The 72,089-nt window shown below is 32.1% G+C and overlaps 5 protein-coding genes and 1 long non-coding RNA gene across 20 annotated transcripts; all 6 read left to right on the forward strand.

Moving 5' to 3' along the window:
* Positions 1-2,667: 2,667 nt before the first annotated feature.
* On the forward strand, positions 2,668-5,469 carry LOC145316754 (putative methyltransferase DDB_G0268948). Its single transcript, XM_080157478.1, has one exon. It carries the CDS (start codon positions 3,997-3,999, stop codon positions 4,846-4,848), a length of 852 nt encoding a protein of 283 aa, XP_080013604.1. The 5' UTR covers positions 2,668-3,996; the 3' UTR covers positions 4,849-5,469.
* Positions 5,393-10,780, forward strand: Pop2 (CCR4-NOT transcription complex subunit Pop2). Of its 2 annotated transcripts, none has more exons than XM_080157476.1 (7): positions 5,393-5,555; positions 6,166-6,403; positions 6,755-6,914; positions 7,520-7,740; positions 8,091-8,201; positions 8,586-9,087; positions 9,430-10,780. In XM_080157476.1, the coding sequence occupies exons 1-6, from the start codon at positions 5,479-5,481 to the stop codon at positions 8,670-8,672; spliced, it is 894 nt and encodes a 297-aa protein (XP_080013602.1). In that variant the 5' UTR covers positions 5,393-5,478; the 3' UTR covers positions 8,673-9,087; positions 9,430-10,780. The 2 variants fall into 2 exon arrangements, with proteins under 2 accessions (XP_080013602.1, XP_080013603.1); XM_080157477.1 differs by having other exon boundaries at positions 8,586-8,919; positions 10,497-10,780.
* Positions 10,777-33,230, forward strand: Ocrl (Oculocerebrorenal syndrome of Lowe). Of its 14 annotated transcripts, none has more exons than XR_013878675.1 (25): positions 10,777-10,830; positions 12,483-12,588; positions 12,862-12,914; positions 13,342-13,449; positions 15,211-15,305; positions 16,119-16,229; positions 17,847-17,927; positions 18,322-18,459; positions 18,858-18,942; positions 19,366-19,506; positions 19,808-20,076; positions 20,970-21,125; positions 21,687-21,853; positions 22,212-22,343; positions 22,588-22,774; positions 23,006-23,136; positions 26,470-26,597; positions 27,081-27,206; positions 28,430-28,481; positions 28,836-28,918; positions 29,210-29,313; positions 29,874-29,962; positions 30,150-30,330; positions 30,791-32,298; positions 32,836-33,230. XR_013878675.1 is itself a non-coding variant. In XM_080157469.1 (24 exons), the coding sequence occupies exons 2-23, from the start codon at positions 12,514-12,516 to the stop codon at positions 30,249-30,251; spliced, it is 2,613 nt and encodes an 870-aa protein (XP_080013595.1). In that variant the 5' UTR covers positions 10,777-10,830; positions 12,483-12,513; the 3' UTR covers positions 30,252-30,292; positions 30,791-33,230. The 14 variants fall into 14 exon arrangements, 4 of the variants coding, with proteins under 4 accessions (XP_080013595.1, XP_080013597.1, XP_080013598.1 ...); XR_013878670.1 differs by having other exon boundaries at positions 30,791-32,044; positions 32,152-33,230; XR_013878671.1 differs by having other exon boundaries at positions 30,791-32,011; positions 32,152-33,230.
* A 2-nt stretch (positions 33,231-33,232) lies between these two features.
* Positions 33,233-38,403, forward strand: LOC145316751 (palmitoyl-protein thioesterase ABHD10, mitochondrial-like). Its single transcript, XM_080157475.1, has 8 exons — positions 33,233-33,377; positions 33,781-33,854; positions 34,658-34,768; positions 34,996-35,219; positions 35,456-35,526; positions 36,049-36,243; positions 36,733-36,842; positions 37,016-38,403. Exons 1-8 carry the CDS (start codon positions 33,279-33,281, stop codon positions 37,041-37,043), a joined length of 912 nt encoding a protein of 303 aa, XP_080013601.1. The 5' UTR covers positions 33,233-33,278; the 3' UTR covers positions 37,044-38,403.
* A 47-nt stretch (positions 38,404-38,450) lies between these two features.
* Positions 38,451-41,853, forward strand: LOC145316750 (uncharacterized). Its single transcript, XM_080157474.1, has 8 exons — positions 38,451-38,598; positions 38,820-38,974; positions 39,218-39,342; positions 39,506-39,690; positions 39,905-40,246; positions 40,546-40,680; positions 41,193-41,334; positions 41,616-41,853. The coding sequence occupies exons 1-8, from the start codon at positions 38,471-38,473 to the stop codon at positions 41,841-41,843; spliced, it is 1,440 nt and encodes a 479-aa protein (XP_080013600.1). The 5' UTR covers positions 38,451-38,470; the 3' UTR covers positions 41,844-41,853.
* Positions 41,854-43,773: 1,920 nt separating this feature from the next.
* LOC145316755 (uncharacterized) lies at positions 43,774-47,042 on the forward strand. The gene is made up of 2 exons (XR_013878680.1): positions 43,774-45,237; positions 46,246-47,042. It is a non-coding gene; the product is annotated as an uncharacterized LOC145316755 (long non-coding RNA).
* Positions 47,043-72,089: the final 25,047 nt, after the last annotated feature.

Genomic DNA, 72,089 nt, shown 5'->3' on the forward strand with positions numbered 1-72,089 from the left:
ATTAAATAAGAATTTAGATATTAGTTGACAAAAGCATGTATATTAGGAAAAAATCACGAAACCTTTTCAACATTTGTTTTTAATTTCTTAATATTTATTTATATTTCAGTACTATGACTAACAGACTGACGGTCAAAGTAAATTACATACTGGATGCTCAGAACAACGGGAAATTTAATTTTGATATTTTTAACTACTCGTGAATAAATGATGACCTATTGGTCCATCATTTATTCCCTCGGGTAAAAAATATTCATTCCTAAACAAAAAACTGGATAGGAATACCCCATTCCCAAACCCAGCATAACTTTAGACTACTTTTCCCTTTAGACTAGGTCAGGGCCGGGGCGAAGCAACAAGTTTAAATATAAGGAAGGAGAGAAAGTAATGCAGCAAAAACACAATTACAAACTGGTAATATTGAAGAAAAATAAGTGCATTGACAGAAAAGGGTTAAGCAAACATAACAAGAATATTTCGTTCATAATGATTTTTAAAAATCAGTTTTCCTGAAATTTATATGAAACGGTGGTGCATGACTATTTGAGATTCATAAGGAAGTAAGATTGTATGAAGTTATACCCAATCTATAGCCTGCTTTTCGAAGTTCATGCTCCTTGCTAACAAATATTAAATACAACTCCTGTCGTACTAAGACTAGGGTTTAAGCTTCAACAAGAATTGCAAGTCAGCTTATATAAAACAAAAAGGTATTTTGACCGAAGCTCTAGATCTCAATTACTACTCAATTGTTTTGTTCTCTAATTTAGATAAGCTTTAAATAGGTCCTGTGATGGTTTCAGGCAATCTTATTTTCAGATTTAAGTATTGGAAAGATTTTACGCCATTTTCTAGCTCCTAGAGGCGTATACTATACTAAGTTACATAGAATAAATTAATCCGTGTGCGAAGCTTATAATCAAGCGATTTTACTTTGGATTCTCACCGTGTAGTGTTCATCTGAATCTCAAGAGGGGGGGGGGGGGGGGAGTTTTGACAAATTTGCGTAAACAGTGAGTATAGGCTTTATCTTTGGACTGAGAGGATATGTTATTAGGGATTAAATCATTCTTATATGATAAATTTTCCCAAGTTTTAAGATTTTTCAGGTAGGCGTCCACGTTCAGGAGCTGCAGGCCTCTAGGTTCAGGGGCTGCAGGGCTCAGGTGTTCTCTGGACAGGTAAAATTAAAAAATTTTTTTTTTAAGAGTTAGAGGGCAACTTATTAAACAAAATATGCATATTTTGTTTTATAAGTTGACCTCTAACTCTTTAAAAAAATAATTTTTATTTTTACCTTTCCAGAGACCACCTGGAGGCCTGCAGCTCCTGAACTTGGAGGCCTATCCAAACAATCTTAAAACTTGGGAAAATTTATCATATAAGAATGATTTTATCCCTAAAAACCTATGCTCTTAGTCCAAAGATAAAGCCTATACACACACACTGTTTACACAAATGTGTCACCCCCCCCCCCGGGCCCCCCCCCCCCCCATCTTGTTGACAATTGCTTATGGTTATTGGTTAAGTCTAAAGATGTGCATTGAAAACCTTTGTGTGTTGCACTTTCTTAGGCGCAATATTGTAAGATAAACAAATATTTATTACATTTTCTATGCAATGAATGATAAGAACTTTAAACAACAGTATTTTTACAAGATATGTGTTTAGGAATAAAATATATTAAATAACATGAAACATTTAGAAATCAAATAAAAGTTTATATATTCAACATCAAGTAGTTCAATGTCTGTAATTCATTTTAAAGCAAATTTAAATCTTTAATTATTGTAACTTGTAAGTTATTGCGCGAAATCAGAAACTTTCCCCTAAACATAAAGATCAACACAAACATTATCTGTTTGATTTGGGCAATAAACTGAGTCTTTAAATCACACAGGAATAAAAGTAGTAGTTAATAGTTTAAAGTATTTAGAATGGCAAATTCTTAGCCTCTAAAAAAGACTGTTAGTAATATTATAATAAATATTTTGCATTCAGTTTTATTTCACTTCATTGGACGACATAATCCAACAATTACTTAAATATAAAGGGCTACTAAAGTTAGATATCCTTTTAGGACTATCCACAAAATAAATTCCTTACTCTTGCATGCGTCTTTTATGACTTTTCCTAGTTTAAAGACTTTAGGGACTAACGCCCAGAATGCAGCTGAATTTGTTACGCTTATAGCAGACCAAACTAAATTAAAATAGTAAATACAAACACAAGCATACAACAAAATTTGTTGTGAACAGAATTAAAGTTGGTTAAAATATTTTTAAAAACATCTCTTGTAATAGATAAAACCTCTGCAGTGATACTATTGTAATAAATAATCTATCAATCCCTCATATTACAAAACAAACTCTTGTTCTTTTGTTGATTTGTAAATGGGGTAAACGAGATTGGAGATATCCAAGGGCAATTTAACAAGTGATTATTTACAGAAAGTTTATAGCATGCATTGTCAAATATAGTAACTTAATTTTCCTATAAACCTTTCTTTGATATTCTAAATTGGATCAAATTAGCAGTATCTATTTTATTCATGGAAATTTCTGAATAATTTGGGCTTTCACGACCTCAAGCTATAAGACTAAAATTGAATTAATTGACCCAGCCCTATATATATTTATGGGATGCAGTACCATTCTGCTTCCTGGTAACTCTTGTTGAGCTCAAAAACTAATGGGACAGAAAAAAATCTTCCACTGTAAAGTAATGCAGTACATTATATACAATTTTTGCTTATGAAACCTATATTACACTATCTTACTATATACAGAAACAAGCGACTGCGCCCCTGTGGCATTAATAGGATAGTCTGCTTGCTGAAGACTCTTGTTGAGCTTTAAAAATGAAGACAGAATGAAAGCTCCAGACCTATATTGAAACTTAGACACAATAGACAGTCTATATATTATTTATTTTCCGTTATGGCCCATTATAAGAATGATCTATTTAGAGACCGCGATTCAAATCATTTTAAATTAATCTTTGACTTAATTCGGTGCATGTTTTAATTGGGCTGTTTTAATAACACCCTCAAGCTATAAATATGGACAACACCGAACCGCAATAGAAGATAAAATACTCCTATTTACAAGTCCTTATTTCAGTAATAAGTATTTAGTTATTTTTATATTAAGTTATGTCATGAAGTAAACTTCATGTTTTCCTTATGTTTTGAATTCTGAATTCGTCTGTTTTTAATAAAACATCAATGCGTGTGTGTGTGTTTATTGTTGTTGTGTGTGTCAAGTGTACACTAAGGGCGATTCCTAAAGCCTTAGAAGAGTAAAATTACAACAAAAATTTAGTCCTTTTTTGCAGAATTATCGCATTATAATATTTAGGATAGAAAAATTTTTAATTTGTTTGAATTCTATGAATTAACTTTTTTTTGAGAAAAACGTCTAAAACTGATATACAATGTCTAGACTCTGAATGGCTAAATTAGACCTCTAGAAGCACAATCCGACCACTTTATTGTTCAGAAAAAATAAAAAATTTGGTACATATATATTATGAAACCTTCTTTGTATAGCTGAATTTCTCAGGATAATGCTTTATATCATGCTTTAATGAGACAGACTATGATGTGACTATGAAAATAAAATCGATTTTATATTAAGGTTTTAGACGCCTTTTTTTATGGTGTATCTATTATTAACAACAGACAGGCGAACATACAGACGTATTGACGCTGCATATAATAATAATAGTACTATAAGATAAGTGTGATTATATTAAAATTTTATCTTTGAACCCGTAGTTGGAAAAGGGTGATCAGCTGATCCAAAATAAACTTCTCAAGTCAGGTAGAAGGAAGATACACATACACACACATATTACTACCAATCTGATACACACTCTCACTAACACTTACAATTCAGACCAACTTCTATAAGAGATCATATATCTCCGTTTTCCTGTGATAAATATCTTTATTTCTTTAATACAAAAAATCAAAGTATCTAAAAAGTGATAAAAATGTCAAAATCTATTTGGAATCTGTCGTCTGAGGCTGCTAAATATGCCAAATCGCGGCCGTCCCACCCAGAGGCCATCGTTAAAAATGCCGTTCAGTTCCTGAAGGAGAAGTACAGCGGGCCATTGTATCAGGCTGTCGACGTTGGCTGCGGTACTGGAATTAGTACTAGAAACCTCTTTCCTCATTTTCAAAGCATCCTGGGGGTTGACGCCAGCGAAGCGATGGTGAAGGAAGCCCAGGCAGCGGGGTATCACAATTCCATGAGGTTTTTGGCGGCAAGCGCGGAAAAGCTGCCAGTTCAAGATGGATCAGTCCAGTTGGCCCTTGTGGGTAGAGCAATTCACTACTTTGATACAGCAAAGTTTTATGAAGAACTTAACCGTGTTCTTATCGACAATGGGATTATTTGTTACTACAGCGTTCATTTTCCATCCATATCAAGTCCGTCCAGCTCAGAATTTGGAGCCCATGTTCATGAAACATTCTGGCGGTTTTTGAAGACCAACCTGGACGGATATTGGCCCGTTAATGCTTATAATAAAGAAATAATTGGTTGGGATAGACGCAATTATTACGTAAATATCATACCTGTCCCATTTAATGAGACTAAGCTAGATGAAACTGTGAGTGTTCCAAGAAAAATATCTCTGCTCCAGCTAGCCAATGAGTTGAGAACATATTCTCCGTTTGTGACGTACAGCAACCTTGAAGGCGACGATAAGGCTACAGAGTTGCTAGATGCTTTTCTAACAGAGTGCCTGAAGGGATATCAGGAAAAAGACAAAGATTCTATAGATTTAGTGGCTACTGATAACTTTTTCATGGTTATGTCTAGAAAGATGGAAAAATAAAAATCTAGACTTGTAGATATGTAGGTAGTTAAAGTTATTTAAAAGTGCCAATATGTAATATTTACATTAAAAATTAAAATGCATTTAAACTAGTGATAGAGTATTATTTAGTGTGATATGAAATACCAGTGAATAAAACTTTAATGTGATGATTTTAATGCAATTTATTGTTGAATACCTCGTGATTTTGTTATTAAATGACCTTTGTAATATGAAACTATGTGTTATATACATCTAGATTTATACATTTTTATACTCTCACACCATGCAATAGTACAAAAGAAGTTAAAAGTTTAGAATTATGACTTAGAATAAGTAATATAAGTCAATAAGGTTAAAAAGAGTTTCACAAAATTACCTAAAGTGCTTTAAACATAACCTTTTATTTTACCAGAACTGACTTTTTCGATCTTGTTGATAGCATTAAATTAGTTGTTGAAAATCTAAAAGATATTCTACAATGGAAAATCTAGAAGAGGTTTATTTTCAACCTTACCTTTTTTTTAAATTTTAAACCTCGTTTTTACTATAGAACAGTGTGTTAAAATCAATTTCTCTAATTCTATTCTAGTATGATTATATACGATAAATTAATATCTATGTTTGCTATAAATTTCAGAAGTTTGAATTATGGTTCACATGTCTCAACCAGGTGAGGGTGAAGAGATCCAGGAGAAGCAGGCCAGTTCAGATACAGAATATGATAGGTAAGATACAGGATAGTTCAGATGCAGAATATGATAAGTAAGATACAGGATAGTTCAGATACAGAATATAAGTAAGATACAGGATAGTTCAGATACAGAATATGATAGGTAAGATACAGGATAGTTCAGATACAGAATATGATAGGTAAGATACAGGATAGTTCAGATACAGAATATGATAGGTAAGATACAGGATAGTTCAGATACAGAATATGATAAGTAAGATACAGGATAGTTCAGATACAGAATATGATAGGTAAGATACAGGATAGTTCAGATACAGAATATGATAGGTAAGATACAGGATAGTTCAGATACAAAATATGAGAGGTAAGATACAGGATAGTTCAGATACAGAATATGATAGGTAAGATACAGGATAGTTCAGATACAAAATATGAGAGGTAAGATACAGGATAGTTCAGATACAGAATATGAGAGGTAAGATACAGAATAGTTCAGATACAGAATATGATAGGTAAGATACAGGATAGTTCAGATACAGAATATGATAGGTAAGATACAGGATAGTTCAGATACAGAATATCATAGGTAAGATACAGGATAGTTCATATACAGTAAACAATTTTCATGAAACATTTAATTTTAGAATACGAGAAGTATGGAGTCACAATCTTGAAGAGGAGTTTAAACATATATGTGCTATAGTCAACGACTACCCCTACGTTGCAATGGACACAGAGTTCCCCGGCGTGGTGGCCAGACCCATCGGAGATTTCAAGTCCAGCTCTGACTACCAGTACCAACTTCTTAGATGCAATGTAGATCTGTTGAAAATTATTCAGCTAGGACTTACATTTTTCAACAAAGATGGTGAAATGCCAGAGGTAGGTTTATTGAAGAGAATAAAATACTTATTTCAATTCAACAATAGGTATATACTATTTATTGCAGCATGAAATACAAATATGTATTAAATTTTATTGGTGCCTTTTACTTAATAATCCTTTTTATGAAAAGATATCTTTAACACATTTTTGTGTTTTAATACAAACTAAATAGGTTAGATTAAGTAAAGACGAGAAGAGCCCCGTAGGGAAAGAAATATCATGTTTTTTTTTCAAAAAAAATATATGTTAAAAATGGTGTATTATAGATTGTCTAGAAATAGGTTGATTGAAATCCCTCATTATTATATTCTAGATGTTTTTATTTTATCATGTCATTTACCTACCTAGGGAACGTGTACGTGGCAGTTTAACTTCAAGTTCAACCTGAGCGAGGACATGTACGCCGAAGAAAGTGTGGACTTGCTAAAAAATTCTGGCATTCACTTTGAGAGGCATGAACGAGAGGGTATTGAGACAACACACTTTGCTGAGATGCTAATAGTATCGGGTATGTTATTACTTTAGTTATTTAGGGGATTATTTATTATTCCACTTTTTATGAAAGGCATTATAATGTTGGTCACTTGGTAGAAACATATTTTAAAATTAAGTTTTTCTTTTCTAATATTTTTTTTCTTTTCGTCTTGTAATCTTGTAGGTATGCCATTTATCATATTTACAAAATGTTTGTAGCTAAGACTATTACAGTTAATATCTACCTAGTTGTTTTATGTAATATTAGTAGTGGAGAAAATTAGCTTTTTTGATACAAACATATCACCTAGTTAGATAAATACCTCGTTGGGGAGGGATTCTCCTTCGACTTCAAGATGTCATCTATAGAACCAAAAAGGCACCATTCGCTTGAAATTGATACCCCACTATAGAATATTAGGTTAAGTAACATGAAATAGACAGCCAACTCTTGTTGTAAAACCTTAGTCTAGAAGTCCTAACTTTGCAGTATGCGTGGTAATAAGTTTCATAAAGGCGTTCCTTCTACTCTTACTATTATATTACTGTCATACGTATGACACTGCAACATTAGGCCCCATTAGTTTTCATAATGATATATTTTTTATTGCATTTTTGATATCAAGTAACAATGTTTAGGTATTGTTCTACTGGACAATGTGAAGTGGCTGTCCTTCCACAGTGTCTACGACTTCGGCTACCTACTCAGCATTCTTACCAACCTCAACCTTCCCAACGGGGAGACAGAGTTCTTTGAAAATTTAAAACTTTACTTTCCTAACATTTATGACGTGAAATATCTGATGAAATCTTGCAAGAATCTGAAAGGAGGTTTACAAGAGGTTGCGGATATGTTAGAGGTTTGTTTTATTACTTTTGGATACTTTTACATCGCATCGTACAATAAAAGCCAGCAAAGGGGGTTATCTTTGGTGAACAAAAACTTAAAATACTACCTTTCAGTTACTCGTAAAATAATATTTTATTCCTGCCTTTGCCCCACTGTACATAAAAACCTAAATTGTGTACGACCCGTAACAACTTCCCCTATTTACTATACCAAAAGAATTGTGCTTTATAATTAGAAGGGGTTGAGCTATTATACTCGTAATTTCCTATATCAAATAATTTTTATTGTATTTACAATTTAATATTTTCATATATGCCTCTCCCTCTAATCATATTTTCACGATTATTGTTTGTTATGTAGGTAGAAAGAATAGGCCCCCAGCACCAGGCAGGATCCGACTCTCTTCTCACAGGCCGGGCTTTCTTCAAGATGCAGGAGATGTACTTTGACGATGAACTTGACGACTCTAAGGTAAAATAGACCGGGTTCTTTAAATATAATACAATGCTGTATGCAAAAGTTGACTATTTTTATAGCTATAGCTGTATCAAAGTAGTTTTTTTATTTACTAATAAGTAACATTTAAAAGATTTTGCCAAGCCAATACGACTTTCGCTTAAGGCTTCCATTGTAATTTAAAGTTTGGGTCTTTCCCTTAAAGAGACTATCGAGCTCTGAAACCCAACCTCCCTTTATTTTTTAATGAATTAAAAATATAGGGGTGGTAGTTTTTTTCCCTTTCTTTATCATTGCGAGGGGCTCTGAGCCTGCGGGGCACACACCTGCGATGCCTAACCCTGCGGGACTACCCATTACCCAATTTAACCTAACCTAATTTAAAATTTCTTTGTTTAGTATCTTGGTCACCTCTACGGGTTAGGCACCAACCACGCAGGAGGAAATAATAACTCTTCTGAATCTGGGAACAAATCTGACAGCTAAAGCATCCAGCCATGCAGCTTTTCTGCTGTGACCCGCAGCTGTCCTGCTGTGTCCCGCACTCAACTCAACAATACCAGTCCTTCTCTGTTCTAAAGTAGTACTGCATCTTGCTTATGTACCTTGACAGCTGATGGTTGTACTTTTTAGACAAGTGTACTGTACAGTGTATACTTCTTTTAGAGAATCAATATAATTGTATTACCATAGCTTTGATGTAATAGTTTTTAATAATGCCAAAAATTAACTTGTAAGATCTTATTTACATTTTTTTTCAACGTTTGTTTAAATTAGCTATTTTTGCATAATACTCTTTAGTTTGAACTATCATCAACTTATTTTAATTTTTTGATAGAATCCTTTTAAAATTCTTGTTGCATGTATAAAGATTATATTTCTGGGTAATATCAATTATTATGTATAACTAAACAGTCAAAGGTACAAAATATTTTAACTTATCTCTCATTGCTAAGTATTGAATTTTCATAGACTTGTAAATAATTAAAAGTTCTGTTTTATCATATTTGTTTTTATAATATGCAGGTACACTTTTATTTTTATATTTTCAAATATTTCTCTTATATGTTATTTTGTTACAAATATGTTTCAAATTTTTGGTATTCAATTTAATATTGTTTTTACTTACAGCTAATTGATGTATAATTATTCTTTTTAGCTTAAAATATGAATAACAATAAATGTTTGTTTTTGATTGGCCAGATAGTATTAACAAGAAAGTTATCATAATTGATAAATGTAGAAATGTATTTAATTGAGGCTGCCATAGTTTTAAATATTGTTTCCTTCAAATCTGTTCTTTTCATAGTTTTATTCTCCCTCCATTGTAAATGTCCTAAAATGATCTATAAAGAAACATGGAAGGGGGGGGAGAGATTATTGTAGAGATCTCGTAGATTGAGTTTTGAAGGGATTAATCTTATATATAATATGTAATTGCACATAGTTTTTTAGAAAAACAAAGTCAAATATTTGCAGTGCAAAGGGAACATAGGACTGTAAAGGGGGGAGGCGGTTGTGACACTTTTTGAAACCAAAACTAAAAGTAAAAGGAACTCAACTAAAAAAAGAGTTGAAGCACTGAAATTTGGTATGGCAGTTACTTTAAAGTGGAACATTGTGGAACTGCAAAGAAACGGAACCGCCGCTATCGCCGAATTGTTTTTTTTTTTGCGGGATCGGCGGTAGTGGCGGGTTTGCCAACTTTTCTTTACAGTTCCACATTGTACCTATTTAAAACGAATTTCATTTCAAATTTCAGTGTTGTAACTCTTTTTTAAGTTGAATTCCTGTAGTTTTGTTTTCAAAAAGTGTCACAATCGCCCCCTCACTTATAATAATCATCACAATTTTATTCTTTTCCTAATCTTCATTGAAAAACTGTTATTAAATCTTGATTGGATTGTTTAAACTTTTCGACCAATAATTTCATTATCTGCTGTTTGATCTAAACATTAATTTATCGTCCAATGACACATCCCTGAAGAATAAGATCCCTCTAGATCATATTTTTATAGGAGCTCTAAATGTCTATTCATACTTTTATTGCGCGACATCAACAATAACCACCTCTCCCTTTATTTCTAACTAAAAAAGCAGATTGAAATAAGATCATGTTGATCTTATTTGTATAATTGATTAATCCCTGATAAATATTCATAAATATATTACATATATTTTGTATTTAATATTGCTTAGCTTTCTCTTCCACATAATAACTATACATAAATAAACATTAATTAGAGCATCACATTGTAATAATAATACAGATTATTCCTTTGTTTAAGTAGTTCACTTGTTTACACGTAGGATCACATAAAGTCAGATTTCCAGTTAATAATTTCTTTTTAGTCATATATTTTTATTATATAAATGTGATTGTTTTCCTAAATGTAAAATGTTCTTCTTCATTCATACATAGTCATTTTGTTTCGTCGTACAATATTTTCAATTCTTATTGCATTTTTATGTTTGGTATACAGAACACATATTATTATTATATACAACAATATTTCAAGTTTTTATCATATTACATGTACTAGTATTATGGGATGTTTAGATTCCATATATTTGCATGCTATTAATATTTCAGATAGACTATGTCGAATTATCGGAATATAGGCCTATGGTTTCATCTTTAAAGGTAGGGGGATTGCCAATTTCCGATACAGTTGAGTAATTTTGGACTTATTAAGGCCTATTATTGAAAGTCTATGATGTAATGATGACAAGTTTTGTAACATGTCGATAGAATTATTTTTATTTTGTAATTTTCTCAAATTCTAGAGTATTCAAATTGAATTGAGACGGAGGGGGGGGGGGGGGGTAGGTAAAATAGCCCAAAACAACTCCAAGACTTAGATTTCCAAATTTGATATTCTAATATTACCCTGGAACCTAAGTGAAGCTTCCTCATAAAGAAGAACTCAGTCGAGACTGTTACTAGCGAATTCTTACCTATCGGACTATTTAAAGGAGCGAAGCTACTCTATGATTCACAGTGTTTGCCTGTCTGTCCGTAACGCTATGGTGGAAATGTTCTCCGCTTCTATTTAAGATAAAATGCTGATTTTTTTGAGGGGAAGATTTACATTTCCGAAGAATATTCAGGGTACAACTTACTTGTTCCGTCGGTATGTCTTTCATACTACAGAATACTTTGTACATAAGGGGGGGGGTTTTTAATGCAACCATCTCGTAATCAATGTATAAATGGCACTTAGAATTCGAATTTCGATATAAAATTTGCATGAGTAATCCTTGGTAGGTCTATTTTCCCTAAATCGAACAAAAAGTAACGGCTAACGGCTGGCAGCTCAGCCGCTTAGTAATTTTTTGGCTTTTTTCTATGGAAATAAATCACGAAACCTCTCTCCACATAATGGTCTTTTTCGATCCAAAAAGTTTTTAAACGATTCTAGCCGGTAGTTGCTGGTACTAGAAATCTAAAAAAATATTTTTTGTATCATTTCACATGATTTAAAGCAAAAATATGTTTTAAAATGTTGATTTCTACGTAATTTTTGAAAGATTTGCCCTAAAAATAGCCAAAAAAACGGCTAAACGGCTGAGCCGTTAGCTGTTACTTTTTCAACTTTTTGTTCGATTTAGGGAAAATAGACCTACCAAGGATTACTCATGCAAAATTTCAGTTGCATTAAAAACCCCCCCCTTTTCTAATACTTTATATAACCTTATGTCTTTTTCTTCCTGTTCTCTTTTTTATGACCACTGAACATCTGCTCTATAACGTCATATTCATGTTTTTTTTGTGCTGTTCTATTTATGGGTGTTATATTGGTTTATAAATATTTATATTGTGCCTTCTTGAGATGATATTATTTATAGGTAGGTACTATACTAGTTGCGCCATTAGCATCTAGGGGCTCTGTATTCAAATATACAAAATAGTCTAGAACCATCCCAAGTAAACAATAAGAATTATTTTGATGAGATAATAATGTAATTGAAATAAATAACATTGACATATTGGTTCTATAAAAAGTTTCAATTTAAATTAGGCTAGCTACTAGGAATCTTCTACCTTAAATCTATTCTATGCTTTATTTTCTTTGCACTTAATCAGCTATATTATCATAGTTGATAGTTTTCAAAACTACCGATTGCACCTTCCTATAACTGGTTGTTTAGGCCTATAGTAATGATATAGGCCTGAAATAATATTTTGCTACTTTTCCCTTCCCTTATCCCTGTCTTAATTGGAGAACTCAATCGGTTCAGTAATACTCAAAATCTTAAGCTTCAGACAAAAAATCTTACTATTTTATATTATAGGTATATTGACTAGGCGAGGAATGTTGTAATTATGACTTCTACAGATCAACTAAATATTGTCAACAGATGTCTTCAGGCTCCACATCAAGCTTTTATTCTTGTCCAGGTAACATAATTTAGATACTATTGTCCTCTCCATTTAGGGAGCACCATATAATCTTTAATCAAGTGTGTCTAAAAATTGTTAGAAAAATGTTTATATGTAAAGTTTTAACTGTCTGGGATGTTTCTAATTTTTATTTGTACTTAGGTAGATACTTGCATTATGAGATCCATGTTAAATCACGATTTCCCTCCTCCCTTCTGCAATCTATCTTTATAATTTATCTATATCTAATTTAAGATGGTCTTATCATAATTTGAAAATGATATATTTTAGGCTGGGCTGGTGGTTGATCTTGTTAAAACTCAACGTGTTTTGGTTCTGGTCAGGTAAGTTTTCTGTTTACCCTCGACTTCTACGATTCTTATCTAAGAGTGAAGACCTAATGACAAATAAACAAACCCTCACTTTTACAACAAAAATTACGTACCAAAATTTGTGTTATTTGTCAAGCTACGCAAAGATATAAAAAAAGTCTATATTTTTATTTTTTATAATAGGGGAGACCTTGGTTTAACTCAAAGTGCCTAGTCGAGCACAACCTCCCCCCCCCCCCCCCTCTTAATTATTTTAAAACAAATAGGAGAGGGGAGGATAGTTTTTCGTTTGAATGTTACTTTAGGCTTAATTATTGGGTAATGGGTAGTACAGGAATATACCCGCAGTGGTTATGCAAAAGGGAAAAAACTACCCCACCCGGCCCTTCCGTACTGGAAAGAACCGAAGAATAATTTTTTTTCTATTGTTGATATTTAGGAACCGAAGTGAAGCTGCCCTGTTTGTTTATATGAGTCAGACCTATCCAATATCAGCTCAAAATGATTTGGTTCTTGAGAAAACATTACCCATCAATTCAAACTTCAAGTAAGTTGCAACTCTTATAGAAAAGGTAGATTCATAGGCTTGCTCAGGGTTTTGTCAGGGGGTGTATTTCTTGAGGGTATGAGTAATAAAATAAGTAAAATTGGGTTGGGATTGTTACATCCCAACCCAACCATGCTTCTTGGAGCGAAGCAACCATATGCTAGGGGTGAAACAACTAGTATTAATTAAAAAACAATTGGGGGGTTGTTTCTTTTGCTAGGGGATTTTGTTTGATTTGGTTTCTTGTTAAAAGGTACCTACCTAAAGCTTTTTTACTTAATAGAAATATTTATTTATGAAAAGCTTATATTTTTATTCAGATATTCGTCATGTTTTTTTATGACATTTAACTTCTTCTGGAAATTCCAAGTCATTTAAATAAAGTACGTTTTAAGCAAACAAATGTTCTCAACAAAAAATATAATCAATGTTTAGTTTTATTTTCTTTGATTTATAATTAAAAGAATCACATATTTTGGGTTTTGATTTTTAACCATCAAATGTAAAAGTATGAAAAAAGAAAAACTTGTTTTATTGTCTTCCCACCAATTGATATTTTTTATATGTTTTGTTACAATTTATTTTTATTTGCTCGCCAAAAAAAATGATTTAAGTGCCATTATGTCTCATTTTCAATTACATGTTCTTACAAAACTAAACTTCTTATCGCATTTCTGGGCAAAATCCTTAATTTAAGCAATTGTTCACCTTTGAACTACCTGAACTACCTCCCCCACGCCTCACTAGCTTTTACCCCTTATTTTGATCTTTTGAAATAAAAGTTACTTTTAATGATTTTGGTAGGTAGTGGTATTTTTTGAAAGTCTCCTTATATTGCTTATCATCTCTTAAACTTGTCGAAATGATGGATCCCACTCATTACTTTGTGTAACTATATGAAGATTCCCAAAATGTTTTGTGTAGCAAAAAGAATAACAGTGAAGAAAGTGAATAAGGTGCAAATTATTGTGTGATATCACTGTAACAATTCTCCCTGAAACCCAGGTTTTGTTTATTTTGACGCAAATACATTTACACTTCAATTATCTTTAAAAGTATTCAGACATTTATATTAAATCTTATCAATAAATGTCTTAGTTTTCCGACAGTGTGACCCGGTCAGTAAGTTAATGTGCTTTAAATAAATGTTAATTTAAAACAGTTGTGTAAATAAATCATCATACACTTAGAGACATAAAAATATTCTTGTGGTATACAATACCAACTATCAACACGGAAGGTAATGTGTAAATACATAATCAGTATATATAGCCATTGTACCTTTGTTATTTATAGCATTTGATAATAATTTATCATGTTTTCTCTTAGGCATCTAGAACTCAACAAAACATTTGGTGATATTTAGAAAATACTTGGTTAACAAATGTAATTTTGTTCTCTCAAAACTGAGGAAGTTAACATCTAAACATAACTTGCAATATTTCATGTAAAAGTTCTCCTTTCATGTGAACTTGGCACTTCTTGCTCAATAGTATTATTCATTTTGAAATAAAATGAATTGCAAATATAAATGAATATTTTTTTATTGGGGGGGGGGGTGGAAGAATAAGTTGGTCTCGACGAGAAGAGGCTTTTCATTGATTGATTGATTGATTGTTTGATTAACCTAAGTTTCCTGAGAGTTTTGATCTGAGACTCCTGGAGTATGACGATGGTTAAACATTCGATGACAGTGTTGCTAATAAACTGAATAGGTTATCTTTCTTTATATTGATCATGTTTTAAAATGTGTAATTTCAGATTTGACCTGGACTCTAGTATAAAATCTGGACCAGATGCTGTTTATGTCTCTGTTTCTCTTAACAAACACAAGCTTCTATTCGAAATGGCTCCTGGTAAGTTTATTTTTTTTTATAACGAAAATTTAATATTTTTAGTCACTTTTGTGGACTGTCTACTATTGTCTTACATTACCATAATCAACACAATTTTTTCTGTAATTCTTGACATTAATTTTGTTAGTGACTCGAATATCCTTTTTTAGCCTAAATCAAAAAGTAACTTAAACAGTTAAATAGTTATAAAAGTGTGTTTAAGTTTGATTTAATTATGGTATGGTTTATGCTATTTTTCGGCCCATTAGGTGTCTGTCGAATAGGAAACCCCTAAATTCAAGGAGCATAGCAACAAGTATAAGGGGGGGGGGGGGAGGAGTTTGTACACTTATAGGAAATGAAAATTCAGTATCAAATTTTGCCCTGGATTTTTGGGCTTATTTTTATAGTTATCAACCTAATTCTTGTTGTAAACTCTCTTATATGATTGGATCTACCTGTAAAACGTTGAAAATTGAATTTTGGGACTTTCCTGCTAGGGGCTAGTGGGGAAAAAGACACCTCCAAACACAAAAATTTTAAGTACTGAACTAATTTTTATAGATATGGAGCTGATTTTTTTTATTGGAAACTATTTTTACATAACTGAAATAAGTATTAACTATAGATTTCAAGGTTTTACAGGTAGTTCCAATCATATAAGAGAGTTTACAAAAAGAATTAGGTTGATAACTATAAAAGTGACCTTGAATTACCCCTTATAATCAGCTTTACTCCCTTTTAAACGTCGGCTCTAATTCATTTGCAATTTATCTTTTTGTGAATAATAACTGGGGATGTGTTAACACACCTTATATAATTAACATTTTTAAGGATATCATACCCAGAATTTTGTGAGTGAGATGTACAGAGTAACGGACAGTGTAACCAGAAATGGAGAAACAACCAGCACTTTCAAATGGTTGGACAGATACAAAACAACAGGTTTGAACTTGATGTTGACCTTTTACATATTTCATCTCTACGTCTTATTTAAATAAGTTAAAAATATTGAAATGTGCGAAAGGTACATTTTTGGTTGGACTTTTAGAGTATCTTTGCTAATTATTGAAACCAACTAATCAACTAATCAAAATTTTAAAAAAGTTTTTCTCGTATTCATTCGAATCCGGTGGATAGGAACCGGTTCTCATCCATACGAAAAAAGTATGTCTAGCATCGTATTATATCCAGCTTTCTACGAATATAAAAATGTACAATCATAAGATTAAATGGTTTTAATCTTATAATTGTACATTCTATATCCGCGGAAAGCTGTTTATAATACGATGCGAGAAATAACTATTATGCTACCTTCCGAATTAGAAAAAGGTTTCATTACCTTAGGGGACCACTGTAATTTACAGTCCAATGTCCCCTCCCTCCCTAAATATATGTTTAAAATAGCCTAAGACCTAACTAAGAGACTTAAACAATAGATAAGCATAGCTTTTAAAACATTAAAGTCCTGATTTACAAACCAAAAATTAAAATATTTATTTCAACAAAAAGTAAAAGATGTAAAAATGTACGCTTAGTAAATCTAAGTTGTAAAACTATGCACCTCCACAACTCATACAAAAATACATGTACATCTAAATACTTTAGCATAGCTAATAGATTGAATGTAGCAGTATAAAAGCCATACTATTCAAACCTGTGGGGAAGAACTAGGGGGAATAAATAAATATAAAAAGTCAAAATCAACAATCACCCCATTGTACCAAAGGGAAAATAGTGAAGAAACAATCCTATCACATTATGGGTTAGATATTGTACACATTTTGTACGAAAGGGCATTTTTTTATTTATATGTTAGGTCACCTGTGGACGGTTAAATATCTTTAATTCGAGAAATTATATCTTCCGAAAATTACGTCACTCATATTTTTTGATTGGATCATATGGGACAAAATAAAAATACAAATTTTCGTCTTCTGGAAATTCCCTTTTAAGGAGATTATTGTTTCTTTTTAACCATCTAGGTTTAAAAATCTATTGGGGAAGATAAAGAAAGGGAAGGAGAATAAAATATTTCATTTTATACGGCTTCTTCGATTTTGTTTGAATATTTAGTTGTGACTAGTTGGTGTCAATATTAAATTGGAAATGTATTGAATTATTAATCTGTGATTTTATCTTATTATGGAAATGGATGTACTCACAGGTTAGGGATTAAACAGTATTTAGAGAACGGTAAATAAACTAAGCATACTGATTTTGTGCTCTAGAAAGATTGATATTTGCTTGTCGTATCATTACTTCCCTTATAATAATCATGTTTTTTTTTAATATTCATACATGTTAAGATTAATTAATGGAAACAGGATTACTGCTGAGATTTAAAATATCCTAGTATTTATAATACTTGAAATTATCCCTGAAAGTTGAAAATCTATTTACAGCTTCCTGTAAATTTATGTTTCAATTAAGCCTATAATTTTAATGTTGTGAAGTTCTCTTCTTTGAGATGCACACTGAAATTGTTTCTGAGAATCTTTTGGCCAATCACTAGATTGTTAAGCTTCGCTCCCAGCTGAATGTATTAATGTTTGTGTTAAGAATATGAGAACTGTGACTCAGGCCAGTGTTCTGGAGGATCCTGCCAGGAAGAGTCTGTATCAAGGATGCCTATGGGTCAAGGTAGAAATAAATATATTTTGTATGCAATGGGGGAGAGGGGGGGGGGGGTTAACCGTGGGTAATAAATGCAGGGCCTAACAAGATTTTTTTGTTGAAGATGTTGACACCCTCTACGAGTCTACATACCTCTCTCACTCCTATTTTTATTTAATAGTTGTATATTTTACTGTTCACACCTAATAATTAAAAAAAAACTGACAGCACTTTTATTTCAAGGAGATTTTTTTAGATGGCTTTTTTGAAGAAAGAGCAGGTGTCATCTATATTCAAAATACTTAAAGCTTTTGTTTAAATCAAAATAATGAAAAACGTTTGAAAAAGTCCCATATTAGTTGATATAATTGTTAGCTACCAAGTAAATTAGCCGGCCATATTTATATGTGATATCTTTCAGTGTTGGTTAACCCGATAGTGGGACTGGACAGAGAGAGCTTGGTCAACTATCATATTAACAGGAACGAGGACCAGTTCACAGACTTGCACCCATTCACATTCTTTGTGGGTACATGGAATGTTAATGGCCAAGTTCCAGGTATGATCCTTTCCTGAACACACAATTGTTAGATTATTGCATTTCAAGAACAACTGTTTACCAGTTGTAAAAAAAAAAATTTAAATAACTATATTAGCATTCCACTGTAGCAATGGCAGATAAATAATTCTAATTCTGTAACATTTAGAGATATTGGTAATAGTAACAAGGATAATTTTGTCTCTGCGTAGTCCTGCGTTAAAAGTTAATTTTGGACACACAACAGGATTTTGTAATTATAAAAACTTGGACACAGGTAACACTTTAAAAAAAACTTCTCAAAATATCTGTCCTAACTAATCTACAGATTTGAACTTAAAATCCGTGTTTCTTAATATGCTAATAATTTCATTTAAGTACATAATATTAAAAATGTTCAAGTGTAATTCTAATTTTAGATGAGATGAGTTTACAAAGTTGGCTGGCTGTAGACCCTGAGCCTCCAGATGTTTATATCATTGGATTTCAAGAGCTTGATCTTAGGCATATTTTCATTTTTTTTTTTAAATTATACCTATCTTTTTGACTCTTAAAACATTATACCTTTATATATCTAGGTCGTAATGTAATTTCCTTAACTTTTTCCTACTTAATTTCCATGATTAATAAAAAAGAAAGAATGAACCTATTGTTAAAACAGTAGACCGTAGCTTCTTTGGGGTTTAAAACTAGTTGCTAAAGTATAATTAGGGGGTGGGAGGGGATTATTAGTCTTCCAACACATTCTATGGCATGTTATAATTTATATTTTTTATTCTTATTACCTGAAGAAAAAAAACATTTTTAGGTAACTACTATTGTAGCTTGCAAATCCTCACAAATTCTAATGTTTTAAAAACATGTAAAAGCATTTATTTTATGGATATTTATTATTTGATAATTTAAAAAATTGGAAAATATTTGCAGTAAAGAAGCATTTGTATTTCCTGACTCTCTGAAGGAGGACATCTGGATGCGAGCTGTGGTGGAAGGATTACATCCTGCGGCTAAATATTCTCTAGTCAAGCATATTCGTCTTGTTGGCATGCTACTTATCATTTATGCAAGGTAAAGGATCATATTACATATGAATATTAGGAGTGAAATTTTAACATTTTGAGTGGTTTGATTATTAGCTTTTTTACATTGCTGAAGGTATGGATACTATAGTAATCTGTGGTAATTTTCAAACCTTCTGTTTTCCATTGCATGAGCATCAATTATATGATTTTACATTTTGTTGAAAAATAAAATATGTGTGTTTAGATTTAAAAAGATCCTTAACTCTAGTTATGGATAATATATAGAAGTTCTTGAATAAAGAATGAGTAATTTTTTATTAAAGTTGCCCAATTTTATTTTAATTTAGGCCTGAGTTGCATGATCATATAAGCAACGTTTCTGTGGACACTGTTGGCACGGGCATCATGGGCAAACTTGGCAACAAGGGAGGCGTCAGTGCCAGGTTAAGGTTCCACGCGTCTGACCTCTGCTTTGTCAACAGCCATCTGGCAGCTCATGCCGAGGAGTTGGAGAGAAGGAATCAGGACTATGGAGAAATTTGTGCCAGGACTAATTTTGTTACGTTTGAGCGGGAGGATACAAGCTCCTTGCCCTCCAGAGTTCTGAAAATTAAAGGTAATTAATATACCAAGTTTCATTCATAATTTTTACTTTACATCCATAAAACATTTGACATGACTAACGAGATTTGCCGCTTGTAACCAATAGTTAATTATCGACAAAACTGGTTTTTTGATTGTCTGGCCGAAATAGACTATTTGTAATCAGTTTTTTCTCAAAAAACGTTATGAATAATAATAGGGGAATATATTTATAAAAAGGGGACTATGCACGAACGAGAGCAAGTGATTCTAAGCACCTTCCAGCAGTGATTCTAAAAGTTTTTTAGAGTGAATATACTAGGTTAATGTTTGATATAGTTATACCAACTAAAAAAATTACGTTTCACCATGGGTTTCTATGAATAAAACTTTGAAATGCTAAGCATTGTTTGATGAAACTTCATCAAATACTTTGTTGAGTTCAAAGGTTCAAATAAAATAACACACCAAAACATAATCAAATGCTGAAAATTACGAAAGTACACTATTAAAACTGTTTACAATATTACAAGTTACCATCCCTTTTTCTAAACATTTTTCATTAAAAAGTTTACTATTGTTTCACAACAGTTTGAACTCAACAAAACATTTGCCTACCATTTCAAATTTTTTTAAAACCATGGTGAAACTTATTTTTTGAAATTAATATATCGTTAATAAACATAACAATAGTAAATTCATAAAAAAAACATTTAGAATCCCTTGCTCTTGTTCGTGCATACTCCTCTTTAGATTAAGACTGTTCTTAATGGTCAATTTAGCGAGAATTGTCAAAAAAAAAAAAAAAAAAACAGCTTTATGTGGCGGCATTCGGCTAAATCAACAGTTCAAAGCAGCCGTTTCGTCACAGTTTAACAGTGTACTCAATAAAGTCAGTAATTGCCAAGCTATTATTATTTTGTCAAGATCATGAGAGTGTAATATGGTTGGGTGACCTGAACTACCGTCTGTCCGGGCTTGATGTGAACCAGGTGAAGGAGCATCTCCTGCAGAACAACCTGGCGGAACTAAAGAAGAATGATCAATGCTATCATCAACGAAACCAAAGAAAAATATTTGTAGGTAAGCAACATTCTACAAAGTTGCTATTTATTCTAAACTTTTGACATGTCTCTCAAATTTTTAGTTCTGATACATAAGTGTACTAAGCAGACAGATAATGCTAAGAGTTATTTACATCCAGTTACTTAAATCACAATAGGTATTGTGATCATTCTCGTAAGTTGGTGTATCACTGTTATAGGAAAGCAACAGTCAATTTATTTATGTGCCTTTTAAAAAGTAAAAAAAACAATGTAAGCACATTCATTGATTAATATTATATGATTGTTGCTTTACTTTTACGGCAAATAAAGTTGCGTGTTGGTTTTGAAGCCTTATCTTCACAGCGTATTAGAGGGGTAAAATACCAAAGCTTTGTATTAGTAATAGATCTACTCTACCTGTGCAATTTGAAATACTTTTTCACTCTCGTTTGCAATTTGACTCTCTAAGTGTTTTTGTGTACATTTTTTTTATAGGCCACTAGTTCTAAAACTATAAAAAAAATTATAAAACACACATATGCACAATTAGTTTCACAAAACTGTTAACATTGCTATAGCCAAACATGATATTCTTCAGGTTACAATGAGGGTGAAATTAATTTCCAGCCCACCTATAAATATGATCCTGGAACTCACACGTGGGACAGCAGTGAGAAGGCCAGGCCGCCAGCCTGGACGGACAGGGTCCTCTGGAAGGGGGACAACATCAAGCAGACTGCTTACAGATCTCATATGGACCTTGTGGTAATATTTCATTTATTTTTTTTACATTTTCAGTTCCAGGTATGATTCCGCAGATTCTACAACGTGTTACGTATTGTACACATTTTTATTATGGAAATTTGTCCAGTTATAATCTTCATAATAGTCATAAATCTAACATCAAATACTGACAACTCAATAGATATCCAATTTACCGTCGGTCTTAATTTTGGTTGGGATAAAATAAGGGGTCTAAAAGTCCATTTTTTTGGGGGGGTGTCTATTTTTTTAGGAGGGGCGGCTGTAAACACTTCTTTACCCGTTTTTAGACGTCCCTTGTTGACCTATTTCTATATCCCACTTTTTAAGGTCAAATATTATATAAACTTTGTCTTTTTAGGTAAGCGATCACAAGCCTGTCTCAGCATTCTTCCATGTAGACATCAAGGTTATTGACAAGAACCGTCGCCAAAAGGTTCGCGAGGAAGTGCTGAAAAAGTTTGATATGCTTGAAAATGATTTCTTACCACAGGTTAGTAGGTAGTTTTCTAGGAGGGAGGGGACATCATCCTGTAGATTATACTATTTCCTAAATTTTTATAAACACGTTCTCTCATTCGTTGATTAAAAAACATTTTGGGTTTTAGAAATAAAAAAAATTGTAATTTTGACTTTAGTAAATGAGAAATAGAAGGAAAGAAAGAATTGAACATTTACATTCAACTTTATTATTTTCTCTACCTACTGAAAAGGTTTCTCAAGAGGTCCATATTTAGGTGATGGTTGACACAACAGAACTGATCTACGGTACAGTCAAATTTATGGAGGGTGTGAGTCAAACATTGACCATTGCCAACACTGGACAGGTGCAGGCACAGTTTGAGTTCATCCAGAAACCTGGAGAGGCCAGCTACTGTAAGCCCTGGCTCACCGTGGAACCTTTCTCTGGCTGTATTATGCCAGGTGAGATTCTGAATGCTTATAATTAGTACCGCCATTCTAAAAATTAAGTTTTTTTACCATGTAGTTTTCAAAGAATCAATACCTGAAAGTTATTCTCTTGTGATATATCAACATCTGAATTACAGAAGTAAAATTTTAAAACACTAACTTTCGCTTTGCAATGCCCCTGAGGGAAATCCTAGATCTTAGTACAAATATATCAAAAAAATAAAAGTTGCAATACGTATTTAGGTGAGAAATGTGAAGTGAGAATTAATATGGAAGTTGGTAAACACACAGCCTATTCTCTGAACACTGGCAAGGACCAGCTCTATGACATCCTGGTGCTTCATCTACTTGGCGGAAAGGACATCTTTATCACGGTATGTTGGTTACCATTTCAATTTATACACATTTTACTCATCTTGTATACTTATATAGTAAAGTAAACGTTTCAATGTATATATTAGTTTTTTTTAGAAAAGCTTAATATCGGTAATGTGCAGTTTTTACGCTTTTTTCGAGGGGAGTATATCCCCTTTAGCCACTAGTTGGAAAGAAATGTGTGTTTTTTCATTTTGATCATGGGGGGGGGGGGAAGTTTGTACACTTATAGGAAATGAAATTCAGTACCAAAGTTTGGGAGGGTCGTATGGGCTTGTTTTTAAAGTTATCAACCTAATTCTTTTTGTAGGCTGTCTTATATGACTTGATATACACGGAAAACTTTGAAAATTGAATTTCGGTACTTTCCTTCTAGGGGCTTGTGGAGCAAAAGACCCCCCAAAACACTAAAAATATGCAGGGAGTAAGGGAGGGGACAATGGGCAATTAATTCAATATAAGAGTTATCAAAGAAAGGGCATGAAATCCAGTTTAATCCAATAAATTTGTAGGAAATTATAAAGGGATTGTTAATTGAATAATAGATTTCCATAGCGTCATGTAAAGTGAAATCACGTTCTTGTTTTTGATGAAATATATTGAGGTTTTTGGTGTGATTTTTATATTAAAAGATTATTGGACCCTGCCAGCTGCTAGCAAGAATATGACTGCCACTTTTTATTCTGTTTATTTCCCTTGCCCCCACCTCCCTTCTCCCTTCTCCCCGTCTGCTACATTCCAAACTAACACAACGAGTGTTTATTTCCCTTCCCCCCACTTCCCTTATCCCTTCTCCCCGTCTGCAATATTCAAAACATACATAACGAGTAGCGGCATTCTATGCGCAAGTCCCCAAACTCAGTCAGAAACTGCTAAATTCTTGCACATTCCCTTTAAGCCAGTCCCCAAAGTCTAAGACTCCTAAAAATTAAATATTCGTTCCATTGTCCCCTCCCTTACTCCCTGAAAAATATGAGTTCTGAGCTTATTTTTAAAGATATCGACTTGATTTTTTCTTTATAATACTTTTTTAACATACCCGAATCAACGAACCATTACAGATTTCATTTTGGGACTTTCCTTCTAGGGGCTTGTGGAGCAAGAGACCCCCAAAACACAAAAATATGAGTACTGGGCTTATTTTTGAAGATATCGACCTGGTTTTTTTTTATAATACTTTTTTAACATAACCGAATTAACGAACCATTAAAGATTTCATTTTGGGACTTTCTTTCTAGGGGCTTGTGGAGCAAGATACCCCAAAAACACAAAAATATGAGTACTGGGCTAATTTTTGAAGATATCAACCTGCTTTTTTTTATATAAAAATAATATTTAAACATAACCAAATCTACGAACCATTACAGATTTCATTTTGGGACTTTCCTTCTAGGGGCTTGTGGAGCAAGAGACCCCCAAAAATCATAAAAATATGAGTTGTGGGCTTCTTTTTTAAGATATCAACCTGATTTTTTATATAAAAATACTATTTTAACATAACCGAATCTACGAACCATTACAGATTTCATTTTGGGACTTTCCTTCTACAGGCTTGTGGAGCAAAAGACCCCAAAACCACTAAAAATATGAGTTCTGAGCTTATTTTTTAAGATATCAACCTGATTTTTAAAAAATAATACTGTTTTAACAGAACCAAATTAAGAAAACATTACAGATTTCATTTTTGGACTTTCCTTCTAGGGGCTAGTGGAGCAAAGATTCCAAAACCACTAAAAATATGAGTTCTGAGCTTATTTTTAAAGATATCAACCTGATCTTTTTAAAATAATACTTTTTTAACATAACCGAGCTAAGAAACCATTAAGGATTTCATTTTGGGACTTTCCTTTTAGGGGCTTGTGGAGCAAAAGACCCCAAAAACACTAAAAATATGAGTTCTGAGCTTATTTTTTAAGATAACCTTAGAACTCAATTTATTTTGTTTAGGAGGTGTTTTACCCTACTTTCCTCTAAAAGGAAAGTGCCAAAATGAAATTATTAGTGGCTACCTAGTTCAAACATGTGAAAAAAGTTTTCATGAAAAAAATCAGCTCAATATCTCTAAAAATATTTTTTGGGGGTCTTTTGCCCCACTAGCTTCTAGAAGGAAAGTCCCAAAATGAAATCTGTAACGGTTTCTTAGTTCGGTTATGTTAAAAAAAGTGTTCCTAAAAAAATCAGGTTAATATATTTAAAAATAAGGTCAGAACTCATATTTTTAGTGTTTTTGGGGTCTTTTGCTCCACAAGCCCCTAGAAGGAAAGTCCCAAAATGAAATCTGTAATGGTTCGTAGATTCGGTTATGTTAAAATAGTATTTTTATATAAAAAATCAGGTTGATATCTTTAAAAATAAGCTCAGAACTCATATTTTTAGTGTTTTTGGGGTCTTTTGCTCCACAAGCCCGTAGAAGGAAAGTCTCAAAATGAAATTTGTAATGGTTCGTAGATTCGGTTATGTTAAAATAGTATTTTTATATAAAAAATCAGGTTGATATCTTAAAAAAGAAGCCCACAACTCATATTTTTATGATTTTTGGGGGTCTCTTGCTCCACAAGCCCCTAGAAGGAAAGTCCCAAAATGAAATCTGTAATGGTTCGTAGATTCGGTTATGTTTAAATGTTATTTTTATATAAAAAAAAAGCAGGTTGATATCCTCAAAAATAAGCCCAGTACTCATATTTTTGTGTTTTGGGGGTCTCTTGCTCCACAAGCCCCTAAGAGGAAAGTCCCAAAATGAAATCTGTAATGGTTCGTTAATTCGGTTATGTTAAAAAAGTATTATAAAAAAAAATCAGGTCGATATCTTCAAAAATAAGCCCAGTACTCATACTTTTGTGTTTTGGGGGTCTCTTGCTCCACAAGCCCCTAGAAGGAAAGTCCCAAAATGAAATCTACAATGGTTCGTTGATTCGGGTATGTTAAAAAAGTATTATAAAGAAAAAATCAGGTCGATATCTTTAAAAATAAGGTCAGAACTCATATTTTTAGTGTTTTGGGGGGTCTTTTGCTCCACAAGCCCCTAGAAGGAAATTACCGAAATTCAATTTTCAAAGTTTTCCGTGTATATCAAGTCATATAAGAGAGCCTACAAAAAGAATTAGGTTGATAACTTTAAAAACAAGCCCATACGACCCTCCCAAACTTTGGTACTGAATTTCATTTCCTATAAGTGTACAAACTCCCCCCCCCTTATTTTATTGGCTCGGCAGCCTTTAAAAATCCTTCCATTGTGTTTCCGATGATATTTAAGTAATCTTTCATGCCTTTTCCTTTCCTGTATATAACCTAGTTTTTGTTTAAATTCCTTGGTTAACTCAAGACATATTCAGGTGAGCGGTCAATATGTTAAGTCCAGCTATGGTTGCAGTATTGACAGTCTGGTGAAGCTAAAGGTTCCTGTCGGTCAACTAACACCCGGAGAGGTTCTCAGTCTAGAAGCAGCAGAGTTTTCTAAAATGTAAGTAAATTTTTGAGTGGCATATTACAGAGTATCAAGGACAAATATTTCTGCCAGAGCGCAGCAAAACTAAACATTATTTGTAAAGAAAAAAAACGAGATCTGTATCAGATTTAAAGTTAAGATTAAAAGTAATGTTACAGACAACCAATATAACAAAGTGAAGGGATGTTAAGAAAGAAGAATGGTGTAATGTTACTGGTTTTAACTGTATAGTGATGGCGGCATTTCTAACAAACCTTTATTACAGAATAGCTGCGCTAGTAAAGACTAGATACCAGTTATGTAAATAAAGTTCATTGAATATATCTTATCCTCTTCCCAAATCAAAGAAGTGAATTCCTGTAGGACACTTTGTAACAGAAATAGGCCACGCTTTGTTATCTTTACGTTTCCTAATTTACCCTGCTTGTCTGAAATTAACCTACATCATACTACTATAATTTTATTTTATTAAATGTTGAAAATTGTTGAATATTTCAGTCCCGCTGACTACTTGGTAACAGATGAGAGCGGATACAAAGTTCCCAAAGAGATCTGGCACTTGTGTAACTCAATGAAAACTCATGGACTCGACAAGGAAAACTTATTTCTTCAGCCAGGAAACAGGTTAGATAAAGGGTGTTAAAAAAATAACCGATCGCTCACAATTTGAACCACCACAAGTACTTGAAATCTTGGAGATAGACCCCATAATGTTTAGGGTTTTTGATGGGGCATGTAAAGACCATTCTTTAGACACCTTAACAAGGATTCTAACTCAATCTATGCCAATTTGACATAAAAAAGACATTCCCATCCAACTTTGAGGCATGACGGCTCTGTCTATTCCTAGTTCTTCATGATTGCCAGGTCTTACTTTTTGATGCAAAATTGGCTAGGATTGTGTTAGAAACCTTGTTAAGGTGTCTAAAGAAAGGTCTTTACATGCCCCATCAAAAACTTCAAACATTATGGGGTCTATCTACAAGATTTCAAGTACTTATGGTGGTTCAAATTGTGAGCGATTGGTTTTAAAAAAGACAAATTTGTAATAAAATATGCACTTTCGGCGTAGGGCAAATTTCTCTGCAAGGGCTAGGTTTTAAGCTCTAGTACTCTGGAAGGGTGAGTAGATTCAAAATTCAATATTGTTTTCTCATTGCCATTGCTTGGGCATGAGTTGTATTATTTTTTATTAGGTTTGGACCAAAACTGTAAGGTTTATATTGAAAAAAGTGAAGCGATAGGTTTTTTTTTAAACACCCTTTAATCAATGTAAAGTCACTCACCCTTTATCAAATGTTATACTTTTTGGCAGTTATTGTCAATAAATCGCTTTTAAATGGAGACATGATCCTTTAATAAGTGTAGAAATCCTCTAGACAGCTAAGAAAAAAAATATGGAAATTTAAAAAAAAAATACGAGCTTTCTCTTCATTTCAAAAGATATTTAAACGAACTAGTATGCTAAATACCAGTATAATATTTTATTTAATACTAGCGGCTACGCCCCTAGAGGCCTCTAGTGGCACTCTAAATGTTTTTGTTTGTTAAAGTCTACGATAATTCTTTATATTACGGATACCTCTTAATGTTACGTTGAAGTCTCCCAGATTTTAAGAAAATTTTCATTTTTTTTGTCATTTCTTTTGGGAGGGTGGTAGTACCCTCCCCCAAAATAGTTAAAAACCTTCCCAGGACATATGAGAATCTACCCTGTTAAGGAGAACCCGATCGGTTCAGCGGTTAGCGAGATCCTTCGGTACACACAGACAGACACACAGACAGATAAACATCCTGTTACTTTAGTATAAGGATATTATATGTAATTACTTTTTCTTATTTTATAGACGGGAAATGGTTATAATTAGAGATTGGTTAGACTCTGGACTGCCAAGAGACAGGAATAAAAATCTTTGTAAACAAGAAAAAAACATTAAATGTCTCATCCTTTTTTCTTTATTAATAATGACATGGAAATGTGAAATATAGGAAATATAAAGGAAACCGATATAAAACTGCTAGATTATACCTACCCGATTTAACGCCATACTAAAAAATCATGTAATGTATCACAGGCAATATTCTATGAATGATAAATAAAACTCATATTATGACCCGGGCTAACAAATGAGAATTAAACTTTATAATTTCATTTTACTATCTGCGGAAAGCTGTCTAATATAAGATTCGATAATAACTATTCTTTAGCCTATAACTTAAAAAATTGTCAAGGTTTTTATGATTGTATTGTTTAGTCCGCAAGTGTCCGTGCATAGTTTGGCAGAATCATTACTTATTTTTATTGAATCATTACGGGAACCAGTTATACCATACAGGTAATACAATAATTAACTTCTTTTTTTTTTTTAAAATAATTAGCTTAGTCTGTTCCATTCTATAATTCTATAGTAGATTATATATTTAAGAGTAAAAGAAAGTAAAAAAAGTGTTTTTTTTTATGGACGATAGGGAGTGAAAATACCCTCCGCCCGTAATAATTTTAAACCTTTCCTTGACTTTTAAGAAAATTCACTGTAATTTAGAACCATATCGGGCCAGCTGTTAGCGAGAACTTAATCTACCGACACATAGCAGGGGCAAATTCTTGAGAATATATATTTATTTAGTATGCTGGGACGATGTCTAGAAAGCAGTAGTAACTACCTTCAATGTAAACAGATTGTCAGTCACCTTCCAACTAATCACAAAAATTTATTCCTCTACCTCATTGGTAAGTTTAATTAATATACATTTAAAAAACATTTCATAAAAAAGATTTATTGAACAATTCCTTAAATCCACTTGTAGAACACAACCCTTATGTTGTTGTTGTAGTAGCCACAACTCAGCGCTCAACCATTGTCATCTTCATCTTGATTTTCGTCAAGAAGGCCGAGAAATCTGGCTGCTTCTACCAGGTTCAGTCATAAGTCTCTGGTGGTCACAACCCTTATCCAACCCCCCCCCCCCCCCCCACATCATTAACGGAAAAGGTGGAGTAAAATGGCACTGGGCTTACGCCTATGTGTTGATGTACATTAAAAATAATGATTTTTGGGAACATTTCATGAACAACCAGTACAGGAAAATTTGATCTGTTATAGTTATTTATCGCATAGTATCATAGAATTAGACAATGGATAATAAAATGAAATATTGTAAGATTGAAAACAGTTTTGTTAGCCCCTAGGGGCCGAATGACTGAGAACCGATTCTAATCCAGCAGATATTGATAGTTTTCAAAGTCACACTGGAAAATAGATTTACATATTTATTTAATTTTTTTTCTAGGTTTCTTACATGAAGTGTTGAAAAGTTCATTTTGCAATGCACTGGAGCCTAAAATATTAGCTGCTTTATTCAGTAGTCTCATTTTGAGGGTAAGATTAATTTTTTGAATATTTGCAAAAGTTATTTTTAAGATAGAAATCACTATTTTAACAAATTTGATTTTCATCTGGTTTTTCAAACTTATAATGATAAATGTTGCAGAATCAGATGTTATCTTTTTTTCAATTCAAAAGAAGCTAGTTTAAATGAAAAATATTATATTTTTCTATATTTTAGGACCCTCCGGATCAAAATTCTAGAAGCAGATTATTTCTTGAAATACAGAAGAAGAAAACAAACTTTATCTATTTATTTATTACAAACTCACCTACAGAATAAGAATACAATTATTGTAATATTTGTAATTTCAGTAGAAAATAGTCACTTTATATTTATTCAATCTTAAGCTATTATTAAAGTATGTTGTACTCTTATTAAATTTAGGACTTGGGGAAAGTTTAAATAGTAATAAAATTAATGTTCAGATGTTAAAAAAATACGACCGCAAATAAAGTTATAAAAGCATTAAAAACGGCAAAATTTTGCTTTATATAGTAAGGTAAAACATTTTACATTTTTATGTACGTCTTTTTACTAAAATAGTATTTTGATTCTGTTATTTAAGAAAGATAGGATAGATTTGGATATCTAGTAAAGCACAATATTTATCGCCTTACATGCTTTACATGAACTTTAAGTATTCTATAATGATTCGGAATACACTTAAAACTTTAAACTCTGAAAATTAATCCTGTCACTCTTATTAAGAATTCAAAAGGTAATAATTTTTTAATTTTAATTGATACCTAGCATTAAAAAATAAATATACTTTTTGGGGTATAAATATAAAGTATTTCATATTCTAATTACCTACAAAGAATAAAATCTCAGTGGTCATATAAATAGATTATCCGAAGTTGTTTCAACAATAAACGAAAAAGACAAACGACGACCTTTTATTTGCCATTGACTACATTTAGCCTAGAATGTAATCTTTAATCGAAAATGAATGGAACGGAGGGCGACTATGAAGTAATCTCGTAAGACGGGATTTCAGGGCACTCAGAAGCAGAAAGACTAACATTTTTACCCTACCTAATTCTTATTTCTAAATATTACTCACATCTGTAACAGAAACTTTGACCTAGAAGTTAGTAGCTTCCTGTGATGGTTTGAGCGTGTTTAACACTGGATTACGAGATCTTTATAACTGCTCCTCCTACCATCAATGTTTATCCAAATGTATTAAAGTATATAGATGTGACTGTGGCAATGCAACAACGATAGTATTACAAATGAAAATGTCCAGTCTGTAATAAAATATGTTTTATTTGTTCATGAGTGCAGTGGCGTGGATACAAGTTGTAAGAATGTGGATTTCCTTATACTAATTCTTTTAAAAATTAAAATATATAAAATTGAAAATAAGCGTGGTGGTTATTTCTGTTAATGCCTAAACTTGCGGGGCTACCCATTACTCTCAATATAACATAACATGAGCTATCCAGACCTAAAGTAATAAAAACATCTACCTCCCCCCCCTCTCCCTCTTCTAATTATTATCTATTAATTCCAAAATAGGGGAAGGCAGTGAGGGGTTCTATACTTGAATAGGTGTGTAGTTTCACATAAGGCTAAATTATGCCGATTTACCAGATTTGAACAACTATATTTTGCACCACTACTCCTTCAGCTGTCATATTACATGTGTGTTTTTGTTGTATGCTTGAAAATTAAATAACAAGAAATATTTCTCATTTGTAAAATCACTACCTACTTAACTGTTCTTGTTTAGTTTCTGTCAAGTTGTCCACGGAAAATAAATATTTTTAGTGGAAAATATTTGTGCATGTTGTATTTATTAGTCATAATTCATTTTTCTTTTGAATGTTGTTTTGAAAATATGATTCTCCGGTAACAAACGGGAAAACTATAATGTCAACAAATTTGATTTTTTGGTTTTAATATGCAAGAGTACTAGTAGGCTAACTAGCTAATAATGTTAAATCATCGAAGGAATAAAAGATTTTCTCGTATTCATTCGAATCCGGTGGATAGGAACCGGTTCTCATCCATACGAAAAAACTATGTCTAGTATCGTATTATATCCAGTTTTCTACGAATATAGAAAAGTACAATCATAAGATTAAAACCAGTTTTTTAGCCGGTGCCTCCGGCACCTCGGGGCTAAAAAAACTAGTTTTAATCTTATAATTGTACACTCTATATCCGCGGAAAGCCGTTTATAATACGATACGAGAAATAACTATTCTGGAAAGGACTTTTAAAAATATTAAAATTGAAACAAGTAATGTAATCATTTATGGCCATAGCAAACTTTAAATATATTCTCGATCATTAAACAATTTTGAACAATATTCTTAAAGTGGGGTCTATGCACGAACGAAAGCAAGTTATTTTAAGAACTTTTTATCTTTGAACCTAAGTATTTTTTAGTAAATATACTAGGTTTATGTTTAATGTAGTTATATCGACTAAAAAAATAAAGTTTCGCCATAGTTTTATACTAAAAAAACTGAAATGTTAAGTATTTTTGGGCGTAATATCAACAAATGTTTTGTCGAGTTTAAAAGACAAAATAAAATAACACGGCCAAAAATTCATGAAATGCTGTAAATTGTAAAAGTACATAATGTACTCGAGTCAAAACTTTTAAAACAACAGTTTGAAGTCAACAAAACATTTGATGATATTTCATCAAAAAATGCTTATAATTTTAAATATGAAACTGGTGAAACTCAATTTTATTAGTCGATATAACTGTATCAAGCATAAGCTAGTTTATTCACCAATAAAAATACTGAGGCTCGATGCTGGAAGGTACTTAGAATCACTTGCTCGCGTTCGTGCATAATCTCCTTTAATTTTATTACTCTCTGAATTTAAAAAAAAACTAATGTAGATGAATGAAAATATTGTATAATTGTAGTAAATTGCATTTACAATTCTTCCAAAAAAAATCCAGTGCCAATATTTGTCATGTAAAATTATTGATAACTTTAAATGAAAATTCAATTTCATATAATCGACCTCTTCTTTTGCCTATAGTTAATAGAAATAGAGAATATTCAGAACTTCTGTCAAAATGTTGAAATTTAGTTCAAATCTTAAATGAAAATGTATATTTAAAAATATTGTAAGAAACAAACAATTCAAAGAAAGCCTAAAAATTTAAGTCATTGTATTAAAACTGAAATAAATAAGATTAGAATTTAATTATTTTATACTTTTTTTTCTAAAATATAATCAATACTTAACCTAATATAGAAACTTATTATTAATAAAACATTTTTCAGATAACATGTTTTTGTAGCAAACTTTGGTTATTATTTTTCACTAGTCAAAATGTCTTTGTTTTCTCGCGTATGCGTATCAGCTGTGACCAGACAGGGCTGCCTTAAGCCCTCAAGCTTCGTTAACAATAAGCTTGGGGGTGTTAAACAGGTACAGTAAATTTGCAAGGGAGAAAATTGTTGGTTGTGTTGATTAGGGCGTTTCCCTTAAAGTGCCTTGTTGAACACATAAGCCCCCTCCCTCTTATTTTGAAATAAAATTAAGTTAGTTTAGGTTATATAGGGTAATAGGTTTAGTCTGTTTTTTTTTATTAAGATCTCTTGAGTGAATTAGCTGATTTTTGGATTTTATATTATATTTAACTTGATTGGAGATATTTCTTCCAACCTTTAATAAATAAAACAGTATGTCTTTTGTGTATGTGAGTGTGTGCAGCAAAGTATCTCGCTAACCGCTGAACTGATATGGCCCTGGGAAGATTTATAACTATTTTTCTACTATCTACGCTACGTACAAATGCACCACTTGACTTTGTATTCGCCTCTTATTTAAGGTATATTATGAAGGGGTACGGACAATCACAGCCTCCAGGCTAAACACACATTACCTGGAATTAGGAAATGGAAGGTAGGATATTTTCATTCTCTAATAAACTAACTTAATGTATTTGTATTAGTTGTTTAATTAAGAAATATATTTGGATGACTATTTGGATATGTTTATATCTATCTAAGTAAAAGAAATTAAATGTACTTTTAATTTTATTCAATCTGCACATCAAATGATTAAAGTTATATTATTTATGTTACGAAAACATCTATTTTCATTTTGTATTTCTATAATTACAACTAGCGGCTACGCCCCTAGAAGCATCTAGGGGCACTTAAAGTAGGAGGGGGAAAAGTCGACCTCATCTTATTTTAATTTTTTAGTTTCAAAAGAGTAAAAAAAATATTTTTGGGGGGGAAGGGGCACCCCAAAAATAGTTTAAAACCTTCCTAGGACCTTTAAGAAGCTTCACTGTAAAGGAGAACAATATCGGTTCAGCGGTTAGCGAGATCCTTCGGGACAGACAAAAACGCTTACTACTTTATAATTACAACTAGCGGCTACGCCCCTAGAAGCCTCTAGGGGCACTTAAGGTAGGAGGGGGAAAATATTTTTTGTTTTGGGGAGGGGAGGGGAAGAAGACACCCTCCCAAAAAATAGTTTAAAACCTTCCCAGGACCTATAAGAAGCTTCACTGTAAAGGAAAACACTATCAATTCAGCGGTTAGCGAGATCCTTCGGGACAAACATAAACGCTTACTACTTTATATAATAGGATATCAATATTCTATTTGTTCTGATTATCATTATTATTAAATTTCTATTTAGATTTTATGTAACAACCTAATATGATTAATATATGATATGTTGATTGTTGATAGATGCATCGCGTACCAGAGTATACCTGGACAGAGGAAGCCCACAATAGTGATGATCCCGGGGCTTCATTCATACACAAATATGACTGGGATCAAGGCCTCGTGCTTGCTCAGGTACAGAAAATGACACTTCCCCCCTTTGTAGTGGTCATTATCTGATGATAAACGTTGCTGACTTGGAGTAAATATTAGCAAATTTTCCAAAATAATGATGCATTAGGATTGGGATTGAGCAATGATGTTTGTTTCTCTTTAAAATGTTTTTTTTCTTCCTTTAAATATTCTCTTTTGTATTATGATTACTCTTTAATTTGATTTAAAATAAAATAATTTCTACTAAGGTATTGCGATAGGGAAGACTTTCCCTGTGTAATGTACGACCATGAATGTTCTGGTCTGTCATCTGGTGATGCTACTAAGGTTCTCTTTACTAACTGGGTAGAGAATGCCGTCACAGTCACGGAGAAACTGACAGACGGACCTCTGGTGCTAGTTGGCTCGTCTCTCGGAGGCTGGCTGGCCCTGCTCACAGCGCTTAACCTCAAGGATAGGCTGCTAGGGTTAGGTAAGGTTAGAATTTAAATTTGAGAATCGATTTATTATTTAGTTAGCTTTCAACTACCTTTCATCCTTGTTCGTTTCTCCTTCGAAATCATTTGATCCTTTTTAATTATTTTTGGAATAGGTATCTTTTTTTCTGCTTTTTTTTGCAAATGTTGAATGTTACTGCCATATTTACAAATACTGGTAAAACAACGAACAATTTAATTAATATTTTTATTAAAACTTGTTTATTTTAAGTTTTGGAAGCTCCGGCATTGAATTATGTTTGGCCATATTATCACAGAAACAGAGCTCTGCTACCTCCAGACGTAAGTTTTTATAATTTTCCGTTGGTCAGTATGATGATTATTCATTAAACATTGGTTAAATGATATTGATTTTATTGTATTTCTTATGTTATATTTTTTTTTTAAATTCATACCTACAACTTAATGAAATTTTTAATTAAGTTCTACAGAAAGATTTTTAAAACCAGCATAACCGTTATAAAACTGTTTTTAGTTTGGTTATTACCATTGATATTTGTAGCCTTTAATAATCGATCTATTATTACTTGGATGTTACACCAGATCTTATTGTATGATAAAGCCATGCTCGCAGTTGGCTAAAATAATAATACCCCTATCCACCCCCTTTACCCCAACCCCTCCCCCCAACTGGAATAACTTAACTGACAAATAAATGAGATCCCTGTCAGCAAGCTAGATTGACGACAAATTTTTCCCTGCCAATATCCCTACATTATCCAATATTCCTACATTATCCAATATTCATTCCTTTAATTTTTTTGACTAAAGGAGGTTTGATTTCAATTGGCTAATTATGACTAGGCACGTCGACGACTAGATGAAGGGGACCCACACGTATACACTCATGAGTACGGAGATGCCCTGCTCAAGAGAGACTTTGCTGCGGACAGCCAGAGGCACGAGCTGGACCTGGACCAGAAGCTGAACATCACCTGTCCTGTCAGGATTATTCACGGTCTGCATGATACTGAGATACCTTTCAGTCAAAGCATGAAGGTATTTCATCCATGAAAATGTTTCAATTTTTATATGAATCCTATTATATAAAGTTTAAATTTTTTGTCTGAAGTTAAAGATCTAGAAAATTGCTGATCCGAATGGTTCATACTTTTTATGGAGGCTTTATAAATGACTTGGGTGGTTTTATGCTATTATAAAGATTTTCTCCGCCCTTCCCTAGAGGCTATGATTTAAGCAACTAGTTGATTATACAGATACACTAAAATTTGAGAGGGGTAAAACTAAGATGTCTAAGAAAGGTAGTTTAAGATTATTAAAGATAAAGAACATGTGGTTAATTCGTCATCTGAGTCGTGTAAAATCGATTTATAAAAATGCTTTAGTTTAACTTTAATTTCAAGGCCAAACATTTAAAAAGAATCATTTGAACCTCTTTTTTCATCTTAGCCCCACGGTTTTTAGATTATTACCTTTATGATATACACCGAACTGATGGGCATGCTTCATAAAAATCTTTTATATAAGTTGTGTGAAAGCATAGAAAGTGAAGATGTAGATCTGATACTGCGCAAGTCCTCGGGTCACCAGCTCGAATCCCCGCCTGATCTTGAGCTTCTACTCATTACGTTAGACAGGTAACATTAACATATTTAATATTTTAACATGTTTTCAGTGATAACCTTTTGAATTATTTCACCTAGGTACTGTATCTTCTATAATAATTTTTAACTAAATATTAAGAATGATCAAAATTTTATAATGTATTTTAATCCGAAAATATTTATATATGTATATAAAAATAATTTAGGTTGTTGAAGGACAATCCTGTGAGATAAAGATCTGCTGCACATTTTTTCAAACCTTTTAAGTAACTTTATCTGTGAAAAAAAAACATAAAATGTTAAAATAAACTGTGTTGATCACTCTATGTGAACAATAAATATCACAGGATTTCATCAAAGCTCTTTGTAATTCATTTTTTTTTGTCTTGTCAGGGATGGTTCAAATTGATGGATGATCCATTCGAAGGATTAAATTCTGTTAGTATCATTGGGGGGAAGAAAAGGTTGTAGATGTCCCGCATTTTTCTCCATGGCATTACACTACCATTGTCTACAAAGTAAAAGAAATAGGATTGTTAAGGTTTAGTTCGGCTTTTGCAGGTTTAAGTCTCTGTCAAAATCAGAATTTGGCTTACTTTGGACTTGGAGGGATATATATGAATATAATATTATTCTATTAATATTACTACCAGATATTAGAATTAATAAGATTTAGGACTTTAAGAAAAATCCAATATTTTGATTTTGAGCGGTATCAAATTGTCTGCTTAAACCGAACTAACCCTGAACAGTTCTAATTATAAAAAAAAATAGTCAACATAAATATGTTTTAGGTTCTAGTGATGTTAATTATATTTTGTGATAGTGATTTTGTTAGTATTATTATGAATCTTAATTTATCTCAATTTTCGTATTAAATGTAATTAGTATTATAGGTACTTAATGATACGTTAAAATTATATTGGAAATCCTTTTTCGGTTACTTGAAGTGCTTATGGCCAAACGGCCGGCCGCAAATCTATTTCCACCTCATTAGAACTGACCCTGCAAGGCCTAAAATGTTCTTGAACTGTCTAGGTTAAATAATGCGGAGAAAATACGCGCATAAAAACGCATACATTTGCACATTTACTTGCGTTATGCGTTCCTTTTGTTTTATTGTGTCTTATGACACTTAGTACTAGTAAAAATCTCTTTCCTTCAAAAATTTGCTCTCTAATTTTCAAGTTAGTCAGGGTTGTTAATGTACCTAAGCTTAATATTAGTTTATTTTGCATAATATTCATTGTGATTTATTTAATGCAAAGAGTTATATTTATAAAAGACTTTACAGTAATTATTATATTAACCAGCAGTAAAAATATTATAAAGGAATATTTTTTTTTATTTAATAAAAAATTTTAAAACTAAAAAAAAACATTAGGTCTCCCCTTGGTCGATCTAAAATTTCATGATTTTACCAACCATAAAAATTTTATACATTTGAAATTGAATCAAAAATTTATTTAATTTTGATCAGCAAATAGATGTATCTAAGAAAATGTAAATGACGGGCTGTGGTAGGAGAAAAAAACGTATGTCTTCTCTATACTAAATAATTTCTTACTTTGTTATTATTATACTTTATTTCAGATTTATTGTTTAGATGATGAAAATTAGTTTTGGTTTGTAAGACATTTTGTTATCAATTGTTTTACAAGATGTTGGGAAGAATAGTTGTATATTCCATAACAGGATGTCCCCACTGCTTGGCGGCCAAGGCACTTCTCAAGGATAATGGACTTGAATACCTGGATATTGGCGTAGACAAGTTTCAACCTTTTGTCAGGTGATAAATTTTAAACGTATCAGGGAAAATGGATATAATAAGGAACAGGGTAGGAGGGAGAGGACTTTTATTTACACTAGTACTCAAAGTTTTATAATCATATTTTCTTATTCGTTGGCTCGAAAACAGTTTTACAAAACTTTGGGTCCCACCCTCTCTTATATGTGCTAACATAGGTAAACCCTTTCAATTTCCCTGTAAGAACTTTATTTGTTTTGTAGGGAATGGGTCCAGAATGAGACTGGGAAGACAAGTGTGCCACAGATATTCTTTAATTCTACCTACATTGGTGGCAACCATGAACTCCAGGAACAATGGAAGGATGATAGCAGGAAGGAAGAGCTGTTAAAGATTCTGGAAAGTGAGCCGGATCAAGGTAATTAAAATGTTAGATTTGACTTAATAGTCATGGAAGCAAAACTAATCTTTAATTCAATGCGTTTTGAGCGTCATAATAATCAGGTTTTAGAGAAAATACAATTTGCTTTTAACCTTAGCTTTTTTTTTAAGATTTAAAGTTATCAATGAACAATAAAGAACACATTTTAACTTAGAGAAAAGCCTAAATAATCTTTTCCCCCTTCTACATTTTGATTAAATATTTTTTTTATAATTTTAGATAAACCCTTGATTCCTCATCCAAAGGATGGGATTCAAATTGACGATTCTGAGTTACCAGAGGATGAAGTTCTAAATTTTATTGCTAAAGCACAACAAAGTCAGCTTTTTAAACCTTCAAAAAAGGTACCTTACGCATCAAATCTTTTTTTCTTATACTTTTACTGGTATGTTAGTTTTTGGCTAGGGATTAAGTCAACCTATGGAGCAGTGATTTAAAGTTTTGAATATTAAACTTACTTTTATAAACATATTCATAAAAAATATAAGATATTTATTTGTGTAACAGGGTTGGTTTTGTACTAAACCAAATGGTGGAGAAGGTGTTAAAGGCGGGGATATTCTTTCCTGGATGAAGGATTCCCAGGATGATCTGGAGGATGATAAAGCTAGGGAATTATTGAATAAAGCTGTTGACAGAGGATTTCTAATCACTCAGGATAGAAGTAACTTAGAAGAGGCAATTTTTGTCAGGTATAACAAATCTTTTTAAACAAAAGGAATTCAAGTGATTAATCTAGTTTTATTTAAAAATAAAAATTCTAAAAATAGTTTATACATAGTATGCGGCTTTCACTAAAAGTGCCTGCTGATATCCCTGAAATATATTAAGAATAAGAGATGGGGGGGGGGGGGGAGTTAAAAGTGCTCAACAAGGTATTTTTTGTGAAAGTGCTATTTTTATTAGGTATCAACCTATAGGCGATGCTCCTGGGCTGAACAGAGAATACCCAGTAGAAACTACACACCAACTCAGCGCCCCACAAATTGCTCAAAACATCAGAAAACTTATTCTAAAATTATTTTCCCAGCACATATCCGCGGACGGCAAGTTTGTTGACTACAAGGGTATGGCGTCCTCGCAGCACTGGCCGCACTTCCTGCTGATGGTTGCGCAGCTGCAGCAGGCTGATCTGCATGCACTGACCAGAGAACAGAGGCTGGCATTCTTTATCAATATGTACAATGTTCTGGTTATACATGGTACAGTTGTCAATGGAGTTCCAGGAAATCATCTAACAAGATACAAGTAAATATTTTATGCATTTTTTAAATATAATTTTTAAAAAAAGAACCTTGTGTGTTATTTTTCTGTTTGTAAAAGTCTAATATATTGTGATTTTTTCACCAAACAAAAAAATCTAAATTAATTCAACAGAGTGTGGATGCAGAAAACTAGATACCAAATTTTTTCCTCGGGTTATAATATTTAATTTAAACTATTATACTTATTTTAACTACTTAAGTGAATAGTACCTAAGTGTTATTTTGTAGACAGATTTTTTAAAGTCGCCTTTTAATAATAAAAAAATTATATAATTATTTTAGGTTTTTTAGTGGCGTAAGTTATGTAATTGGCGGGAAGAGTTATTCTTTGAATGATATTGAGAATGGTATTCTGAGAAACAATAGAAAATCTATGGGAACCCTGTACATGAAGCCATTCTCAAATAATGACGAAAGGTGAATTTAATTAGACAGATATCACCAGGGATAGAGTAAACAATGAACTAGTGCCCAAAGTTTTATAGAGACCTTGACTCATTTATTGATTTAAAATTTTGGGTACTTTCGATAAAAATTTTTGATTAGTTGGTTCAAACTAGCAGTGTCGTAAACTTTTCAACCAATATCTTTAATCTACAGAAGGAGGGTACTTTTCTATATCATAAATGGGTTGTACATCAATTTATCATCCCTTTTGATCACTGGATATTTGAAACAAATATTTATGTATGTTGGAACATAAGAAATGGACAATTCACTACTATAAAAAAGCACATTTGAACTCATACTTTTGGGCATGGTATATTAGGTTATATTAGATACTGGGTTACAGACCCCTGCAGTGGTCAGGTATAGGAAATTTAAAAAGGAGTGGGTTTGCGGGGGGTTCAGAGCTCAACAACAGGCACTTTCAGGGAAGATACCAAATTTTCTTATCTTTTTCAAAATAAATAATTGTCAAAATTTAGGTTAAAGCTTGCTATAGATCCTGTTGACGCCAGAATACATTTTGCCTTGAACTGTGGAGCTCGTAGCTGTCCTCCAATCAAAACTTTCTCATCAGAACAGGTGGACAGCCAACTGGATCTAGCTACTAAAGCATTTCTAGAGGTATTAAAAGATAGTTTAATTAGCTAAAAAAATAAATTTACAATATAAACAAAACTTCTGTAAGTCTGAAAATAAGTTCATTTAATTGATTAAAATACATTGATTACTGAATGGATCATCCAACAGACAACTTATTTAGACTGTTAGCCTGTCAGTCATATTACCATCATATATTAAGTTATTGACCACTGACCATCTGCTCTATAACTCACAGTGTCCGTAGGTACATCCATAATTATTTGTTCCTTGCTACTTATGGATGGTATCATGATTATTTTCAGAATGACGAGGGAGTGAAGCTTGATGAAGAAAATTCTACTATACATCTGTCCCAACTATTCAACTGGTACGAACAAGATTTTGGTGGCTCCAGGGAAGCAGTTCTGGACTGGATAGCAGGATACTTAGATACGGGTAAGCTAGCTACCATGAAATCTATCAGGGACCAAGTAGATTTTAAAGTTAAGTATCTTGTCTATGATTGGGGAAACAATGAAAAGAAGGAGTAAAATGAGAAAATTATAAATATTCAATGATTCATACCATTTAAAGGTTGTACTAATTTGTTCGCAGGAAGTGAAGTTAAGCACCTTCCAGCAGTAATGCTAACATTAATTTCGCCATGGTTTTAAATGAAAAAAATTGGAAATGTTAGGCGATTGTTTTGTTTTGTTGAGTTCAAAGTGTAAAATAAAATAGATAGCATAACAAAATATCATCTAATGATGCAAAATGCAAAAGTTTTATTAATCAAACTGATTATACTATAACAACCATCTTGTTTGCTAAATTAATAACATTCATAGAAAAAGTTTACTTTGTGTCAAAGCATTTGGTGATTTATAATCTCAACTCTTTACATTTTCAAAAATTTTTGTCAAGACCAACCTAGACCTTAACATTTTGATTCATTTAGCCCTATTCAACATAAATGATATAACCAATTCTACATATAAACCAAAAAAGTGTCTTCACAACTAGAAGGTGCTTAACATCACTTGCTCTCGGTTGTACATATTCTCACATTTTAATGTTGTATAATGTAGTATTTGTAAACGAAGTTCATTTAACTCATAATTTTTATTTAATTAACTAACAAGCAGTTGATAATAACTCTTAAATTAACCTATGAATTTTATTAACACTTTAATCTTAATTAATTTTACAAGTAATGAAGACTTTCTTCAAAGTATAAAATATTTAAATGTAAACACAAATGATAATATATTTTCATATGCAATATTTGTATAAAGACATAATGTATAACACAAATTGATATTAAGAATACCTCAACGAATTTAAAAATTCACAAGTAACAACCGTCCAAAGTATTTTTTACATGTACCACTATTGCTTTTATATATATTTATTCTTATTAATATGGTGCATTATTTGCCAAATGTACCACTTTTCTGCACTACCTTCTCCGATTTTGTTAATACTCTATATTTTGGTCCGTTGGGTCATTCAAGGATGCTGGATGGCCAAAAAAAAGTTTCAGAGTCCCTGGATGTCTAGATATCTAGCTATCTATGAAGGTAGGTAACAAAAATGTAAAAAACACCCATTTTTTCACAATTTTAAAAATTAATTTTTTCATCAATCTTACATCCAATCTATACATTTTATACACCAAAATGATCGTTTATTCATGTAAAAAGCGCACATAATGCTATTTTGGCCAAAACTCTAATTTTACAGGGTGTCCAACAAAAAGTGTATTTTGGATATCTAGCGTAATACCCAAAATACCTGTCCGAAAAAAATCATTTTTTTTGGCTTAAATCCTGTGTTTTATCTGTGTGGATATGTGGTATATAACGGTTCGGACCACCCGGGACTATAAGGTTGTCAAATTTCACTTTGGGACACCCTTTAAATGTGATTTTTGCGTCTGTAGAGCTAAAACTTGGTCCAAATTGGCTATTTTTTTCAAATTACTCTAATATGTGTCTTAGTATGTTTGGCCATAGTGTTTTCTGACCAGATCAATAATTTCATATTTTTTGGACACCCTGTATTTTCAAACAAAGAGAAAAAAATTTTTTGTTTTTTTTAAAATTTTTTTTCTATTTTTAAGTTACTTAAAACTGTCATATAGATACAGATTTTGACTAATAACAATAATATTTGCCTATTTTACAATTTTTTACACTTTTGGGACACCCTGTGCATGTTTTTGAAAAATGATGGTTTTTGCCCATTTTTGGGGGGAAGGAGTCTTTTAAGGGCCATAGACTATTTATTCATTTTTGTAGAACTTTTCAAGACACATCATTTGTTATTTATGCAAAAACCGCAAAAACCGAACCGTTTTGTCGTTATTCACCGCCAAAGGCAGAATTTTTTACGTTTTTTGCCGTTCCCGAGGTTCTAATGGGCATTTGTGGTAAGAAGACGTTGATTTTACTTTATATGAAATTTAGTAAATTCAATTACCTAAATAAAAGTATTTAAAAGAGATCTTGATAAATCAACGTTTTCTTACCACAAATGCCCATTAGAACCTCCGGAACGGCAAAAACGTAAAAAAATTCCGCCTTTGGCGGTGAATAACGGCAAAACGGTTCGGTTTTTGCATAAATAACAAATGATGTGTCTTGAAAAGTTCTACAAAAATGAAGAAATAGTCTATGGCCCTAAAACGACTCCTTCCCCCCAAAAATGGGCAAAAACCATCATTTTTCAAAAACATGCACAGGGTGTCCCAAAAGTGTAAAAAATTGTAAAATAGGCAAATATTATTGTTATTAGTCAAAATCTGTATCTATATGACAGTTTTAAGTAACTTAAAAATAGAAAAAAAATTTAAAAAAAAACAAAATTTTTTTTTCTCTTTTTTTGAAAATACAGGGTGTCCAAAAAATATGAAATTATTGATCTGGTCAGAAAACACTATGGCCAAACATACTAAGACACATATTAGAGTAATTTGAAAAAAATAGCCAATTTGGACCAAGTTTTAGCTCTACAGACGCAAAAATCACATTTACAGGGTGTCCCAAAGTGAAATTTGACAACCTTATAGTCCCGGGTGGTCCGAACCGTTATATACCGCATATGCACACAGATAAAACACAGGATTTAAGCCAAAAAAAATGATTTTTTTCGGACAGGTATTTTGGGTATTATGCTAGATATCCAAAATACACTTTTTGTTGGACACCCTGTAAAATTAGAGTTTTGGCCAAAATAGCATTATGTGCGCTTTTTACATGAATAAACGATCATTTTGGTGTATAAAATGTATAGATTGGATGTAAGATTGATGAAAAAATTAATTTTTAAAATTGTGAAAAAATGGGTGTTTTTTACATTTTTGTTACCTACCTTCATAGATAGCTAGATATCTAGACATCCAGGGACTCTGAAACTTTTTTTTGGCCATCCAGCATCCTTGAATGACCCAACGGACCAAAATATAGAGTATTAACAAAATCGGAGAGGTAGTGCAGAAAAGTGGTACATTTGGCAAATAATGCACCATATAGAAATAACTTTTAAAGCACTCTTACTGCGTCACAACATTCTTCAAATTTTCTTTTTATATTTTTCTAACAATTATGTGCAATAAAATTATTGTATAATGCTTTAATACGTCTTTTCAGTGCAATTAAAAATACTATTTATGTGATACTTTGTATTTTCACGTGTGTCCTGTTTTAAAAAACCTAAATTATGACACAGATACTCCTTTTTTGATATAGACCATGACAAAGAAGAACCAACGTAGTATGAAAAAATTATAAATTCTTTTTTAAGATGGACCGATTAATTTGTCTGATTGGCCATCTAGTGCAATAAATATATTCAATTTACATCTATTCTGTACGCCAATGGCTTTTAATAGAAGTGTTCTATATATACCTATATCAGGGCTCGACAGCCGCTCGTCAGACGCTTGTAAGTAAAATCGTCATAATACAGTTTTTTTTTATGAGAACTTTTTTGAAAGCAATTTTCTCGTATTCATTCGAATCCGGTGGATAGGAACCGGTTCTCATCCATACGAAAAAACTATGTCTAGCATCGTATTATATACAGTCTTCTACGAATATAGAAATGTACAATCATAAGATTAAAACTAGTTTTTTTAGCCGGTGCCTTCGGCACCACGGGGCTTAATCTTATAATTGTACATTCTATATCCGCGGAAAGCCGTTTATAATACGATACGAGAAATAACTATTACCCCACTTATAGTTATCAGAATTTAATGATTAATGGCGCATTTTCTTCGTTTTTAATACAATTAAAGGAACATTAAAAAAATATTTCAGTTTTTATTTAAAAAGTACATTAAAATGAAAAATTCAAAACTTAGGTGTCAACATCTAAAAATGGTTTTAGCGCATTTTTCTTATGCTCTAATCTTATACCCTTTGCATGATTGGCTGCAAAATGCTTCAAAGTTGAGATATAGAGTTAAAGATTGATACAGATACTATTGGGGACAAGTATCAAAATTGATTTCTTGATACATTTTTTGTCACTATACTGTCCATAGAATCAGTTCTAGACGTCAATCACTTCCTACGGTATTTTTTTCCCTCAAACAAGTAAATTTGGAGGTAAAATTCTTAATCTTATAAGGTATTTAGGCTTTTTTTTGACCCAGGTAAAAATATTAAAAGTTGTGGAGTTAACTCAACCCAATGTACAAACCTCTCTCTACAAACCTCTCTCTACAAACCTCTCTCAAACTTTTCTACAAAAACGAAGAAAATAAGACATTAATTATTAAATTCTGATAATTATAAGTGGGATAAAATTGCTTTCAAAAAAGTTCTCATAAAAAACACACTGTATAACTTTAAAATTGACCTGGGTGTCTAAACTTAACCTCTTCCTGAACAGCCAATCCATCTTTTAGATTTCTTTTTTTTGCACACAAGCGGGTTTAAATTTGAGGTTTATGCGCGGCTGCCGAGCCCAGATATCTATATTTAACACTTCTTGTGCAATAGTTCTTTCAAAAAGCTTTAAATAAAATAATTTGTGATGCAAAGTAACATACCTAAAATAAATAAAAATTTACATTAGAAAAAAATAGTTAGGTAGTTTTTATCATAATTTTTAGTATTGCTCAGAACCGGTTCTAATCCAGTTGATATAAATCGATTTTAAAACCATACTGAAATAGTCTTTCTCGTATTCAATCGAATCCGGTGGATAGGAACCATACGAAAAAACTATGTCTAGCATCGTATTATATCCAGCTTTCTACGAATATAGAAATGTACAATCATTGCCGAGGCACCGGCTAAAAAAACTAGTTTTAATCTCATAATTGTACTTTCTATGCTGATTATAATACGATGCGAGAAATAACTATTATTGCATCGTATTTTAGACAGCTTTTCGCGGATAGTTAAATTATAAATTAATTAATTGGTACTGAGAGGTTGGAGGCCCAAGGAAACAAATCTGGTAGATATTAATTCTTTCCTTTTATTTCATCATTTGTGGAAAATTGTCAATTATACGATACGATACGATACACGATTTTTAGTCTGGCTAAGAACTAAATCTTATCTAGTGGATATGATTGGTTTCAAAGCCATACTGGAAAATAATATTATATAATGGTTTATACATAAGATTTTATGATTTTATAAAACTCTATTTTAATTACTAGCACAACTAATACCTATATAATATATGTTTAATGTTGTTTTAATAAGACTAATAAATTAATATAAATTTAATGTATTTTTTTTCTCATTAAAATACAACATATTCATTGTTGTTGTTATTCAAGCAAGTTAGTTTATGATTAAAAACCAAGAAATTAAATTGTTAAATTTTTGATTATACAAGCTTTAAGTCATAACTTCGGTTCTATGAGACTAAAAGTGCTTGGCGGCTGATGAATCCTTGTTTTTCTTGTGATGGAATGCAGTATTTTCATTCATCTGGCATAGTAAGTACGGTACACGAAGATGTCATAGCTTTATCCATTTTGTTGAGATTTGTTTAGGAGAGGTAGTGGGCCCAAACCTATTACACCAAGACTTTAAAAGTGTTACGGAGGACGATAAATACAATAAAACTATTTGTTGGAATGTTAAGACACTACTAATTTGTAACTAATCATCCAAATTCATAAAAGTACTTTATACAGCTTTGGATACCAATGTAATTTAAAATCCAATGTACCCTTTCTCTATAAAAAAAAGAAAAAAGATTGAAAACCAAGTATCCCAAGGCTGAGGCAGAAGGGATCTACTGCAGTTCACGGTAAAATATTGCTGGTAACGAATATTGCCAAAAATCTATGAATTTTAAAGGCTGCTAGTTGCCAAACGGCTGAACGTACAGATCATGCCCGCACATCATTTTAAGCGGTATAAGAAGGCTTACAAATAATTTGGAATATGATGCGGGCATGATCTGTACGTTCAGCCGTTTGGCAGCTAGCAGCCTTTAAAATTCATAGATTTTTGGCAATATTCGTTACCAGCAATATTTTACCGTGAACTGCAGTAGATCCGGCAGAAGAAAGCTGTATAAATTCCTATTAAAGTTAGGTTTTGACAATATCACATGGATTTGAGTGTATTTTTTTTCACAAAAATTATAAAACAATTTAGACATAATCAAATGAATACCAGTTGCATTAGCTTCAGTGTCGGTGAGATATCGGGTTCGAGTTTTGACCACAACGAGTCATAATAGAGACATTTAAAATAGCATCCTCTCCTGCTTTGTCGGGTGAGTAACAGAGAAGAGTAGGGGAAAAGTCTTGGCCCAATTACCCTTTTGCTGTTGTACCTGAAGCTCCAGTGTCATTGACAGCAGCCTCTCATACGAGGGGAATATTCCATATAATTAACTGATTGAAAAAACTTATTTAGGTTCTTTATAATATACTAGCGGGTACGCCACTAGAGGCTTCTATGGGCAATTGAGTTGGACCAACCCATAGTTTTAGTTGATTTTTTTGGAGGGGGGGGGGGGGTGAGGAGTTTTCAATTTAAAAAAAAGAAACAAATATTTTTTTTGGGGGGGGAGGGGAGGGCGGGTATTTTTTTCAGGGACATTTTTTCTGGGGGATGAAGGGTTGGTACCCAACCCTAAAATAGTTTTAAAACTTCCCAGGACCTATGAGAAGCTACACTGTAAAGCAGAACTTTATCGGTTCAGCGGTTAGAGACAAACAGATCCTGTTACTTTATTATAAGGATTTTAAAACGCAATGTATTGTACATTATTTTTGAAGTGAATGTATTATGTTATGAAAGATATATTGGCCATTGACAACTGCATAGTATAATTAGTCAATCCTATAGACCTTTACCTTTCAGTATCACAGTAGTGCTTAAGTTAACATCTGTCTAAGATTCAATTCTTGAAGGACTCCAGGAATAATTGCATTTGTTTGTTTTTAGATGAAATAACCACGAACTAACTAGTATAAAGCTTTCATAAAAAGCAAATCTTATTTAAAAGTAACAGGATCTGTGTTTGTCTGTCTCGAGGGATCTCACAAACAGTTGAACTAATATGGTTTTCCTTATATAGTTTAGCTTCTCTCAGATAAGGTAAGATTTAATTTTATTTTAAAGAAAGGGTAGTACAATTCTCCCAAGAGAAATCGCCCCTAGCACAAAATGATTCATTTCTATTAGTGATAAAAAGCTGTTTTTTTTGTGTAGATTTCCTTGGCCAATGAGCGTTCACGAAATGATACTAAGGGATTTTATATGAGGGATCTAGGACTTACTGAACTGCTAAATGAGTTTGTTCTGGCCTCTTAGTAGTAATAATAACTTACCCTAACTGTCTATCTATCTATTTAAAAGTTGTTCTAAGTTGTTTTTAACTGCCTTATCCATTTCCTTCCCTGTAGATAATTACAGCTGTGTATAGAAACACTAATCAATTATTATTCTTTCTAAATGTTTGCGCTGTTGTTCTTCCCGCTTTCCTTCAATTCAGCTCAAATACTTTTTAGCAAATAATTTTTTAAAAATCACATGACATGACTTACTGAATTTAATTTGACGGCTGTGGCTCTCTCAAAGCTGCACCTTTTGAAAGCAGTTTTTTTTCTTTAAAGACAGTGACTTCAATAGCTGAGAATAGCTGGAAATTAAATAACTTCTTTTAAAGATGAATGAATTAATTGTGATTGCGGCTGTTGACCCCAGCTACTGGCTTCTAGTTTAGGCGGTGGTGTACAAGTATCATATTAATTAGCGAATTTGGTTGGTTTGTTATATAACCCTAATAACGTTATTGGCATGGATATGTACTTATGATGCAGTCATGAGTCAAAAGTGATTTTAACGCATATTTTTGTAATGTAGAATTCAATTTTAAAGAATCTAAGAGATGACCAGAATCAGGGTAGAGATCGAAATTAAGAAGGCCGGCCTTTCCATTTTTCGGCCTAAAAAGCATTTATCACTCCCCCCTCCCCCTCCGACAAATGTCTTTGTACGACGTAACGACTATGAGCATAATTGCGACTTTTTACTTGCATTTTAAAAATTAATATTACTTCATAGATTAGCTTTGGTTGTAAATTAAAAGATGGGTAGAAAAAGTCTACTTGACACTATTCCAAAAGTAGTACAGCTAAAATATTTATTTTCTTTAAGTAAAAGCATAAATGATAAGATGTTTACTTTGGATAATCTCTGAAATCGTTAAAGTGAAATAAAACCTTACACACGACCTTTGTCTAAAATACCAAACTCTCCTTTCGGCCATAGCATTTTCCTTTACTGTCACAAACTAAATATAGAGGCAGTAGGTACTATTTTTAAGGTCTTTTTATAAATTTTAGATTTGTACCCATCACTTGACACTTCTGCAATATGTTTAAGTTGGAACGTGCTTCAAGTTGTACAAATATTCAAGATAATTCTGGTCGTCATGGAAATATTAAATACTTAACTGTCCACAGGTCATTTTAACTCTATTCTTTAAATACAAAACAACTTATTTCAATGCAAAAAAGACATTTGTTTACAGTTGGGTGTGTGGAAACATGCATTTCTTCTTAAATTTACAGTTGAGTGGTTAGATTATATCCTTTCTCCTAATACTATACTTCCCAGTATGGCATCAAAGCCGATTAATGCCCGCTGAAATACAACAGTTTGAGCTATATTGAATAATCATGTATTGTATTGTATTAAAGACAATTTTCCACGAATAATATAATAAAAATTATAATATTATTATTGATAGGTGAATAAATAATATGTGTTGGCATTTTAACTGTTTTAATACACCTGCGAAAATGATGATTTTAATATAAATTCATAAAAACTAGGTATTTTTACATTGGCCTATCTTTGAAAACATTGTAAAAATTATTTTGATGGTTACCTAATACCTAAAACATAAGATCTCCAATAATATTAATAATTGATTTTTAGTAATGAATTTAGATGTTGAAAGCGATGCTACTTTTAATTATGTTTGTACATTTGTCTAAATCGATAGTTTCCGCAAATATGTGTATTATTATAAGTGTATTAAAATTACAAAATAAAGAAGGGCTTAAAAGTAAGTTATGCAGTAAAGTTATGCAGTAAATCGAAAAATTCATTCTTGATTAAAAATTTTAAACGTCTTTTTTTCTGAGGATCGTACGGCAAATCGACCCAGTTATAGAGAAGCTTTGTTACATAGAGCTTCTAAATTTTAGTTTTACTGTTTAGTTTGATTTTAAGAGGCATTTATTAGAAATCATTTATGACGTTTACAGTTAGGAATGGAAATACAAATAGATGCGCTTTGCATATTGATTAGGGGAAAATCTTAAATTTAACCATTTGATAACAATCAACCAACAAACCCTTAACACTATTTGTCTGACTTGAAATTACGGCTTATTTTGGTTACTTGCATTTAAAGATGTAATTCTATATATTTAACTAGTTGCTTTGCCCCTAGCCTCTAGGTAAAGGAGGAAGTGGTCAGGAATAGCTTTAAACAACTCAAGATATTTATAAAGCTTCCATGAAAGATACCACCAATTCGGAAGAATATTTTCTGTGATCTTTAAGCTTCAGACAAAAAAGCTTACTAAATTATATCATAGGATAGGATAGAATACTTGTTTCTATAATAAAATAAATGCATCCAAAAGAATTACAGTCTCTGCGCAGTTTACACCATAGTATACACTAGCTTACAGTATGTGAATACTTATTTTCTGAACTAGACTCTACGTTTCTTGAGGCCTCTAGTGGCACTTAAAAAAAGGGGATCTTGAGACCCCCCCGTAAGTCTATACTCCAGTTTCAATGTTAGTTTTAAATGAAAAATAAAATAAAAATTTAGTTCGGGAGTATTTTTTCCAGGGCGATTGCTTTTAGAAGCGGGGAGGTATCCTCCCCCAAAATAGTGATACATCTTCCTTGGACCTCTATCGGTTCAGCGTTTAGTGAGATTTTTCGCAACACAAAACCAGATAGACATCCTCTTATTTTTTTTATAAGGAACTTCAATGTTAACAATTTACTATTCCCGTTACTATACATTTATTTGTCCAGCTATCTATTCATCTATCTGTCCATTCGTCTATCTATCTATCCATGATAATCAAACTTTAACCTTTTGCGGCACTTTTATTCATCAATCATTACAGCAGTTAATTTGTATATTCTTCAGCTATTTTCTGTGTCCGTGTGTGTGTGTGTGTGTGTGTGTGTGTATGTGTGCATGTTTGTGAGCGTGTGTATCAAAGTTTTGTAAAACGGTAGCTAATTTGATTTTGTGAAAGATCAATATGAAAACATACAAATATAAAATTGTGAAATTTTAAAAACCTTAAAGTAAAATTAAACAGATCTTAATATGTAAATTTAGAGGTTTTCCTGAAAGTGTGAAAGATTTTTAGGATTTGGCCTATTATAGTCCTCAATAGACCACCATTATTAGCCGTTTTTACAACCCTTTACACAACTTTTGCTTGAGGTTCTTTTTAAGCATTAAGCGGAATTGGACAAAACAGATATTTTTAAATATCAAAAGCCACTCAAAATTTCTTAATGTTCGTTTCTAAATATGAACGTCTGGCTTATTGAGCTGCACTTTTATTGGTTCTGTCATTCTTGTTTTATATCATTTATGGGTTGTATTGTATATACAACTAGCGGCTACGCCCCCTAGAGGCCTCTATGGGCACTTAAGTTAGAAGGGGAAAATGTCGACCTCATCCCATTTTAAATTTGAGTTTCAAAAGAGTAAAAAATATTTTTTGGGGGAGGGGGATGAAGACTCCCTCCCCAAAAATAGTTTAAAACCTTCCCAGGACCTATAAGAAGCTTCACTGTAAAGGAGAACAATATCGGCTCAGCGGTTAGCGAGATCATTCGGGACAGACAAAAAACGCTTACTACTTTATATAATAGGATACATGAATTAACTGGTACACCTTTGTTTACAAGCTTGTTGTTGTATATATTGAATGTAATGGTTAAGAATAGATCCATGCATATTATCAGGGATTTCACATACCTCAACAAAAATTTGTTTTCTGCCAATCCGCCAAAAAATATATTATTGTACGTACTTCTTAATTAGTAGGATATTTAAGATTTTTTAACCAAATTAGTTTGTATTATATTGGATTTATATTCTTATTTTTAATCTGTTGTCATTTGTATATAATGTACTGTACATGGCAAGTTTAAAAAAATACTTGTTTATAAGCTTGGAAATATTTTTAATGATATCCCTTCTATGCCTGACACTATAAAGCATACATGACAACTATACTTTAACTTAGTTCTGCTAATATCAGGAGGATAGGTCAACCTGAGAAAAAAGTGGATTGTTTGTATTACTTAACCCGCGAGACCGTGGCTCAACTAGAAACGCATTCAATTAAACTCGGATGATGATCTGGATTCTCTAGATGATCTCTTAAAATCGAAGGAGAATGTTTCATTGATAAAATTGCCTCTGTTGGAAAGTGTTATTTCAGTATCACAGTGTTTGAAGTGTTTCCATGAGACCCTTGAAATTATTTTTGATAAATTTTTCCAGGTAAAAGTTCTTATCAATAGGCATAATTCTTACCTTTGGAACTTAAAATTTGGTGTGGATTATTATTTTCATATCCACTTTAGTATTTAAGGGTCAGATTTCTGTACTACAACAGGACAAAATCTTGGGTTTCTTTGTGTATATCAAGTGATGTTATAGATTTATAATGAAGAGAAACTTTTGTTTAAACCTAACATTAAAAAAATAAACCATTGTGCAAGGATTCAATTTTATGTCCTTATTTGAAATTAATTATTCTTTTTAGATTAGATGTTTAAAACTTTTTTATCATAATACCTATACCTAATATTCCTGACTGTATGGTTTGAAAAAGCACTTCCTCGTAGACTCAAAGTTTCATACATACATATTTATTCTTTGTTCATATACACATTAATGAAGATATTAGTGGTTTCCCTGAAATTCCTCAGTCGAGCACAGAACCCTTTATGTTGAAATCAATTGATAACAAGATGGGGAAGGGGTATTTTTTTATAGTTTTTGTTTTACCTTAGGCTAGGTTAAGTTATGTTGAAATGAGTACAGGGAAGTACCGCAGCTTCTAAGATCCCTGAAGATCTGTTTTTTGGAGATTTTTGTAGTTTTGGTTGGTTCATTTATGTACCCTGATAGTCAGCTTGGATTTATTTTAGCTAGTTTGGCTTATCTATCTAATTTTGTGTTTGTTTTGAAAGCGTAGCTTCTCTTTAATTGGTTTGTCAGGGAGTAACAGGTATAGCATTAGTTATTTATTCTTAGGATAAATGACTATTCTAATCATAACAAAGTTTTTAGTACTTTTTTTCTATTTCATTGTCTTAAAAGTTTTAAGAAAAGATAATTTTTATTACATTCCAACTTGCCCTAAAGGTTTATATTTGATGGCACGGTTTATAACACAAACATTCATAATTATACAGATTTGGACATTAAACTGTAAATAACTCTGGTACCCAAAGTTTTACAAACACGTTATTTCATTAGTTGGTCTAAAAACTTTCTACATAAAATTCTTTCTTTGTCTCTTAGTTTTAGCATATTTTTTATTCAATGTTTATTACATTTAAATAATAAGTGTATTTAGATTAGGAGGTTAAATTTTCATGATATTGAAATATAGCGGACAGAACACTATGATTTAATCTAAGCACAAAGCCTTTGTCACCAACAACCTATTTGGACATCTTAATTATTTACAATTTCAGTATGATAGATTAATGTTTGCTGATGCTGTGAGTATTGGTGCAAAAAATATGACGTAACAAAAACAAAATAGCCAATGAGAGGCCACTATAAATTTTACCATTGGTCAATAACGGCCTCTCATTGGCTAATTTTTTTTGTCACGTCATATTTTTTGCACCAATACTCACAGCATCATGTTTGCTCTTTGATAGAATAAATATTAAATTATAATATTCATATTTTGAATAAATGATGTAAAATAGATTTAAATTTGTGGGTAATTTTAAAATATTGGTTGTTGAAATAGGCTTTGTGTTCCAGGAATAAAGATTAGGCATTCTATACAGTTATTCATTGTTGTTATATTTAAACGAGTATGATAGCGTCCATAAAAGCGAAACTGGTAAATTAGACAGTTGAACAAACGAACATTAACACTTATAACGTGTTATCACTTAAAGAAACAGAATTTTCTTTATAATTCTTTATAAAAATTGGCGTAAATCATTCTCAAAATTATTTAAATAGATTAAGCACAGAGATACACAGCGAAAAAGAGGACAAACGTTCCAACGTTTGGCCGAACTATGCTAATTGACGTCATATTCCCTTCAAATATAAAATAATTGACTATTCTAATATGACGTCACTGGGATTTTTCGGCCAAAAGTTTTAAAATGTATCCACTTTTTATAGGCACTATAAAGAGCTCTTCTTGGAGACATTATGAGCTGCTTCATGTTTCGCTCATAACATTGGTGTAAGCTCGACTGCTTACGAAAAAACAGAGGATAGAGACGAAGCCACTAGTTCATGTAAAACTATATAAAAATAATATCATATTAAAATACAATCCATAAAAATACCGCAATGAGGTGCAAAATTTATTGCAAAAAATTATAGCTCTTATCATTTTCAATCAAGTTGTAAGAAATGGGGTGCAATCAGGTCCGTGAAAAATGATAGAATTGCAAAAGTGCCATTAAATAATTTTGCAAAAACACATCATGTGTTGACATTTGTCGATCTATAATTTCCATGACTTATGTCGACTAAAAATCATCGAATAAAAGTGGTCATGATTGAAATTTCATCGATACACTATTATTCCAATGACTTATATCGACTATATGGCTTTAAATAAAAGTGGACATGATTGAATTATTATTGATATTATTATATTCTAATGTCATTATGACTACACAAAGTTTCGACAGAGCCAAAAGCACCAATTTTGCTTTTCCAATTTTTTATTTTTGACAACTTTTTAGTTTATTTAAATTCGATAATGTATGGTTGCTAATTTAAAAACAATCATTTATGCAGAAGTGATATCACACCGTTAGATACAAAACCTTTAAAGAAATATAGAAAGTCTAGATCATCAAACCCAGTGGCGTGCAGAGGATTTTGCCATTTGTGACTAAATATAAACAACAAATTTCGTCTGCTAGAAAATGTTTTATTTTGTACGGATTTTTGTGTATGCTTTGTCATCTAGAGTAATACATCTATTCATTTTCAACTTGCCCTTTACTTGTACCAATGCAATGTACCCAGTTTTAAACGTACTATTTTCATTGTAATGGAAGATTTATTTCCCAAATTTGTTTATTGTTCTGTTTAAGTAAATTCATTTAGTTTGGAATTAGATTTCCCCCCCGGACCGACCTCTTATAGAGCCTAATAATGTGATTTGGATGTGGCGTCTTAAAAAACTACTGTGCTTCTTACCTCTTCCGCCTTTTAAAAATGAGAAGTTTTCTTTATCAATTACATGTCAAGTAAATTAAAATGTTTATTGAAATGTGATAATAAGTTTGAATAACAGAAAAGTTTAGATATATAATTCAATTATAGTATAGGTATCTTTTTTGTACTTTTTGTGATTTTCATTGTACAAAATGTACAACTAACGGAAAATAAACCCTGGCGATCCGTTTTGCACTGTCTTCAAGTTATTTAGTTTCCTCCGTGCAAAGGAACTCAACAAGAATGATTACGTCCAATTCAATTTTAAACAAATTAAAAAATACTTTATAATCATTCCTTTTATTACAGTTTTATTTCAAACGTAAGTACTTAAGATTGGGGTGTAAGAAAAATGTAGAACACTTTAGAACACTTTAGAACAACCAATCTAAGAAAGTTTAAAGTATCAACCAATAAGAGAAAAGCAATTTTGACCAACCACAGAGTTGTTTATGAATAGATCAACCAATAAGAGACTAATTAAGAACACTAGTGTTAGCTCTCAGTTTAGTGTTAGCTCTCAGTTTAGTGTTAGCTCTCAGTTTAGTGTTAGCTCTCAGAGCATACAGTCGCATGCACAATGTGAAAGCTGCAGTAAACTCACTTGTGACTTAAGTGAGTAACTTCACACAAAAAATAAACTACAACTCAAAATGGATCTAAGTGAAAATATCTACATCCTACAAACCCAATTCAATGTCAACCACATTTCTAAAACAATATCAACACTTCATCTTCAAAATTTCATAATCCTCATAAATTAAAATCGCTACTATGTCATCTTTGCCTTCATTTATAAAAATAAAATTCTTCAAATTTAAAATATTTTACCTAAAACGGCCACTTATCCCAAGAAAATAAGTAATATTTCATAGTCAACTTAGCCTTCAAAAAATTAATCTTCCATCAAATCTTCTAATATAACTTAATCTGCCAGACATTAGTTGTAAAATCATGCTTACAACACTCACTTCTGAATATTCATAACAAAATTGGCCTAGCATCAGAATTCTGCTTTCTAAGTGTGTGGGTTAGCATTTTTCTAGGTTTTATGTAGGTCTCCAAAAATTAGTCCTTAGATTTACGCTTAATGGTGTGGGGCATGAATCTATTTTGACTACATATAATAATTTAAAATTTCAGAGGCGTTTTTTATTAAGTAGATTTAACAGCAAATGTCACCAATATCAACTTCAAACCTAAAATAATGTATCCTAATCGGCCACCACGTTCAATTCTTAATCTGCTAGACATTAGTTATAAAATTATACTTACATCATTCATTCTGTAATAAACATGACAACAATGGCCTAGTATCAGAATTTTGCTAGCTAAGTTGTCGGGTTAGCATTTTCTATTATAAAGGTCTCCCAAAATTAGTCTTTAGATTATGCTTAAGAGGGCAAGGGCATTTATCTATTTATGACTACATATATTAACCTAAACTTTCAGGAATGTCAATATTGTATAGATGATTTAACAAAAATGTCAGCAATGTAAACTTCTCCAAACCAAATTACAGTATCCTAAAAGGCCACCACATTCCATTTTAATAAATCACAGCTGCAAACAATTTAAACATCTAAATATAGAGTAGCTTCCTTCTAAATATCACAATAAAATTTTTTTTATTTATGATACAATCAGCATAATTTTCTTCTAAACACACAAATCAGCATATTTTTACACTTTAAATGACATTCATTATTTCTACAATTTTTTTACTTAAAAAACTTCATTATAACTACAATAATAACTACATATATAACTACAATATAACTACATTAATAACTACATTTATAATCACAATATAACTACATAATAACCACCAGTTAAGTCACATTTAATTTTGCAATCATATCTCCAGGGGGGTTTACTCCCTTATCAGAAAACACAAACCGCGGCTTGGGTAAACCCTCAAACTTGACTAATGGTCATAAATGAGGTGTCAAGTCGCAATTATTTACTTAAGACTGACTTTATGTTCTTTTTTGCATTATGATTAATTGTAATTGTTTTTTCTTCTATAATCCACTTACATAAACGTTGTCATATGTATAATAATTGAATTTGAAATATACATACATACAAAACGACCAATCTAAGATAGTTTAAAGTATAAACCAATGGGAGATAAACATTTTTGACCAATCACAGAGTTTTTTTTAATTGATCAACCAATCAGAGACTAGAATAAACTTTACAGAAATTAAGACAGACATACAGACTGCAAACATTTACAACTCGTATTGTAGAGTAGCTTGGGTACTAAAAGCGGATATTTAGACAAATTATGAAACTAATAATAACTCTGAGCTCCGGAAAAAGTCGTCATTAATTTAATTAAACATCCATTCCAAAAAGGATATGAAAAAAAGGTACATTAAATATTTTGTTAGCCCTTTTTTAGAAGCAAGGCTGCACTATAAAAAAAGGTTTGTTTGTACGTCATTATGATGCCAATCTTATAAACCGCTAAACTTTGTAACCAGTGGCGTGCACAGGATTTTGCAAGTGTGGTACACGAAGCGCACCCTAAAATTTTAACTCCTCCCTACCTGTATTACAGTCTACAAGAGAGGTGTATTTGTAGTGTCAGATGGGTGACTTTTTCACCTTGAAACCCCCCTTTGCCGTCTCTTGGGGTGTACTAGACCCTAGTTAAGGAGTATATAGAGGCGTGTAGAAGGGCAATTTTGTCTATGATTATTTAATGCTCCTTTGTATGAATGTATAATTCACTGTTGTTCTGGTTGTGATGATCCTTGTTGTTATGATTATTGAGTGCACTAAGGTTGCGAGGATTATCATTTGTATTGATCATTGTTTAGTTATACTTATTGTAAGAGCGCAGCTACTCTTTGTCCAGTGGGTGTCCGTATGTCCATAACAAGAGAGTTTAAAGATTCATTGTTTGTTAATATACAACTTGCTTGAAATCAAATATCCTTTCTATCAAATATTTTTGTGAATTTAGACATAACCTACAAGAAATTCTATAATACTTTACTGTTCTTTATTCCTTAAATATATTTGTTATTTCTAAGCTATATATTTGGAGATAACTTTCCTTGTTTGGTTCTTGATATTGTCAGTGGCGTGCGAAGCACTTTGTCTAGGGGGGGGGGGGCATTTTGAAGATTTTGTAAAATTTTGCCCCCCCCCCCTAAATCAAAGTGCCCCGGGTGGCACTTTGCTTTAGGGGGGGGGGGCATTTATATAAAATAACTTTTTGGTTTTGGTCACTAGGGGGGGGGGGGCGATTGCCCCAAATGTCCCCTTCGGTTCGCACGCCACTGGATATTGTTACCTTTTATATGATTGTACTAACACGATATCATCATAAACTATTCATTTCAGGGAGGGAGAGTATTATGAAAGATTAATTTATCCCCCCTCCCGCACATAAGCTTATTTTCTGATATGAAAATTATTGGGTAAATTATGCCTAATCAGCTACAGCCGCAGTCAGTCGCCATCCTATGATATAAAGTAATTATATTTATTATGAAGCTTAAGATTTCAATAACTAGAGAACTGTTTTAGTTCTTCTTTCATAGGTCCCGTGATGGTTTTAGGCTACTCTATTTTTAGATTTAAGACTTTTGGTAGTTAAAAGCTTTTTTTTTTGCTCCCTTTTTATCCCTTACATACTTCCTAGATGTGGGGGGGGGGGGAAGCCGCTAGTGATTATATAAAGTCGTTGTTTGTACAGTCAGCCGAGATGATCTTTGCTGCCGCAATCATGACGCTTTTTTCCTCAATAATTTGAAGCTGCATTTTTTCAGCCGATCCTGTTTATCCATGGGGAAAATATATCATCGTTCATTGTCCTTTCCATGTGGCATTTATCAATTTAAATTTGTTTGAATGCTCGCGAAATAAGGTTTATCATTTATCTTTAAACTCTTCTTATAATATTACTTCCTCATAGACAGCTTTTTTCCAGCGTAGATGTTGTATTATGAGGAACTGTCCATACGTCTAATGTTTGTCCATCTGTCTGTACATCTGTATGGTTGTCTGTACAACTGTCTGTCGTAATGTTGCCGCTATATTTTTGTCTCTCTTTGTCCATCTGTCCATCTGTCACAACCACAAATGGTGTTTAACATTGTTTGTTAACATTACATTTACTGAATTATCCTGTAGATGTTTCATAGTTATTTACAAAATATGACTGATTATTTCTTCATTTTAGCTTATAATTGTATTTCTGTTTTTGGATATAACTGTCCTTATTTTAATCAATGCTCATTGATTTGCAAAACTGAAAAGGAAGGATGACAAAAAAGGGATGCGCACTGTACAATAAAATGTTCACAAAAGCCAGACCTGTTATATTATATAATGGATATATTTGTATATAATGAGTGTATTTTTTTTGATCAAAATGTTGGTGTATAATTGACATATTTGTATATTTATATGGACTATATTTGGGTTCAATGTTCACTTTATCCTTTAAACTTTTGTACGTTCATTTTGAAGCTTTTTATAGTACCTATAAAAATGACGTCATACTTGCCTACCATTGGTCATTTAAATTTATACTCGCCTGCCATTGGTAATTTAGTCTGTGAATTTGCCAATCATTGGTCATTTGTATTGTATGACTTCGTTTTTTTATAGGCATTATATACAGCTTCGTTAATTTTTATCTGCATTTTTAGATTTGTTTGTTAAGATCTCGCAACAACTTAGCCGATTTAGTTTTCCATTTTAGGGCATCATGACATATATGTATTGAAAAAGATGCTTGGGGATGGTTTCAGGTTGTTTGTTGTAATAGGTTTAGGCTATTTTACATTTTTTAAACAAACTCCACTTTAATGAAACAAATGCAAGAGGCGCAACCGCTAATATTTATTAAAGAGTAAAGGCACTCCTTTATATTAGTTTATTACCAGGATTTCTGCTTAACGTCTTTGTTTTTAGTTCTGTAGCTACTCTACAACTAGGAAATGTACGTCTGTTTCTCTGTCAAAATTATCTAAAGTAGGAATTCAGCCTCTAAAGTAATGTAACCATTGTTTTTTGGTTAAGATACTCTAATTCCCTTTTTTATGACCACTGAAAGTCTGCTTCGCTTCTTATGAATTCTTGATAAAATGACAAAATGACATTTGTTATAAGAGCTAGTCTATTGCCACTGAGCTACATAAGAAGATTCTTGTTTTTCTTTATTAAACAAACAACTTAAAAAACATTCTTTTTTGCTTATGGTAAATTTGATGTTGTTTTAAGAATAAAACAGTGCCAGCCTAAAATAAAGTCAACATTAGCTGATTGAGTATAATTCCCTAAACCTTCATGTGGATAGAAACCGCCCCCTTCCCCTCTCTCTTATTTTCAAGTTTTGTAGACCGACATAGCCATTTTTACTCTTATTCAACCTAACACAACCAAAAATAAACATAAAGATTACTTTTATTTTATTTGTTAGTTTGTTATTGGTTCACTACAGGGATCAAATCAAAAGGGATAGGACAATGGCCGAAAAATTAATGTACATCCTTATTCCTTATTAATGATTACCCCTTGTGTAGAACCGTTTTAACTCTCAACTTAATGAACTAACCAATGAAAATTCACTATAAGGTCCCCAAAGTTGTCAATCCAGCGAATAAGAAAACGTTATTATAAAATCTTAGGGACCAGTGTAATAAACAGCCCATTGTTCTCTTCCTCTCTCTCTTTGGGCCCACTATTAGTTTGTAGGATATTGTTGCTGATTGCTTATTAACAATAATGTTGGATCAAAAGGTTAAAGAAAACAAACGATAATAAAAAAGGCAACACAGGAATCAATTATTTCAATAAAAACATTAATTTTTTATTGTTAAAAATAGAATGTATGTCATTATTATTTTAAATTTTTTTTTAACGTTTTTGTCACAAGAAAGGCATTAGATTTATATTTTGTTATTAAGTCACAAAACCTCGTTCTTAAAACATTTAATTTATGATTGTAGGCAATATGTTGGAAAGCCTTAGCTTTAGATATGTAAATAGATAAGTGCAATTATAGAAAATAAAAGTTTATGTTAAAGGATTATAGCTTTTTAAGGTGATAAACTAGAAAATGTCTTTGGAATCGACCAACAAACATTAAAACTTGTAGAGTATCTTTGCTTAAATTAGATAAATGCTTTTTGTATTAAAACAAGGAAGACATCATGCATAAAAGCGATGTTCTGAAACGGTGGGATAAATTAACACTAACACTGTAGAGTGTCAGAAATTAATAAACAGAACATTAATAAGTAAGTACATTATTTTATTGCAAAATTACATAAATGTAGAATACTGTATCAGTGTATACGGACATTCTTACAATTCTAGCGTTACATCATAGAGATGCTTCGTTATAATATTGTACCTTGTTGTTCTAGGATTCATTTTGGAGATGAATAAGACAATTATACCATACAAAATCTTGTTTCCATGCTTCCTAAATCGACCTAATTGTTTTAAGAATTAATGCAAAGTTTAAAATTTTGCTTTAAAATCTTTGCTTATAACAAGAAAAAAAATGGATTAAGCATGTCCAGGTGATTGACAAAATTTTGAATGACAAATCCTTTATTTAGTTTGAATGTCGCTCGACTCCTCCCTGTTTTAATTTTAATCCAATCAAACCCGCCATTACCACCCTCATCAATATTTCCAGGCGGGTTCTAGGGTCGTGTCAATCATTAATGTTACCCTGTCACAGTCAGATAGAATCAGTGTACTGATATTATTTACATGGTTAAGATAATTAAGTATTAATGGGTGAATTGTCTTTTTAGGCTTTGCATTCATGATTAATACGTCAACTTTATACCATTACTAAAAGGAACCTATATCTACAATTTAATTTAATAGTTCATAATATAGTAGTAATTCTTATTGTAGGCCTTAATGCCTATGGAAATATGAGGCAAAAACGATCTAATTACGCATTGTCAGCTGTTAATACTTTTTTTTATAAACTAGCCGCTTTGGCCCTATCCTCTAGGGGCTTTGCCCCAAGAGGTAATTTTAAAAAAATGGAGATGCAACCAATGCAACCACTAATAAATTTTTTTAAAATGGGGGGGAGATTTTTTGGTTTTATGGGGGGTTGTGGGTGTTCCATACCCCCTAGAAAATAGCCGAAAACCACCACAGGACCAGTAGTATATTCCATGAGGAGTAGAATCCAATCGGTTCAGTGGTTACCGAGATCTTAAGGGACGGACAGACAGATAGACAGACAGACGGAAAGACAGACAGATAGACATCGTTCTGCTTTGTATAATAGATACCCTATGGTCGATATAAACCATTAAAATTTCTTGTCGACACTAAATGGTTGAGCTAGAGAAAATAGTTTAAAACTGTGACAGAAGGACTTTAAACCCAAGGTTAATTAATCTTGTTTATATGATTGACAAAGTAGTTAGAATTAACATACAAATCTGATAATCTTTACAAAAATTTTATTATTTTATTATTCCACCCTAAGACAGAATATTAACCGTTATACCTTTTAGCTTATTAGATAATAAAATTGCAGAAAATGAAACAAAGTCTTTCACCAAGCAAAAACCCAATGAAATTTAAAAAAAAAACATTAGATGATTGTAAATTTTCTTGTAATCATTGATATGAAATACAAATTCTTGTTCATATAATTGACAAAGTAGTGATAACCCTGGTAAATTTATCATTTTATGATTCACCCTAAGTCAAAAAATTAATAGTTACTTATCGCATCGTATTATAGACAGCTTTCCGCGGATATTATAAAGAAAAATTATAAAAAGATTTAAACCAGCTTTGTTAGTCCCAAGGCCCTGGCTAAAAAAAACTGGTATTTATTTTATGATTTTATTTTAATACTTGTGGAAAATTGCTTGCGAAACAATGCTATACATGATTTTTATGTATTGCTGAAAACTGGCTCTAACCCAGCGGATATCAATCGGTTTCGAAGCCATACCTTTCTTAATAGGCCGAAATATTCAAATTTATTTTAAATGAAAAAACTAAAAGTCTTTAATTTAAGCAAGCAAAAACCCAATTAATATTAATTATTAATTGGAAATTTTCTGGTTATCATGTAAATGAATTTTAGTAAAAAAAGTTTTATAGTATTTTTAAAAGCGAAGCTTTTCTATAATTAGGGTCGGTCCATCCGTCCGTCCGTCCGAGATAGATAGCTTTTTTTCATTAATTTAGGCATGTTAGAATTGTACTATCGATTTCAAACTTTGCATGGTGATTCGTCTAGTAGTTAGGTACTATTTAGAAAGCGTAGCAACTCTATAATCATTACCAGAATGTCCGTACGTCCATTTTAAACATGTTGACTTTTCTACTTTTTTAACAACAAATCTTTATGTGATTTAATTATCCGTTTGATCTGATTTTTGGTATATTGATTCCTGGGACAACAAAGTACAATATTATAAGCGAAGCAACTCTTTAACCAAGTCCTAAAAATGTAAGTATGTCCATAAACATTATCCAGTATCAAACAGTTTTTTTTATCAAATTTACTTACAATTTTGCTTCGACTCTTATACTTTTATATTCTGATTATTCAGTGCTGACACTATACAAATGTTAATGTCCGTTTGTCCTACCGTTTCAGTGCTTAACTTTTATGGATGTTTTCATCCTTGTTTCATTGAATATTGAATATTGTTTCTTGATTATGATCCTGCATTTAGTTATAGGGTTTTATATGAATTTAAGTCCAGAAAGATATCATCGATTGTTCTACAATTTATTTTAATAAGTTTAGCATTGATCAGCGGGCTGGTTTTCGGCCATATAGTAGATATGTTGGTGTTAAAGAATGTGAGAAAATGAAAGAAAAAAATGATATATAACTTTAAATCCATTTTTTAAAAACTTTCCTCCTTTTTTTTTATTTATTTGTATGTATATTCCCTGTGTTCCTAGATGGTAAAAGTTGTTGTGCATTATTCTTCTAAATTTGACCATACCACACGTTTTTACCACAAAAAAATATTCTTCACAAGAAGGGGGTAGGGGGGAAGTAATGGGAAGAATAATCATCCGCATAAAAATCCCCAATATCTAAATAAACTACAAACCCATCCCTATATATACTAAAGTAAAGTAGTTGGATGTTTGTGTCTTTATAATAAGGGTTAGGGTTTATGCTATGTTTCTAGAGAAAGGAGAAAGATTTGGTATTGCAAAGAGAATTAACTTTTTATGACACACAGAAAACTGTCCCGAATTTGTATTAATTTTGAGGAACAAGACTCCAGTGACGTCATATTTTTCTTTCCCGAAAAAGGGAAGGGGGGAAGAAAATCTCTTCAAAAGAGATGGGGAAAACCCTTTTTTCTCCCATCTCTTTTTTCTTCCCCCCCTTCCCTTTTTTTTCTTTCCCCCTTCCCTTTTTTGGGAAAGAAAAATATGACGTCACTGGAGTCTTGTTCCTCAAAATTAATACAAATTCGGGACAGTTTTCTGTGTGTCCTTTTTATGCCCAAAAGCGAAATTGAAAAAATTGACTAAAACTTTAGGTGTTTTTATTGAATTTTGATTGGTTGGTTTCAACTAGTAGTGTCATAACTTTTCAAGTAATAATTTTAATCTTCTAAAGGGGTAATTTTAATCATCATCATTGGAGATTAACATGAATTTACTGTTAATTGTCTTATTCTTAAAAATGTATTCTAAAATTATATTACAGGGGGTTTTGTTGGTAACCTCCTACAAGTTTATTGGATACTACCAGCGCGAACATCATTTTTTTGTGGAATCAGTGCTGACCCCACCTGAAATATTTGACCTGTAGGTCTTCGCACTGTTGTTTATCCCCACCCCCTCTCCTCATCCCTCAACAACAACCATAAAATTATCATCTAACTCTTTACTCCCTCCCCCTTCCTCCCCCACACTATGCCTCTACTAAAATTGAAGAAGACACACTACATTACCCCAGGAGTAAAGGGATCAATAAATTATTTTTTAAAAATCTAATTTTATATTGTTCACTTTGGTTTTGGTGCAACTTGATCTTGATGCCTTTCTACTTTTTGACAATTCATGCTCTTATTGTAATAAAAGAATTGTAAACTGCTGAACATTTCTATAATTCATTTTATTGAATATCTAACTTTTTTTCAAATCCATCTTCTTTTTTTTCTTGGACAGACCGGACCAATATTTCCAAATATTATGAGTAAAGTTCCGTGGTAGACCAGTTTCTTGGCTTGTGATTAATTTTTAATTTATTTTGAAACATACTAAAAGTCGGTGACCTAAGATAAAAAGGGAACAGTGATTCTTCCTCCCAAAATAAATTCAATCTCTCTGCCATCTTTGTGGAATGGTTGCATAAAAAATATTCTATTATATAAGGTATTAAGGTTTTCTTGTCTGTAGCACAAAGTAATATTTTCCAAACTTTTATCTCCAAAAATTGCAGTCTTTAAAAAAGAATTATTTCATCGTATATTTTTAGTGGCGGGAGAAGTCATTCAATGTCTAATCTCTGAATTATAATGTCTAAAAACAATCCAAGATAAATATTACATAATTATGTTTGTGTTACTGCAAGTTTTTATTCTTGTTATCCGCTAAACGCTTCTGACCATAGGGTATAATCATCTTCACCCCCCCCCCCCACACACAAGAAAGGAAGCAATGGTCCTATCCATCTGTGTAGCAGCCACAACCCCTGTAAAGCAGTATTCTACAGACAAATTTCAACAATAGAGCAACAAAACAGAGTTATGACGTTTAATTGTACTTAAGATAAAATTTAGATACACCTCGGTTGGAAACTTTTAGGAGACAGTGGAGGGGGGGGGGGGGGGTGGGGAGGTAACCCTTTTTGAGGAGCATAGCTACTCTATAGACCTGGGTCTTCTTCTGTTAGGAACTTCTTGACAACGTCAGTGCAAAAAAAAGGAAGGTGACTATAATTTGCTGTTTTTTTGGTGTAGCATTTTTTGCTTTTTAAAATAGAAGTCAACATTTTTTTCCTTAAAGTCATTTATCTATTAGATCATTTAAATTTTATTGAACAATACTTTTACTTTAACTTGCTATAACATTTTTCTTCATAACGTCTGTTAGATTTTTATTGCTGCACTACTTATAAACATACTTGTACTGTTTATTAGGGGGAGGGTTTGTGGGTGGGGTTTTATCAATAATGCGAAGATAATCTTTATAAGACTGACAATGGGGGGGAAGGGTGATTGAGGAAGTTGTTTTCACAAAAGGTAAAGAATTTTTAAAAGGCTTATCATTTGTTGTGCCCCCTAGGAGGTTAATTCGGGGGTGGGAGGGGGTGGGGGGCGCTAAGATGGTGGATGGGGAAGTATTTGGCCACCTACAAATAAAAACATGTCTGGAACGAAACTGTTAAGCTGACCGACAAACAAATTGGTCCCCTAAACAAGGGCGGACCTAACCATAACCTGAAATAATTGAACCAATAAATTATGAATTCTGTGTATTAATCATCACAATTATTAAGGGATGAATGAGAAATATTATTAGGTCAGATGAATGGGGACAATTATAAATAATAGGATATTAGGGTTAGTCTACACAAATTTTTTTGAAAACAGCATTTGTTCATAATACAACGCATTATTATAGATATTTTTTCATTTATTCAACTTAAATCATTTAAACTTTTTGTAAAAAAAAAAGAATGATAATCTTTAAGTTACATTTAAAAGATATTTTGCCTTATTTCACATGCTTGGATTCTAAAATAACAATGATGACAATATCTATAAAAGCTAAGCTCTGAAATGTTATAACAAACGAACATTAACACTTGTAGAGTGTTAGAGCTGAATAAACAGAAAATAAATGTATAAATCGAAACAAAATTGTAAGTAAATCTTTGTAAAACAGGATACTGTTTGAGGACATACTTAAATTTTTAGTATTGATTGTAGAGAAGTCCAAAAGGTTAAAAATCAATATGTTTTAAATGGACCTAATTGTTAAAGGAATTATCATGCTCAGGACAAATCTAACAGGAATCTAAAGGAATGATCATGACCATTATGATAGAAAAGCGTCGCTTATAAAAAAGTTTTATCATTTTTATATTTGCGCAGCAACTCTACATTTAAACCTTATTTAATGGGTTTCAAAGTTACACGAGCTACATAATACTTTTGACATTAAAAATGACTTTTTTGAAAAACATTAACAATTCTTAATTTTATTAAAGTGTTTTTTTTATCAGAACAAACTTGTCAATTAATTTAGCGTTCTGTCTTAGCAGCCAAGTAAATTCTAATAATATTCCTCAAGCATTACGGACAGACTGACAGATCGAGTAAGTTATAAACTGACAGGTCGTTATTTAATTGAATCTTTCAGCTGTCTATCTTTTATATAGACGAGTAAATCCTTGAGCTTTAAAGACTGGCGTATAGAAAAGTGAGTTATTTAATAGCTTTGCTACTAAAAAGTCAATACATTTTAAAACTTTATTTATTTATTTATATTGGTAATGAAATATCACTTAATTTGAATTTGAATTGTGCAATGCCGGGGAAGATAACCTTTTTTTTCTGTGTCTTACTTAAGGGCAAACACATAAATATTATTTATGGGATATGCTATGCAACCCTTTCAATTTAAGCCCTTCTCTACCATTTAGTACATGACCAACGCTTGCTATAATGATCTGAACATTTTTTAAAAACTATTCCCACCTTTGTTAAAATTTGTTTTAGTTATTATATTACCATATTACGCAGTCAATTAGAATATTATTTCAATAAAGGAATGATCATAATGGTCAGCCATAACTATTTTTATAGTCTATTTAAACTATAGAAATCGCATGTTGATTCAAAATATATGGAAATGAATATTTTTAAAAGAGAGATGATTAAAAGCAAATCAGCCATTTTTTCCGGCCTACAGAAGCTACAGCTGCAGACAGTCGTGCGGTTTTAAAAACAGCCAATTTGCAGCTGTTCTCAAACAGTTCGCCATGTGAAAAAATGCAACGGCCAAATTTTAATTAACAATGGTATTAGGTAGTCTCGTTAACAAATTTATATCAGATGAGGCACGGCTGCTGAACCCTTTTAAACAAGTTTGAACAATTGGTGCCAAATATAAGTCTTCATTTAGGCACTTTTCTTCTTTGCCCTTAAGCATAGCAAACTTTAAAAACTAATCATGCTTTGCGACCCCTACACACACAATTACACACACACACACACAAATCTACACAAAGTTAATCGAATATAACCCCGCACATATGTGAAGTAATTTGCAAATGAGTTATGAGCACAACATATATTATCTACGATTTATATATTAGGAGGGCCTCAATTCTAATTTTATTTCTGCTTATATTATATTTATTTATGTTCAACTTTTGTTTCGAATATTCATATTTCACAAGGTTAATTGTACATTTCATGAGTTGATGTTGTGGGAGGGGAGGGGGGATATGAAGAGGTATAGATTCTCCATAAATGGACTTGGCCCATGATATATTGAAAAGATGTTAGGGCAGAAAATAGTAGTGGGGGGGGGGGGGGGTTGTATGGGTGGGGTGGTGTATGAGGGCAAAGCGTGACCCAAGTACAATTCTATTAATCAACCTTTCTTAGTCAACATGAATAATACATTTATACACACAGATACACACACACACACATACACACATAAATAAATTGTCTCCATCTAACTTGACATAAAAGCATTGAAATGCATTTGTATTGTGTATTGTGATTATCAAAACTTCAAGTACAATATTGTCAGTGTGTCTGTTTGTACCGAAGATCCGCAGAACCGGTATGGTTCTTCCTTACAAATTATCTTCACTTAGGTCCTGAAAAGTTTTTTAAAAATATTTTAGGGGGGGGGGGGGTACCACCACCCTCCAGCCTACCAAGAGAATCATTCTCTAGAGGTCTCTATGGGCGTAGCGGCTAGTAAAAAGATTTTTTTGTACACATTACAGGTATTTCCCTAGAACTGAAACTGGAACATAAAAAAACTTTTTGTTAAACTAGTTTAATTTGATGCTGTTTATTAAAAAATAAATCCTTTCAAGATCGATAGATTTGATATTTTGTTGTCAATTTGGAATTTATATAAACTTAGGTAATTCGTACATATATGATTTTACTCTATTTTAAGTAACGGCTAGGCTATAAACTTTGGTTTACTAATGATAAAATCTTTTTTTTAAAATAAAAATTCTATCTCTAGCTTGTCTGTAAGGCAAAATCATCTAAATTAAATGAGTTTTTCTAAGCTGTGTTTGAAGTTAAAGTTATATTCTTTAGTGTAAATTTCCTTAACTAATTTCATAGTCTAATAACTGTCTAATTCTTATTACAATAGTTCAATGGTTCTTGTCGACAGCATTGTCCATGTTAACACTATATATTATACTAGCGGCTTCGCCCCTAGCCTCTAGGGGCCATGCCTCAAGAGGTTTGATCAACCTATTTTTGTGTTATTTAAATTTAAAAAGAAATATAAACAAAAAAATGTTAGGGGGTGGAGAATTTTTTTAAAAAATTTTAGTTTAAAAAAAAAATTTAGGGGGGGGATTTTACATTTTTTGGGGGTGTTGGGGGTGTCCCACCCTCCAAGAAAATAGCTTAAAACCATCACAGGACCAGTAGTTATATTCCCTGAAGAGTAGAGCCCAATCGGTTCAGTGGTTACTGAGATCTTAAGCTTCAGACAGACAGACAGCGTAATACTTTGTGTTATAGACTAGCGGCTACAGTCCTAGAGGCCTTTAAGGGCACTTGAAGGGAGTAGGAATCCACATCCATTTTCATTTTTAGTATTAAAAAGAAAATGTTTTTGGCAGGTAGTGATAACCTTCCTCAAAATAACTATAAACCTTCCCTGGACCTATAAAAAGTTACATTGTAAAGGAGATCCATATCGGGTCAGTGGATAGAGGGTTCCTTCAGTGCACACAAACAGATACACATATAAACACTCAGTCAAACATCCTGTTATTTTTATACATATAAGGATACAAAATACATTATACATATTATGCATAGATGTCAAAAACATTGCTGAAAGTTTTTTTAGGATATCAAATCAATGGTGGTTCCAAAAAAAAATCATTTAATGTAAAAACACAGAACAATTGAATAGTAGCCCAATTATAAACCATGCTGTTTAACCATAGTTTTATACATCTTCGAGAACCACATTGTGTAAGAAACTGTCACATAATGATATCAAATCAAATATTGACTCCAAGGCATTCCAATGTATCTTCCTTGCTGTATAAATGTATAAAATGACCAATATTTATGTCCCAAAACTTTAAGTAAAACACGACAGGGACTCTTGGGTTGACCTAAATTTGAATCAAACCTGAATTTTTTGTCAATTTTTGGCCAATTTTTTGTTGAATTTGAATGATAACTGTATCTCATATTATTGAATGACCATAATTTATACAGTAGTTGGATGTTTATGTCTGTGAAATACTAAAGATGTTTAAAACTAGTTAGATAGAAATATTTGCAATCTAATAATATAAAGTAGTAAGGTTTTTTCGTCTGAAGCTTAAGATCATGTCACTGCTGGATATATTTTTGATGGAAGCTTTATAAATGGTTCGGGGTGTTTTTAGGCTGTTTTCTTGAACTCTATCGTCTTCCCCTGAGGCTAGAGGCGAGGCAACTAGTCCATATACAATTCACATGGATATACAGACGAACGTAGTGAATTATAAGGAATTCAGAAGAATCTCCACAAGAAATATTAAAGACAAACCAACTAACGACTGACAGAAGGACACACAAAGCATGTTA

Source organism: Acartia tonsa, chromosome 4 (assembly GCF_053477335.1).
Source record: "Acartia tonsa isolate MP-2025a chromosome 4, ASM5347733v1, whole genome shotgun sequence".
NCBI classification, from domain to species: Eukaryota; Metazoa; Arthropoda; class Copepoda; order Calanoida; family Acartiidae; genus Acartia; species Acartia tonsa.

What these genes read in the sequence shown, in the direction of transcription:
- LOC145316754 (XM_080157478.1), top strand. Translation starts at nt 3,997, where the DNA reads ATGTCAAAATCTATTTGGAATCTGTCGTCTGAGGCTGCTAAATATGCC.
- Pop2 (XM_080157476.1), top strand. Translation starts at nt 5,479, where the DNA reads ATGGTTCACATGTCTCAACCAGGTGAGGGTGAAGAGATCCAGGAGAAG. An exon ending in TCAGATACAGAATATGATAG is followed by an intron (nt 5,556 to 6,165) that starts GTAAGATACAGG and finishes ATTTAATTTTAG; the next exon opens with AATACGAGAAGTATGGAGTC. An exon ending in TGAGATGCTAATAGTATCGG is followed by an intron (nt 6,915 to 7,519) that starts GTATGTTATTAC and finishes AACAATGTTTAG; the next exon opens with GTATTGTTCTACTGGACAAT.
- Ocrl (XM_080157469.1), top strand. Translation starts at nt 12,514, where the DNA reads ATGACTTCTACAGATCAACTAAATATTGTCAACAGATGTCTTCAGGCT. An exon ending in AAGGATGCCTATGGGTCAAG is followed by an intron (nt 17,928 to 18,321) that starts GTAGAAATAAAT and finishes GATATCTTTCAG; the next exon opens with TGTTGGTTAACCCGATAGTG. An exon ending in CTACTTATCATTTATGCAAG is followed by an intron (nt 19,507 to 19,807) that starts GTAAAGGATCAT and finishes ATTTTAATTTAG; the next exon opens with GCCTGAGTTGCATGATCATA.
- LOC145316751 (XM_080157475.1), top strand. Translation starts at nt 33,279, where the DNA reads ATGTCTTTGTTTTCTCGCGTATGCGTATCAGCTGTGACCAGACAGGGC. An exon ending in CTGGAATTAGGAAATGGAAG is followed by an intron (nt 33,855 to 34,657) that starts GTAGGATATTTT and finishes GATTGTTGATAG; the next exon opens with ATGCATCGCGTACCAGAGTA. An exon ending in CTTTCAGTCAAAGCATGAAG is followed by an intron (nt 36,244 to 36,732) that starts GTATTTCATCCA and finishes CTTTTATATAAG; the next exon opens with TTGTGTGAAAGCATAGAAAG.
- LOC145316750 (XM_080157474.1), top strand. Translation starts at nt 38,471, where the DNA reads ATGTTGGGAAGAATAGTTGTATATTCCATAACAGGATGTCCCCACTGC. An exon ending in AAGTTTCAACCTTTTGTCAG is followed by an intron (nt 38,599 to 38,819) that starts GTGATAAATTTT and finishes TTTGTTTTGTAG; the next exon opens with GGAATGGGTCCAGAATGAGA. An exon ending in TTCTCAAATAATGACGAAAG is followed by an intron (nt 40,681 to 41,192) that starts GTGAATTTAATT and finishes GTCAAAATTTAG; the next exon opens with GTTAAAGCTTGCTATAGATC.